The sequence below is a fragment of the Epinephelus fuscoguttatus genome, linkage group LG2 (genome assembly GCF_011397635.1).
Source record: "Epinephelus fuscoguttatus linkage group LG2, E.fuscoguttatus.final_Chr_v1".
Taxonomy (NCBI): Eukaryota; Metazoa; Chordata; class Actinopteri; order Perciformes; family Serranidae; genus Epinephelus; species Epinephelus fuscoguttatus.
This window is the reverse complement of record NC_064753.1, coordinates 17,052,459-17,124,547: the sequence shown is the minus strand read 5'-3', so window position 1 is coordinate 17,124,547 and position 72,089 is coordinate 17,052,459. Positions and strand designations below refer to the sequence as shown.

The following is a 72,089-nucleotide window of genomic DNA, read 5'->3' as shown; positions in this document are numbered from 1 at the left end:
CACAGAGCTTATTTTCTGCAATAATCCAAAATCCAGTGGAAAAGTCCCATTGGCTTTTTGTCAAGGGAACTGTGGCGACATTAACTTCCATGTTGGCCTACAGAGAAATGTCATCCTTGGAGCACTCCATACTCTTCGTGTGCTAATGTGGAAGGCCAATCTGTAGATCGAGCAATAGCCCTAAAGCCAGCGGGAACCTGTGCTGAGAGATGAGCAGGGAGATCTGGGTGCTGATAAAATTGAGGGAAGTTTATCAAAGTGTCTCTTTAAACGGAGTGCAGATATTTTGATTTGACCTGAATTACAGTAAAGATTTTAAGATACTTATGCTTAGGTGCAGCACAGTCTGAGGCTGTCATTGCAACTTGTTCATGCTTGTAAAGTCAAGAGAAGCAGGTTATATCTCGAAGAGCTCTCAGCAATCTATTAGCTAGTTAAACATTTACAATGATATATACATACTACTATTGCATTTTATAGGAATGCGCTGTAATATATCCAGAAAAAGATTTCATCCCATTACAAAAAAACAATAAAAAGTCCCATCAAGGTTTCAAGCTGCTACATTAAATAATTAACCCCTCTAAATTAAACAACAAAAATGATGTTGTTTGTATGACATATAAAGGTGTTTTCTGATCTGACCCACCTCTCGGCAGGATGATATTTGCATATCTTCTTACTCACAAAAAAAGAGTTCAGTACCTAGTTAAGGTTGCAGACACATTTTGGTTTGAGTTAAAATCACTACTCAAGGTTAGGGGACCTTCATCATTATGCATACAATAATAACCTCATCTCAACTTTTAAAATGATTCCCATGTGACTGATGGGAAAATTCATTCTTGTAATCAGAGCGAAGGCACTTCCAAGCTCCTCTCAGCGTGTCATTCACCGCGTTATAATCCTTCTATATCTCCACAGAGTGGGCCAGGGCAGTGAATTAATAATACTCTCTGAGGACTGCGACTCAAACCTCTTTCAAAAATGAGGTCTGACAAAGTCTCAGCTCTAATTGTATAAGCATTGCCACTTTTCGTCCGCTTCCAGGCACATCAGTGGAAGTGATGCTTGCAAGAGCTGCCCTCTTGGCCCTGGCGCTGCTGTCGTATCTCTGCCCCGCCAGCTACCCCCTCAGCAGGAAATCAAATACACTTAATGGAGAGAGGAAACATTACGACTGTAATCGAACCTGGAACGAGATAAGTGTGTCACCAATCACCACCTTCCTGCATATTGTAGCTGTAGAGGAAAAACCTTTTACTGTAACTCCAGTGTCAGCGGTCTTCATGATTTCACTTGAATGGTAGGACGACATGGTGCTTCATGCGCTGAATGAATTCAACGACCTTCAGGTGCATGAAACTGATTCAAAACCCACGAGAGATTCGCCGATGCACAGCAGGCAATTCTCAAATTCAGGGAAAAATTACCTTTAAAACACACTTTCTTAACACACTGGGAACAATGTAGAATAAAACCGAAAACTTTCACCACCTCATACAGGCTTTGTTCTTGTGTTTCATGTGTTTGTGCTGCTTACACAGCTACTCCGAAATACACACAGTGAGCCACACGTCCATCCACTGATGGCCTGAACAGCTCCTGGTGGGCTACAGAGTGCACGGCCAGTGGATCAAGTTCTCCCTTTGATTGAGGTCAGTGTTCTTGAGAGCAGAGGCTTAGTGGTGCTCGGCTCACCACAATCCAGCTCCCATTTCAGGGGAAATGGGCAGACCTCAGAGGGCAACCTCAAGGTGAAAGACATGATAAGTGTTGGGGACTGATGCTGTGTCCACATTACAGATGTGGATTGTTTCTGTTGAGTCAGAGGACTGAGGTTTCTGAGAGATGCTGACAGACTTTGAATACAAAGTTAGTAATTGTTTTGTGTTAAAGTAGCTTTGAGGGTTTGTATCTGAGAGCTGTTCTCCAAATGAGATATGCAGCTGGGTTTAGGAAAGAGGGAATGACAGGCAAACAGTTGACTTTTTATCATGGTTAAAAAGCAAGACAGTGAAAGCCCTTGATAATATAGGGTTTCTGTACGTATTGCATCATGTTTTTGCAGAAGGACGTTCTTCATTAAAAGTTGTTTGGACTAATTAGCTGTAAATAGTCACTGACAACTTTGTAGTCATGTCTGTAGAGTTAATTTAAGTCAACACTTTTGTTAAAGAAATCACAATAAGTCTTTTTTTTCTTGTGATCTCTTTGGTTTCCTCATAAAATGATTGAATAATTTCTTTGTGAGAACAGCCAATATTTGATCTTTCAGCTCAGATGGATCAAAATCAATCTGCAAAACACAGTGAGCCATGAGAAGTTCAATTATCCTGATAAAATACAATTGCACAGAAATATCCATGGTCCCTTGTTTTCACATCAGGTGCCAAACTCTTTGATAGTGTCTTCTTCCTACCATATCATTCCCATGTGTATTGGTTTATTTTACTCTAAATATTGTGAATATATATATCTTTCCGATAGAATGCATTCAACCAAATACACTTTCACATGTTTATCTGTGTTACAATATTTTTCATTACTGATAAGAGTTTTTGCTTGCACAAATTTAATATAATGCATTTACTGGGTGTGCTAATTATTTTATATAAAATTACAATTTCTGTAATTTGATCACATGATAGCAGGAAGTTGACATCTTCAGCGATTACATCATAATAATGTGTTCAACTCCTGTAATTGAAAAAATTAAGTTTAACTTCTCATCATAGCAACATACCCAAAATATTGCCTCACATCTGCATCACAGTCCACAGCTGCCTTGCATGTTCACTCTTCTCCTGTTTAAACTATCAGGCCAACTCTCAGTGCCGAACAGTATCGCAGGGCAATATGGTGTCGAACCAACAGCCTTCTCTCTTCATCAAGGCGATACGGTAATACATTACCAATAAATAATGAAGAAATTCATCAGAGGAGACTTTGCATATAGATAGCCTACTTAAGCCGGAAGCAACCATTAACATAACTTGCAGGGAGTGGTGGATAATTAGAGTGGCTCTCCTTCTTTCCTCCCCTTTCTGTGACTAATAGAGAGACCATGGTGACAGAAGGAGGACACATAAGAGGCTCTTAGCCTATAATAAAGAGCCACCTGTGACATCGTCTGTGAGGTCACAAACCAAGCGTAGCCTACAGTAATACCTGAACTGCAATCATTGTACCCTTAACAAGCAAATGAACACATAACGTTTTGTATGATATCTAGTGAATTAGCACTCCATGAATGACGTCATGTACTCCACTGGGTAAAGTTACGTGGGTTAAGTTTAGGAAAAGGAACATATTGCAGACATGCTGTACAATAACTCAAAGTTCACTTAAGTCCCTTTTACACTGCCAGATTTTCCTCAAATGTTGGGCCGTTTTGCTGGCAAGCTGTGAGCATTTAGAGAGACAGAGCCGGATTGGCAAGTTGATCCGACGTGCCCAATTTTCCGCCTTGTAGGGTAGTCATATTGGCGGAACCCTTTTAGTTTAAACAGACCGAGGTGGCCTTCCGCAATGGGATGGGCTGTTGAAGACTTGTGGGAGGAGCTGTTGATGACGCCACACGTGCAAGCCACTGGCAGTTGATAAACAGGAAGCAGCTGATAGCAGGAATTAGTGAGCAGCTAGAAGCAAGAGGGAAACACAAACCTGACAGACACTGTAAAGATGAGCAACTGGGGAGACAAGGAATTGCGCGCCCTCCTTGTCCTCACAAACAAAGAGGCCATTAACTGGCAGATGAAGGGGACGGTGAAGAACAGGACGATTTATGAGAGAATCGCTGAAGGACTGACCAGCCGCGGCTTCCCTCCCATGTCACTGTTTATGTCACACGCTGAGCTACACGTTTTGTTACTTGCTCACGCCCCCCATTGCCCCGAAAAAGGCACATTCTGTATAAACAAAAGTAGGTAGGCTGCAATTTGCCGTACTCCCCGATTTTGTTTTTATACTGCCAATGCTAAAAGAAGACTGATTGGGCTTTCCTGTAAATTTGCACAATTCCTATCTAAAAAGGGTAATAGTTTCACACAGGACTAGATCACTAGTCTCCTGGGTAAAAGTCCTGCATTGTTTGACCACCACACCAACCTGTCTCCTTGTACTGACTTTTGGTCTTTATACTACTTCCTTATTTAGTCCCGTCAGGACATTCACATGATCACAGTCTTCCCAGTTATTAAGAAGAAGAAGAAGAAGAAGAAGAAAAACCTCCACACTTTCTCTTTCTCTCTCAAAATCAGCCCAAAATCTGATCAAACACTAAAGGCCGACTGAATATAAATCAAGATTATATTACCACACTGCCTATTTCTCACCTAAAATGTCTTCAGAAACATATTTTAGTGCCTTTTTTAGCGGTAATAGCGACAGTTAGCGAACTGGGCCCCATACTATTTCCTGCACAGTGAAACTGAGGGCTGGAAAAGCTGGTAAAAGGCTGGTTAAACTACGCAGAATATACACCAAGATTCTGTTATTGCATTGCCTTTTTTGTCTCAGATGTTTCAGGATCACGTTGTAGCTTACTGTTTAACTGTAATACCACATTGTTTATTGCTAGCTGGCTGCCATTTTGTCAAACGGGCGTTTGTGGCATTATGTCACCAGCGGAAGTGTTTATTGGTGCAATGTAGTGCAGTGCATTTTGGTAGTTGTAGGTTGTTGTTTTCTCTGGTCATGTAGCACCAATTTCAAAAGTATTTGTGTCTTACTTTTGCATAGACTGGCCAGTTTTATCTCAAGACCATCTTTCCAGCAGTGAAATACTCCATCATAAGGGAAATTTAAGCCCCACTGCCCCTCTGGCCACACTCAAGTGCCCCTCAGGTTTAATTTTAGGCCAAACATTCACCCTATTCATAAACCTACATGTAAAAAGGCATGACAGAGTGATTCGATGGTGGCTCTGACAGTTTCATGTCCACCCATGGACTCCTGTAGTTGGGTCTGACACCTGTGGACCTACAAATCTTCACCTGATAGACAAAGTGCTTATCCCGGCTAGATCCCTGCCAGTACTCACCTAATTATACAAATCTCTGGGAACAGGTCATTAAATACAGGATATATTAAATATCCTCAGGATTTAGACTCCATCCATCAAACATCCTGTCTTTACTCCCCTCGGCAGGATGGATCTCATGCACATCAATCACAGCAGGGTGTTATTTATATGAAGCAGGTGGAGGAGTTAGTTAGATTGAGCTCCAGAGTTGTAGCATAGACTGAAAACATTGCCTCTTGTGTGCTCAATGTTGGCAGCATGATAGTAATTTTCAAATATGCATGCGACTATTTCCCGCACTACTGTTCCAATCTGCTCTTTCATGCTGTCAAAAGCCTCTCACTGGCACTGGTGACCTCAGTTGTTATCATTTTTTTCCTCTTGACATTTACTGTAACACACACAGAAAAACAAAGAAATGACTAATAGCTATTGTGGCTTGGCTGAAGTTTGCAAATTAAAGAGTGCAATACATGCCAAAAATCTGCTGAGGCACCATTATTATGATGTATGAAAGTTTCTTAAGGGTACCACCTGCAGTGCCAAGTGATATTTAAACAGCTGGAGATACCAGTGCTATTATATTGCAGGATTTTTCATAAGTTTGGATGGCAGTTTCAAAATAACATAGTGCCCATGATTCCCATAAAAAACAAAAACCTGCAGGTGTAGTTTGGGATATTACTTTAAGAGAAAAAGGCTGTGTCACACACACACACACACACACACACACACACACACACACACACACACACCATTTCTTCACTACAACAGAGAAAAATCTTTTGACATAGCCATAGCACGAGTGGTATGTTACAGGGTGCAGCCCAGTGATTTGAAAAGTGTCATGTCGGGGACCTGAAAATTGATTCAAGGACGTGACAGAGCCCATGTGCATTACTCATGTGCATGACTTCTGTTCCACTGCTCTCTAAAGGTCTGCTCAAGGCTGCCTATCATGCATGCCAGGGTGAGAGTGAGACGTCAGGCTGTGAAAATAACACATTAAGACAAACATAATCTATATCTATACCTTACATACAGTCTAACCCTGAGACATGCATGACACTGCCAGGTAATTGTTCATTCATCACATTCACGTATGGGAGAGTGTAAATGGACAGATCCTTTTTTATTTTTAATGTGTGACATGCACATTTGATCTCAGGTGGCTGTTAATGAATATCAAATTTGACAGGACACTACATTATTATTGTCCATCATCAGTGGTGTAGTGGGGGGTATACTCAGGTATACGGGGTATACCCACTTCTTTTTCTATCCAGTTACAGTATACCCACCTATCAGCTAAAAAGCCATAGTAATATATGGGAGAGTATGCCCACTTCCTCATCAATAACCTACCTATCTACGTAGTAGTACACCCACCTCATCAATTACCACTACACCACTGTCCATCATCATCTATAAATTCTGAGAAATCTTTTTTTTTTTCAACTCACGTATTGTATTGTTGATTGTAAAGAGAAGAAAATATCCCTACCACTCTCATGTCTTTATGCTAAATATGGAGCTCCAACTAGGAGATGCTAAGCTTAGCTCAGTTTAGCATCCAGTAAGACAGGAAACAGGGGAGCAGTTGGCCTGATTGTGTCATCCACCAAAACCTCTAAAGTTTAATAATAACATATTTGGTAAATCAATGTGCACCCTCATACAAGGTTCATATGATATCCTACAAATTAGCACCACACAAATGATGTTATGTACATAACATAAAGTTGCCTAATAAACATAACATTATGAGGGTTAGGTTTAGATTAAAAAAAAAAACATGGTACCTATGTACCTTAAAATGACTCAAAGTTTACTAAAGCACTGGTCTCCAGGGGAAAGTACTGTGTTTTGTGACCCATTCACCACCCTGGCCTTTCCAGAGTTGCGTAAGGGTTACTTTAAAAGTAATCAAAGTACTTTACTGCGTTACTTTTTTAAAAAGTAACCAGCTACTTTACTGCGTTACTCCCTGAGTAAATTAACTCAAGTACTTTTAAAGTACTTCCAATGTTACTCCCTGAGAAAAGTAACTCAAGCACTTTTAAAGTACTTTTGAGTATTCTACATTTCCTATTGGGCAATGGACCACAGGGCGCTAAGCCTACATTTTTTGTCTCCAAAATTAAAGTTATGGACCACTTGCCCTTCACTGAGATCCAGTTCTCCCATCACAGCTGTCACTTTGACCAGTAGAAACACAAAACAATCTGCTGCCGTAGACCAGATCGTTCTGTGTATTAAAAACGGAAATATTGAAAAAGGCTGGAGTGTTGTTGTTGTTGTCATACAATTGTCAACTGTATGACAACAACACCCCAGCCTTTTTCAATATTTCCGTTTTTAATACACAGAACAATCTGCTGCCGTGGACAACAGCATGACAACAACAACCCAGCATTTTTAATATTTCCTCTAGGGATGTTATCACACAGAGTACAAGGGGGAAATGATGGTGTGAAACAGCAGAGGCACTTTGTCAACCCGCTGAGTTAACTTTACTGTCATAAGCATCAAGCTAGCAGACAATGTTACATCCTCACAGTCGGACATAAAGTAATAACATTAACAAATAGCGGTGGGGCTTTTACTCACCACAACTGCAGAGGCTCCCAGCTTCATTTGAAACAAACTACATTATAGACGGTCCGTTATTTATTAATCCCTCTGTGTGTTTATATATTTACTTTTTATCCGCTCCGTTGTCTTAATAAAGTTAACACATTGCGTCGTCATTTCAAACTCAACACTTCCTGATTTTCCTTCAAATTAAAAGCCCCTTATAACCTCAGCTGTGAGAATCCCTCCATTTTCTAAATAGGCTTTTATTCTGAAACATTTGTAGGAACTTGGTTGTGGAGGATACAGTAACTTGAATGTTTGCCTACGGTACTTCAAATGTAGCTCCTGCCATCTGCTGACACTTTTAGGTGACTACAACAACATGTCGGCTGGCACATGAACAGACACAGTGACTCAAATAATAGTAAAAGTAATAAAAGTAGGACAAGAATAACCCGATGACATCACACACTCCATGAAAGACAACCGGGCATAATTGGTGAGTACCATCATGTAGTGTGTCATGTCTGTAGGCCAACTCACGGCACGATTTTATGACTCCACAATCGTGTAATGTGACATAGTGATTGTCAGAATGATTTTCTGTGTTCTTAGCATCCATCAGAAGCCTTTAGAGAGATGTTTGACCAAGAATCAGTGAAGAAAATGTGGCGGCAGGTCACAGCCGTGACATGACAGTGGAACGGGCTGCACAAATTCATTTCATAACTCAGACAGCTCACATTCAACAGGTAAAATAATAATATTCAGGTGGATGATGATGACGAGGAGGAGAATGTGGACCGCACACAGAATGTGGAGGACAGAGAGGGAGGACGGGTCCACCAGTTCATGCAGCTGCAGTGCCAAATAAAAGACAGGGAGGGAGTGGTAACAGCCAGAAAGGTGACTCTATTGGAGACAGGCAAAGGAGGAAATGTGTTTTTTATTTTGGCACCTATTGCAAATTTTCACAATGAATAGAACAATAAAATGCATCAGAATCAGTGTGCAAAGGCCTTTACTCCCGCCAGCGCGTAGATCAAGTGATCGCAGTCTTCCAAAATACCTGGGCAATGCACAAATTACTGGCTCATGATTTTGTGGGATATGTACACATTGTGGTGCATTACTTTTGGTTGGAAAATGTACAAACAGTGCATGAGAACAGCCTGGTTTAATTTGTACAGAGAAAGCAGAGTCGTGCTTGCAGTTTCCATCTGTCTCCCATCTTTAGCTTAACTAACCAGCTGCTGGCTTTAGCTTCATATTTAGCATACAGATATGAGAGTTGTATCTATCTTTTCATCAAACTCTTGGAAAGAAAGCAAACAAGCATATTTCATAAATGTAGAGCCACTTTATTACAGGCCCATTGTTAAACCAGTGTTATTGCTGTGCACCTAAACAGGGGGAATAGTAATGGAGAGGGATGAAGAGACCAACACGCAGCTCATCCTCACTCGTCTGTACTTCAGAGTATGACTGACAAAACTGGTACACAAAGATGATGGATTCAAGTGCACAACTCAGGAGACAGCTCAGTTGGGTAATCAAAAGTCTTAACTTCACAAAAAAGGGGTCGGTACACAGGCAGCAAGAGAGACAGCCAAACAATCCAAAAAGGGCTAGGCAAAAGACGAGGTCAAGAAACATAAGCAAGGATCTAAAAAAAACCTGGAACACTAACAGACTAACAGCACACAGACTAAATACACAAGGGAGGTGGGGATAATTGGACACAGGTGAAACACATCAGGGCGGAGTAGACAATCACAGAAGCAGGAAACACGAGAGCAGGAAGCGGGGATCTGAAACAAGAGGACGGTGAGTTACCAAATGAAACAGGAAATACATCTGAAGAATGAGTGGTAAGCCATTGTCGCCTCACAGCAAGAGGGTTCCCTGTTCAAATCCGGGGTGGGGGAGCCCTTCTGTGCAGAGTTTGCATGTTCTCCCCCTGTCAGCGTGGGTTTTCTGCGGGTACTCCAGCTTCCTCCCACAGTCCAAAGATACGCAGGTTAGGTTGATTGGTGACTGAATTGTCCGTAGGTGTGAATGTGAGTGTGAATGGTTGTCTGTCTCTATGTGTCAGCACTGTGATAGTCCGGTGACCTGTCCAGGGTGTACCCCGCCTCTCACCCAGTGTCAGCTGGGATAGGCTCCAGCCTCCTGCAATCCCTCACGGGATAAGCAGTTGCGGAAAATGAATGAAAATGAATGAAAATGAAAGGAATAATGCAAACAAAAAGCATACCTTTCAACATACAAACACTGTCATTATCAGGATCACAGCTACCATGACAAGACTATCTTTTTAACTTTCTCTAAGAATCTGTATAACTGCATTACTTGTTTTGTATCATAGCCTTAGCAGTGACCATTACTGATACACATCTAGCCTACAATAGATTACTGCTGTAACTTAAATGAGACCAGAATGACATGAGCGTTTCTCTAAATTAAGTGTCTATCTACTTTACTGTCAATCAAGATGCTCATTCATCCAAGTCTTATGCTACTAGGAAGTCATACCAACTAGATTGCCTTTGCCAAAGTACATCTGGATATCTGTCTTTCCATTATTCCACACATCTACTTGTCCTTTTGTCTGCTCATGCAGTCAATTATTAGTACGAATCTATATTCTAAAACAATAATTTTCTTAGGTCTCACATCCATATCTCATCCAAACATCCATGCTGCAGCAGCAGGAGGAGGATGGCAGTGACGTTTCTCATGTTGAGGACAAGAGAGGAGAAAGGAGAGAAGGTGGGGTGATTGTCAGCAGTGTTGATTCCCTCCTCTCACAGTTGACGATGGATGGCTGCAACACTCCCGTCACTGTTGGCCTCTGATAAGCCCTCTTTTTGAGGCCCAAGGTGGAGGGCCCTCTTAATGGAATTGCTCTCATCCGGGTAGCAGTGGTCTATCGACTGCTCTCACCAGTGAAAGAGGACCCCCTTTGTGAACCGAATGAACTGGGAGATTGATGAGGCTTGGCTGTGTGAAATCAACCCAGCCCCATCTCCTATCTAGCCCGAAGCCTCCGAAGGGCGTCTATTTGGGGGTATAATTCATATGTATGTGAAAATGAAATGCCTCCACTGGGTTGTTGAGAAAGCAATGTAATGCCAACATATGTCACACTCAAGTGAAACAGCCTGGAGATCCTCCATGTAATTGGCAACAGGAAACACAACATAATGTATGTCTCTGTCACAGTGCTGTGGATCATCAGCCTCAGAAAATATGTTAACATAGACTGTAGAACAATAGAAAAAGATGAGAAATGTTTATGTAATAGTACAAGAATAAATGGCACTGCATAAACTTTTAGCATGTCCTATTTTCTGCCTGAGAGAAATGATTCATGAGTTAATTGATACACTGTCAGAGGGATGTTTTCTTTCCTAAATGTATGCTGTACATACAAAGGCACAAAAACAGAAGGGTCCTTTGTCTGCTGGTAGCAGCGGCTGTCTAACATTGTGTATTACAACAGGTATCCTGTGAGAGTTCAGGAGGCAGACGACAGGCAGATAAGATAGTTATCGCCGCTGAGGCTCTACAGCCTTATCTTTCTCATAGAGGCTCTTACCTTTTGGCTCTCACACAGCCAGACAATGATCCATTCTCAACAGGAATTTCAGCTCTGTGTAGAGAAAACAATTTGTTTTCTTTGTCAGTTTTCTGTGACTGGGAAACTATTTGAGCTGCTGCTCTAACTTCATATATGTCTGAGAAGAAATGGAAACATATACATTGATAACTGATGAAAATTGTTGACATTTTGGTCAGAAATTGCAGACTTTTTATTGTAAAAACTCTATTTAACATTCTGTTTTTACTCATATCTGCAGGACACAAAGCCATATCCTTGGTCATGATGAATACTAGCATTAATCCAGAAGATGCACTACACTTTTGTGCAAATAGCAATTCAAATATCACTGCATGGCAAAAAGCCAATTCTGTTAATGCAATTGTCCCCCAGTAATGGAAAGTCCTTTGTCTTTTCTGTTGCCCCCTGTCTCCTCCACAGTAGTGCAGCCATTTAGCCAATTTAGAGATCCCATCCATCAGGTTTGTGAGTGCCCTCATGTCTGATCATCTGTCACTGGCTTCCTTGCGTCCTTCATCCCTCCTGCTGCTTCTCAAAATAGAGCAGGAGATTAGGAAGAGAAGGAGCATTTTAGCCAAGTCCCAGGAGGTCCGTCACACCCCTCATCCCTCCTTCAAACCTCCCCATTCTCCACCCCCCTCCTTCCCCAGTCCCTCCTTTAAACCTCCACCTTGTCCACCCTTCCTTCCCCTCTTCCTCTTGCTCCTTTTCCCTGCCATTTCCTCTAGCATCTCCACCTGATGGAGCCATCAGGGGAAATCATTGTCCTGAAGATGTGCTGTATGCTTTGGGGGCCCACCATCAGTCACAGGCAGACACACTTGTCCAGACATGGACACACACTGGTAGGGAAGAAAGGATAAATATTGACTAGCAGAGACAAAATACACTGCCGATCAAGCAGTGAAAATGTGAAGTCATTGCAAATGGTCTAAAGGGAAAAAAAACACGCAAAAGGAATAGGAATTGGTGAACAAAGAATTGCTTGTAACTTTTGATTCACACAAGTGAACAAGACACACAAGTGGGCTCGACCTTCAGTGCTCAGGGGAATTTCTGTGGAGCACAGTTAATCATTCATTCATTAAAGTAATTTAGCATTCCATCCAATGTGTTCATGTTTATAACTATAACTATTCAAGTTCCTCATAGGACTCTTTATTTATTAATTCCTTGAAACATTCAAGAAAGAAGATAAACTCTGCTTCACAGACATTATTCTACCAAGGCTGCTAATTGACTTTTTTCACAGGAGACGTTTTGATGTGCCATTGCAAGACAAAGAACAAGTGAAACTAGAAAATACTTTTCCCGCAGAAAAGTGCATGTGAATGCTGGCAGCTGAAATGAGTTCAAAAGCATTGCTGAAAATGCAGAAATATGAAACAAACTGCATGTAAGATTAAGAAATCTGGCAGAACATTACTACCTAAAGAAGGTAAGAGCTGAAATATATTACATCGCTAGAAAAGCTGGAAGCTAAACTGTAACACTGTCAATAATGGAAGTTAAAATAAACTGAAAAGGCTGAAAGAAGAAATGCTCTTACTTTAAAAAGCATAAAAAAGTTGAATACTGTTTTGACATTTAAATGGTTTCTGAAGCTGAAAGTATGTAATACTGGTAGTTGATCAAAAAGATTACAAGAGAAAATTTTTGACCTGTTTAGAAATTAAAGTCTGTACATTTAAGTATGTAGTATATTTTTTTAATTACTGCAACTACTTAAAGCTTTACATTTTTTCAGATCACTATCTAGCGGCATTCATTTTTGAAAATTTAGCTTTTTGTCTGGGTTTTGAAGTTTTGAAAATCCAACCAGATTGCAACCAGTTTGGCCAAAGCCACCATTGTGAGCTGCTGTTACCTGGCTGGTGCATCAGTGAAAGATGCCTAGAGGGTACAGACATTGCTAGAAAAGCTGGAAGCTAAACTGTAATACTCTAAATTACAGTTTAGCTTAGCTAGAATTGTCTAAAAGGGCTTAAAGAAGAAATGTTGTGTATGAATATCACTGCCATTATAAAAAAAAAAAAAAAAGAGGTGAAAACAGCACAATATTTAAAAGAAAATAGTGGGGGAAAAAGCAGAATCATGGCTTGTCTTTAATGAAGACGGCAGGTAAAGGTAAAAAAGTTACCAAAAAGGGCAAGGCAGAGTCAAAGTCCAAAAACAGCAAAAGTCAAAACAATGGGAAACTGACACTAGAAAACAGAAGGCTGGAATGCTAGTAGAACTACTGAGAGGCCGTTTACACGTTGCCGGCTATTTTCATAAACGGACATTTCACCGTCTCCGTTTTCAAAAAGATCTTCGTTTACACTTACCCGTGTATATATACACAAGAGCATGCCAAACCTGTCGGTGGCAGTGTAACGAGAAGCTCAAGCCTTCCATGTATCCATTGTCACCATATTAACGTAGGTCGCACTTTTGACACAGGCGCAAGTTCCGGCACATACTGTGATGTTGGCTGCCTATAACTCCGTTTATCTCCGTTTATCTGAGTTTACATGCAAACGCGCAACTGGAGTTTTCCAAAATCTCCACTCTGGCCGGAGTTTTTACGAAGACTTGTTTTCAGAGGAGAAATCTCCATTTGCGTGTAAATGAAGGGCACAAACGAAGGAAGATGTCTCCATTTATCAAAATCACCGTGTACGTGTAAACAGCCTCTCAGATGAACTGGCACTGAGAGGAGGGACCACACAGGCTAAATACATGAGGAGAGGGAAGACAATGAGACACAGGTGCAACACATTAGGACGGGGCAGGTAATCACACCGGAGGGAAACTTGACAGGAAGTAATCTGAAATGAGAGGAGAGTAGACAAAATAAAACAGGAAATGCAGAACTTAAATGAGAAAACAAAACTTAACAAGACATGACAAAACATAGCAGAAATGTCAACAGTTTGTCATCTGAATGATTTCTGTAGGGTTAGATAATAACTAGTGGGTAAATCAAAGATAGGAGGGCTTAATGTTTTAAAAGGCATAAACAGTTCAAAAAACAGCATAAACCAGACCAACCAAGACTTTGTTTATTTTGGGGCACAGCAGTTTTGAAAAAACAGGTGCATGGGAACGTCTGCATGCTCCAGTGGCGTCACTCTCACTTTTGAGCACATCTGTCATGCATCTATATTGAAAACAATGCACATGCAGTGTGTACAGACCCTCAGAGTCTATTTACTATTTCAAGCAGTGTAGGGCAGAGAGAGCGACGTGCCGGAACAAAAGATACAATTCATCTAATGTTGCTCAGTCTGAATGTGTCAGACATCAAAACCACACACAAACAAACAAACAAACAAACAAACAAACAAACAAACAAACAAACAGAAAACAAAAAGAACAGCAAGACTGACAATAAAAAGGCAGTCAGTGATAAATAAAATACATAAGTGAAGGTAAAAAGTATAAAGACAAATAAGGAAAGTAAAAATAAGAGAATTAATATAAAATAATAATGTGAAGAATTACATTAATTAAAAGCCAGACTAAATAAATAGGTTTTGAGCTGTTGTTTAAAAATGTTCACTGAGCCTGCATCTCTTTTGGAAAGGTATTCTATAACTTTGGAGCACAGTTAACAAAATCTGCACTGCCTATTTTTTGTGCTATAATTGTGTGTATTTAAAAACCCAGCAGTAGAAGATCTGACACCTCGTAAAGGATTAGAGTGTCGGTAATGTAAAATGGTCCCAAACCACTAAGAGCTTTAAAAACAAAGTAATAAAAAGCTCTTTGGTCACCTTTCCTGTGTGTGGAATAAAATTTTAATCTGAATCTAGAATAATAACCAATCATGTTACTTAAGATTTAATCTCAGCACCTAAATGCACAAGTAGAGTAAATCATGTTCAGTTTGGGGGCAATTAAGAGAATCTCAGTTTTATTTTTGTTTGTTTCAAAAAGTTATTGCTCATCCAGTTTTTAACTGCTGCTGTCCCAGTACTCAGGGGACATGAATGAGTGATATCTAGCTGCATATTATCAGTGTGACTATGAAAATCAAGTTTATGTTCCCTGTTAATGTTATGCACCAAAACAGTTTCCCTGGCTTTAATTCTATTTTCTTGATAATGAATGTGGGCTCTACACAGCAGCACTGTGGCTGAATACATTATTAGCAGATACTGATGGAGGACTGAGGCTACTGAAACACATTTTTTGTACATCCCTTCAGTGGCATTTGCCTTAAGGATAGTTTTTGAGATTTCCACCTTTGATTTGATTTGACTGGAATTTCATATGTGATGGTCTCCATAGGCTCTACTTGATTAAATTTGCTGTTATTTTCTTATTGGTTTGAGTGGAAGATATTAATGTCACTGAATAATGTGGGTGGTATTTTTAGTGTGGTATTCTTTGCCTTAAGTGATTAACCAATCAGACATCTTGAGGTATTGGTGTTATGTACGTGGAGCCTGGTCTAACTCCGAAGTCGTCGAAATCCGGCGCTTGGGTAGTGACTTGCAGCATCAGAAACCAATGAAAAAAGGTGTCCTTAACGTCAGCATGATTCGCAGCTGGTTGCCATTATAGTTTAGGGGCACCCAGTGGCGTCAGGGGGAAACTTGCCGGGAGACTGGTTCTGTGCATGGTTATTGGCATTTAATAATGCCTACTTAGAGGTCAAGAACAGTTAATTTGCGTCTTCCATAGTGTTTTACAGAACAGCCTACTTGATAGGAATACTTGTTTATGGGCAGTATAAGGCTGGATACAAAGACACAGTTGTCTTTGCATTGGTTGTCAGCCATTTTAAATGCTGATGCAAGCTGAATGAATCTGCCACGAATTTCCTATCTTAGAAATAAATACTTTTTTTGAAATGTCAGAACAAGTATGACATATTATAGTGATTAGCATTACCAAATCTTGGATGTATTTTGTTATAGGCCAGTATATCAAAGTAATTTAATCGTTTAATAAAAGTGTAATGTATTGAGGTAATTTTTTGTTTTACAGATTTTACCGTAATTAAACATGAAAATAACAATATGAGGTAAATTTAACCCAACATTCAGGTCAATATAACCCAACATTTTGAAATATATTTAACTAATGTAAGTGGTAGAATTAACCCAGCATTGTGGTAAATTTTATCCAACATTTGGATTGAATTTTCAACTCATCTTGCTGGGTTAAACAAACCACCCATTTTGCTGGGTTAGATTAAGCCAGCGTGTAGTGAGAGCATTGAGTGGGCCAGTCTGGTCCCACAGAGTGAGTGATCTGACATGGTGCGTTCATAAATTCAATCTGATACTCTACACTAAAATGAGAGCCCTGTTGGAAACCGAACACTCTATTTCTGTATGAATTAAAGGACGAATGAATTAAGTTAATCACACATTAACTCTGCTTGGCGCTCTGCTGCTCCGTCTCACCAGACAGAGCGCCCAGAGTGTGCTCTGCAACTCCAAGAGTCGGTGCTCTTGATAACCAAATAGTACCTGGGAAAAAATAAGGATACAGTTGGTGGGCTAGTGCGCTAATGCTAGCATGCAAATTTTTGCATGCTAATGCTAGCACGCTACAGCTAGCCCACTAACTTCAGCAGCCAGAAACAAATATCTATGACTCACTGTCCCTTTGACAATCCAAACAAATAGCAAATTTACTTGTAGTGGCCCTTCTAAAATGAGCAGTCAAGTTAACATTGGAGTATTCTGTTATGATCAAGGAGTTAATACTAAGCAGCTAGCGCCCTAGCTGGCTAACTGTTAGCTCACCTTTGCAAACTAATGTGAGCTTATTTCCATGCTGGCAAAATACAAACAATTTATCTATAAAGCAAATATATATTTTAATGTCTGTAGTAGCAGACTAGTGTAAACTAAAGTAAAACTTTCAGGTTGGGTCTCATCTTGTTATTTTTGCCTCTCTGCATGGCAGTTTTGTAAATATCTTGCAGGGCCCATGAAGATGTCTCTCTGATGACATCATAAATGTTGACTGGCTGAGGCAGTTGTTGTCTTAGGGCTATCATACAAAATGTTGCTCTCAGGACAGATTCAACTTTGTCCAATAAAATGACACGGTTATTTTGTCAGGTGGACTATAGTCTCTACAGACTCTACATTCAGTGAATGTAGAGTCTGTAGGCAAACCCCGGAGTCCGCGTGATATTGACCAATCATGTTTGAGCCAGCTGCAGTTGTTGCCAGGTTAAATGGTGCGTGCGGTGTATAAGAATTGGTGGTTTTAGGGGTGAAACTATTTCTTGGAATGAAAGCTAAGCTGGCTGTTTCATCATGCTTTCTGTCTTCATGCTAAGATAAGCTAATCAGCTCCTGGCTCCAGCTCCATACTTAATGCACAGTCATCAGAGTGATATCAATATTTTTGTCTAACTCTTGGCAAAAAGCAAATAAGTATACTTTCTGAAATGTTAAAGATTTTCTTTAATTTAGTCAAGAAAATCAAGATTCTTGTCTGTAAACTAGGAACAAAAACAAATATCAATATCATTAGGGCCTATGTGTACAAAGTGTAAGTGACTTTGTGACTTTGTGTTTCACCAACAGTTACAACATATTGTGCATACCCAGGATCAGCTGCTGTGCTGACTTCTATGTGGTGGCAGCAAAACCAGCACCTTTTTCCTCAGAGAGCGAGGATGTGGTCACCCTTGGAGATTAAAGGTACCCACACTCAGTGGCTTTCAGTGAGAATGCCTTCATTTCTATCTCTGTGTTTCATCGGTGTCTTTGTCTTTCTGTCCTATGCTGCTCATTGTGACTTGGATTGATTAGCTAATCGAACACTATCTCTCTTTAGATGCCTTTGGAATATGGACAGACCTATGGAAGAAAGAGCCATTTCACCTCCCTTAATGACTTATAGAAGGTAGGAAGTCTTGTTTGTCAAATCAGATTTGTAGTTCTTAAACATGGGAATATTTGCCACAGATAATTAGCATGAACCATTTAGATTTACTCTGAATCAGATTAGACCAGTCTGCCATCAGTCAGATGAGGACCCCAGGGCAGAAATCAAAGATGTGGAGAACTTTGTGGATCTGCTCAAGAACATGCTTCATCTGGACGTCAGTAAATGGACAACACCCAGCCTTCTTCTTGAGGATCCATTCATCACCATGAGTGACCTCACTGACAGCTACCCCAACAGCTTCTAGTAGTTCTACGTTAAAATGCTCACCAATACAGAATATCTGTGCTGGTGCAAATGGACGAATGTTGGTTTAATGGTTGATTTCCTTTCAGTGTGAAATCACTCTGTGAAAAGGTGGAAGTCTGTCCGGATTAGAGTTCGAGCTCGAATGGCATGGTTTCAAACACATTTCATCGATGCAGAAGTCCATACAGCGGCTCACTGGAGAGAAAGAAGATGAAGATGAGCCTGAGGGATGAATCTGAAGAGGCTCCAACTGAAGCTCTGTCCACTGAGGTCAACATTAAAGCTGGATGAGACGATAGAGGCTCCAAAAGATGAGGTGGACACACAGACAAAAAGTAAGCTCATCTTTGACTCCTGTTCAGTGGGTCTCAGCTTAGTCATGTCTTATATATAAAAATAAAGAAGAAGGGCTGTGCGCACATTCAAAGACCGTATTAGGTACCAGGTGCAGGACAAACAGATGAAATCAAAAAAGAAGGAAAGTGTCTGCACACTGAGTTTAAGCTCCCGCTTTTATTTGGTCTTGAGCCAAATAAAGTTAAGGCTAAAAGATCAGATATTGATGACAAGTAGGTGTTATGTCACCTCCCTGTTTTGATGAGATTGTGCTGTTACAGTATGAAGATAATTAAACATTTAATATTTGCAGAAACTCAGATGACCCATCTCCAGAGAGCAGGACCAGATAAAGAAAAAGGAAAAACATACCCTCTGGTGACGATGGCCCAGACCAGCGGCCTCTGTTATAAAATTGTGCGCAGGAAAGGTGACTTAAGGTGATGTACAAACAAAGCACAGAAAGTGCTTACGCACAAAATTATAACAACGTTAACACAGTGCGCAAGCATGTCCCACGCCTGTTTCCCTTTATAAATCATAATCAACTCAAAATGTGGCGCAGATGAGAGAGTGTCTTGCCCCACCCATAGATGCCTATATATGGCCAGTGAAACACCCTAAATTAATATTCATTAACAAAAAAACAGCACGAAGGAAAGCACGGCAAATGCACAAGAAAACTAAAAGAAAATGAAACTTCACACAATGTGAGGTTGAAGTTCTTGTTGGGGAGGTTGATAACAATGAAAGACGATGTTGTTTGGTGACTCAATATGGACATTAATAAGGCAAAAAATGCAGTGGAGTGGCAGCTGGTGGCAGATGCTGTAAATGTTGCTGCCTCAGACTGTTTCAGAGGTCAAGAAGAAGTGGTCCGATATTAAGGTGTTTGCACTGATTTGTTTAGACAGAAAACCGAGGGATGTTTGGAGCTGACAGTTTCAGTGACTGCCTGAAATAAACACTCTGAATGAGGGACACAGTTGCCATAGCTGTTTGACAAACAATCTGACTGTCCTGACTCAAATTAGTTCTTAAAATACGTTTTCATAAACAATGCATCACATCCGGATGCTGGCGCAGCAGCAGCAGCATTTGGCTCAAATGCCTGGGGATAGAGGTGTCAAGCAGTAGTGATGCGTTTTTCAGCTGTGTCACATTGTGCAGCACAGCACCAACACAGCTTGGTTCCTGTGGGTGCTTCTTGGTAACGCCAGGCCCAGCACAGCGCAGAGATCCAGCAACACTGCACGCAGCAGTCAGAACCGGCTCATATGCCACTCATCATCGTTGGCCAGTAGGTCTTGTTGGTCCCTGCCTCCAGAGTTTTTGTTTGTTTATTCATGTTTATCCATTTTTGCAAGTGCACTCTTCATATATAAAAAGTTAGAGGTCATATCTGTCTTTATTTTACACAATGATGTCAAATTCACACTTCTTCTTTTTCATCTTTCTACCACAAGGGTCGCAGTTTCTCACGTCTACAGTTTTTGAGCGTACACATGGGTCAGAGCTTCCGTGGAAGACTGCACATTTTCCCGGCAAGTTAGATTTTTATAAATCCCAAAGTTTGCTTAGAAAATGGCGTACGCCACCTTCTGTGCATACGCCTCATTTATAAATGAGGCCCCAGATCTCCAAGGAAAAGGAAACTGTGTTGCATCACTTCCTTTTTCGATGGTATGTCCCATTAGACTTTACGATTCAAGAGACTGAAACCAGGTTTGATCTATGCAGAAATCCAAACTGCAGCTCTCCCACAGAGCAAGAAGCTGAAGATGAGCCTGGATGAAGGTGCACCTGCATGTTCAGGTAGGCTCATTTATGCCAACTCACACTCCAGATGAGCTGATTTTAAATCAAGTGAGGTCTGATACTTATGAAGCTTAAAATCTGTAACAGAAAGCTTGTATTGCAAACTTGAGATGTGGAGTTTGAAAGAAATTTGCTTTTAGGCCACATGTAGGATCTAACTGAGGATGCTACTGGGTTGCATTGTGCAAATGAGTACATCTGGCACAGCATGGAGGAAGACTCAACCGACTTCACGGCCGCTATGGATAATGTGCCGCTAGGGGTGCTGTCTGAGGATGAAATATCCAGGAGGTTTCTCTGAGGGGGATGCTGAAGTTTTGATCGAGGATGTGGAGAACTCATTGTTCTTTCTCATTGTTAAAATAGTTATTTCACAGGTCATACTTTTTAAATAATCTTTGATGATACTTTTTAGATAATCTTTGCTGTAAGAAACACAACCTTGCTCTATACCCTGCAGAGGTACTCACACTACAAGATAAACCATTAGCTGCAAGGCTGTGCATGATAATAACTGTTGTGGTATCTACAGCAGCAAAGAACAAACAAAGGATTATCCTGCTTAATGTAATATAATGAAACAATAATGAACCATCTAGACTTCACATTAATCAGACTGGGACCTTCACAACTCTGCATATGTATTATTATTATTATTATTATATGTATATTAAGTCATGGAAATGTAATGTTAGCAGGGCTAAGTTAGTTTCTTGAAATGCAGATCAAAAACCACCTTAACCCTAAAAGTCTGGTTTAGATGGCCTCATCTGGCCCACCTTTACATTCCTTTATCCCTGTAACAGTATAGGATTTTTATTTGGCCTTACAGCTGTGTGTCTCTCAACAAAATATCACAGTATGCACCCACCACATGGGGATGGTGGACAATTATAAGGAGTTGTGGCGCTCCAACTATAAAGGAGGAGATTTTCCCATTAAGAAATGAACATAGCTGACAACAAGAAACACTTACATTTTCTTACAAATTAGGAAGTCCATCCTTCCACCACTATATCTGTAGACCTGCAGAGCAATTTTCAGGTTCGTAAAAGGTATCTGTATCTACTTATCTTCGCCAAATTAGGTATTGTCATTAAGATCCCACAGAACTTCTAAGGAGAGAGGAGAGCGCTGCATCTTTAGACAGTTTTAAATCGATGCTCAGACAATAATTCAGTTCCATCTCTTCTCTTCAGTCGAGGGGCTGCATAAGGGAATCACAACAAGATGGATGGTCCATTTCACTGAGATCATTGCTTTTCCTATTGATCGTCCGATGCAGGTCTAGCCTGAGTCCAGACACCGCTGGAGAAATATATACGTAGCGGTAGAGGAACATAACAAGCACTCACTGCCTCGAGCTCCCCCACACACACAAACAGATGTTGATACAATGTGGTAGTTCCAGTTAAGCAAGCTGATGGGTCAGAGATGCATTTTAACTGTACTAATTCCCATTAGCTGTTCTGTATTGCTTACTTTGCAGAGACAGTTAGCAATCTGTCTTGTTTTCCTCTGCATCTGTTTTCTGTGTGTGCACTCTTCTTTGTTAGACAGCACCCATGCTTTAGTCTCAGCACCACCACGCTGACGAAGACCCTCCATGCTGCTGTAATTGCCCCACAACTTATGCAAAAGGTATGAGGTGCAGCTCTCTCTGGACACTATCTCATACAGGAATGTTTGGTTTTGTTGTCCTCTTTGTTCTGTGTGGAGGAAACTTTCTGCTACAGTGCCCACACAGTATTGAGTAAGCATCTGGAATGAGTCATAGCCCCTCTAATGGAAATCCATTTAGCCTGGTCTGAAGTATAAGTCTGCGCAGGGAAGCATATCGTCACGCTGAACTGAACCCCTAGCTACCTTTCAGCAAAGGGAGGACAGGCAAGCAGCACTCAAGGTGAAAAGAACTCCTAAACAACCGACAGCAAAAGGCTCATTTTGAGGGCAAACAATGAAAAGGAGTAGATTGCAGGGCAGAGTGTTTGCAGCTGATTGCATCTTTATCACAATTTTTTTTAGTATTAACCATTTTCTGACTGGATACACACTAATGATCACATTCTTATTCAGTCAACAGTAAGTGATTGAAAACTGAGTGTCCTCATCAGAAGAATTATCTGATCTGAGTGAGAAGAGCCATGAAAGCTCCAGAAGATGAGGCAAAATGCAGATCTATGGATCATTAATATTTACATATACTTCAAGCCGGGGAGAATTGTATTTTGAGGCCGGCCTTTTAGTGTAATGTATGCGCTCTGGCTCTTGATTGTGACGCTGCCGCAGCCTTAGAGGCAAACTGTGAATACATTTGAAGTGAATCTTTTAATGGAGACATGAAAGAAGGCCCGTGAAGGTCAGTCTCTCAGTGGTGTTGCTGTGCTCTCCTAAAATGTTTGGGTTAGAAATAAGACTGGCTTCCCTTCCAAAGGGGAGGTTTGGTAATGTATTGACTAAATTGTGCAGTCTTCTCTTTTACCAATGGAAATATGAAGCTTAGTGTTTTCTTTGGACCAGGGGATCATCATTGTAAGGTATTGTTGCTGGTGGATAACAGCACTGAAACTCTGAGAGCTCTTTTCAGAAACAAAGTAATGCACTAGTATTCTGTAACTTACAACATTAACAAAAAAGGCAGATGCTTTTAGCACTCAAGTGTCCATGTCAATGCTATTTACACCTGGGTGTATATCCCTGGGTGTCCCTGCAACATCAAAATATTATGAACACAAACGGGTTTATTAAGCTATTCTGCTAAAGTTTATGTACACAGTCTGCATTCAGCAGCTTTATACATCGTAAAAACTGATAATAATAAGTCAACTACATCTTAAAATAATAAACAACATTGTCTCACACAGGAATTAAACAACAGTCTCCTGTGTGAAAGCTCTGTGCTTGACCCATTCATTTGCCAGCCCCATCATTATTTCCTCCACAAACTGTCGCTCTTTACGTAGTGTGCCACTTGATTTCTGGTGGTGTATTTGTAAGTCTTTCTCAAAATGTACCCCTATAATCTTTGAGAATATCTGAGTTTGACTAATCCTAGATCTAATCATGACCTCTTTGCCCTGATACTAAGTGCTTCTGACATTGACGGATCAGCGTGAGGAGCACTAGCTTATCACAGTACACAGTGGGAGCCATAATACTGCGTCGTTGGGATGGGTGTTAATGGCCAAATAGCTGCAGTGACTATTCTTACTCAGGTGCAAATAGACACTAACAAAAAAAAATCATGTGTTTCATTAGATGTTTGAACATTCATGATTTCACCAGTCTAGATTTATGAAACTTATTTTGCAACATATAAAAACAATCAAGGAAAACATAAAAAGTTAAGCTATCATCTTGATATTCCATTTTCTCAAGCAGAGGTGGTGTTAGAGTCCCTATTAAAGTGGCACACAACTGCTGAATGAGAAATGAGCTCCATCACTTTTTTCATCTTTGTTCATCCCTCTCTTCAACTTTTATCATTTTGTTCTCTCTCACTTTCACTCTGGGAGTGTGTGTGTGTGTGTGTGTGTGTGTGTGTGTGTGTGTGTGTGTGTGTGTGTGTGTGTGTTTGTTCAAAAGATTTTATGATTCATTTACAATTCTGTGCCCTATCTCAGCCACCAATTTATTTTCAAGTCCTTGGAGGTAAATCTGTCACTGACTGGTGATGTGCATTGAAACAACCCCTTACAAGGACAGAGTGGCAATTAGATAAAGATGAAACAGATAGACAGACGGACAACTGGACAGACAGACAGACAGACAGACAGATAGATAGATAGATAGATAGATAGATAGATAGATAGATAGATAGATAGATAGATAGATAGATAGATAGATAGATAGATAGATAGATAGATAGATAGATAGATTATCCACTAATTTGGATTTCGATTCCGGGCTTCTCCAGTCTGCATATCAAAGCACATTTAGGCAAGATACTAAACTCCAAATTGCTCCTGTGTGAGTGTGTGTGCAGGTGGCACCTTGTATGGTAGCCTCAGGCAGACTAAAAAGGTGCTATACAAGTGCCAGTCCATTGATAGATAATTATTGACTGTAATTATTTTTCTATGGCTTTTGAATTTTTTTGATCCAGCTTGTACAGTATGAGGCCATTGATATATACATATGGAAAATAAATGGTAAATAGAGTGCATAAATCTGATCAACAGTGAATATTAGGCTTCTTTTTCTATCATAAAACCCCAAACTCTCCACTGTGCAAATTCAGTTTGCTGTCCATTTCAGCATCATCCCCCCTGAAAGCTCCTCTGAGTCCATCCAGCAAAAACTCACCCTGAAATACTTAAAAGATAAACACAGGGTTCCAAACACATACAGCATATTTTATTCAGTAGCCATTCACACCGCTCTCCCCATGAAAATTACTCCCCACATTGCCATTCACCACCAACAGAGAATCAGAATACATTATATCATTCACTATATATCCTGATTACCCATTTCCCAGCACTGTGAGCTGTTTTTTAAAGGTAAGTTTTATACCTTTGCTTCCAACGCCAATTGAAAAGATTTTTTTCATGAGATAAAAATTTTACAGTATGTGGAAAATAAAATGACCTTAAGCCTAATTTTTAAAAAGAAGGCTGTTTATGTGGAAGAGGAAAAAGCTGTATAGAGCTGTATAGTCAGAGTGTCTGTGGGGATGACACCTGTCTTATTGCTCTCCAGATGCTCTGCTGTAACATGAGGTCATTTCGAGTCACAATGGGACTGGTCCTTCTTCAGCCACTGATTCTGCCGTGTCTTTCAAAGCCAGATGTCGTTACTGCAGCTCTGTGCCTGTGTTCTCAATTTGCTCTAACAAGGCTCACACAGACCACTATAAAAGTGTTGCTTGTCTATTAATATCAGGAATCACCTGCTGTCTGTAAAAGCGTCTGGTTTTGTCTCTATGCTGCTGCACGGTTTAAAGCATCTTTGGGACACTGACCAGAGGAGTTGACAGGAACAGATTACATTAATTAAATGAATCTGGGGTGAAAAAAAGATAACTGCAGGCTCTTGCAGTTAGTTACATACTAATGAGACTGTATAGTGTGTAGATCAGTTGAGACTCAGAAGGTTACTGCTCCCAACCAAGACATAGTCAGGCACAAAACCCCTTTAAAACTGCAAATTGTTTTTACACTTTGCTCTTTGTGAGGATTAAACAAACAGGATGTGTTGCATTGAGTAGGCTCAGAGATGCCGCTAGGCGGATTTAGTTACCTTTGGACAGAACAAGGCAAGCCAATTCCCCTGTGTCCAGTCAGTATGCTAAGCTAAGCTAACCAGCTGCTGGTTTTTTTAAGAAATAGATATGAAAGTGGTATCAGTCTTCTGATTTAATTTTCAAAAAATAAAGTGAATATCCATATTTCCCAAAATGTCAAACAATTCCTTCAACATAACTACAAAATTTGTTGATGGAGTAGAAGCTGTGGGAAACAAATACATATTGTATGCAAATTAAAAACAACTATGTCAGTAATAATATGTTCAATTTTCAATTCAATTTCATTTATAAAGCCCAATATCACAAATCACAGTTTGCCTCACAGGGCTTAACAGCATACGACATCCCTCTGTCCTTAGGACCCTCGCAGCGGATAAGGAAAAACTCCCCAAAAAAACCTTTAACTGGGAAAAAAATGGTAGAAACCTCAGGAAGAGCAACTGAGGAGGGATCCCTCTTCCAGGATGGACAGACGTGCAATAGATGTCGTACAGAACAGATCAACATAATAAATTAACAGTAATCCGTATGACACAATGAGACAGAGAGAGACCGAGAGAGATGCAGGACAGACAGTAATGATAGCTTGCAACAACATTAATTTAAGTAAAATATTACAATGTATATGTGTATTATAGGTGATGTATTATAGGAGGTCCCCCGGCAGACTAGGCCTATGTCTATGTCAACTAGGGGCTGGTCCACGGCAAGTCTGAGCCAGCCCTAACTATAACCTTTGTCAAAAAGGAAAGTCTTAAGTCTCGTCTTAAATGTGGAGACAGTGTCTGCCTCCTGGACTGAAACAGGAAGATGATCCCACAGGAGTTACAGTAAACGTTGTTACATTTGTATGTTTCATATGCATCATATCAACATTTAGTTGATATCAAGTGATGTACTTTGGACTGCATGTGTATGAGCTGAGTTTTTATCAGGGGGAGGGGGTGGGGGCGGTGTCCATCACCATGACACCTCGACAAGATGGCTGCCAAGCAGCAAACAGCAGCAGACCACTGTTCGACATCAACAAACAAAAGCTGTAGGGGAAAAAATGAATTGCAGGCACTCATGCGTGGAGCAGGAACAAATGCACTCAAATTAAGTTACAAAGCCTTTATTCAAAAAACATGGCTGCCTACATTAAAACATAGACCGGTTTTGACCCTTAGGTCTTCATCAGGGTCCTCCTGCACCCTGATGTGCTGACCGTTTTCTCCAGGAGCACCTGTGTTTTTTCTTGAGTCTCATGATAAAGACAGTCCTCGAGCACACTACCACCTCATTCTCCAGACAAAAGCTTTATTTTGTAATGACATGTTGGGACATTTCCAGCCGTGTTTGTGGCGACCAAACTAACCAAAACATAATCTTGTTCAAAACCTAATCAAGTGTTTTTTGTGCCTAATGTGTGGTTAACACACTAACCGCAGCATTGTCGCCACAACAATACAAAAAGAAACATAAAGTTTCATAATATCCCCTACATATGAAACGTTCAATTGTAACATATCCCTGGTTTGCAGAAATGTACATTTATTCTGGCAATTTGATTTGTAAAACAGCATCTGACCCTGCTGACCGAACACAGGAGGGTGGTCAGCAAGGCAAAAGGCTAAACTCCTCGCAGCTCCTCTGATACACTCAGTCTGAATCCGGGTTTACACTTGAGTATGTTACTGATAGAAGGCAAAGCAGTGAAAACCAGGCTCTGATGGATGCAGCTTTTATGCCGCAGGCTATCAATCAACTCCAGCTGATTCTGAATGCGGCCCACCGTGTGCTGTGCTGTGGCCCGGGGTGAAGGAGGAAAAGTCAGCTATTTCTTGCTGTCTCAGAGTGGGAACCAGCAAGTTAATCACAGAGATGCGCAGCCTTTTTCCTTCGGGCCCAGAGCCTTGACGGCCTCCTCACAGTGTTGTGTCTGAGGCGAGCGACAGGCTGGACAAACAGATTGGCTGGAGCTGTATAATGAGGCGTGCTCCTCTCCAGCCAAGAGGCCAGCCAGCCAAACCCACACATAAACAAAAATAAAAAAGTGCTGCAATAATAGGCAATTAGCCTTTCACTGGCAAACTGCAGGCTTCCACTTCTGTCTCTCCTCCTACTACAAGCTGCCCTGTGATTTACATTAGATCCACCATATCATGAAAAAGTACTGGTTCTTGGTTTGACTGATTTCTAATATCCATAACTATCCAGGCTGCAACAACACAATCGACCACAGGCTCAATAGGTCACCCTGTTATCTACTACAGCCCTCCTGCTCCTCATGAGAACTGATGGGGATTGATTCAGCTATTTATCACAAACCTGACATCTATGAGAGCAGCGCTCGCCATCCCACCATGACAGTATCGGACTCAAACACACTGATGGGAGAATATGAGCTGTCCATATCAGACTGTGTCCCATCAGCAGCAGTCTGCTCAGTGAAACCAATGACCTTCATTCAGTCAACCTTGAAAGAAACGAGCTACAGAGATGGTAGGAGCAGGAATGAGTGTGATAATGGAGCACCGACTGCTGACTGATGTTACAGGCAGACAGGAGGTCTTGACTGTAGCCGAAAACAATAGCCTGGAGTTACAAGAGTGCTCCAATACCATCTAGTGGTAGAGCCAACAAACCTGGAATAAGTTGTAGGAAATGACAAAAGAAAATCTATTTGTACAAAAACTAAAGAGGAGAAACTCTGCTCATCCCACTCACCCAGCACAGCACCTGTTCCAGCGCTTACCCTCAGGAAGCTGCTATAAATCACTGCCCACCCAGACACACTGGTTCAGAATCTGATTTTTACTCACTGCTACCTGCTGTTTACCCGTCCACTGCCCTCTGGGCAAACTGCACCAGCTGTGGGCTGGCTGTTGGATGTTTGAAGTTGGTATCTGATGTAGCCTACTGTATATATCATCCATATTCTGTATTATATATAGTGTGTACTGCCCACTGGTGTGGAGTTTATCAGTTACTATATTTTATGAATATTCATTCATTCATTTTCCATAACGGCTTATCCTGTTGGGGGTTATCCCAGCTGACACTGGGTGAGAGGCAGGGTACACCCTGGACACGTCACCAGACTATCCCAGGGCTGATAGAGACAGACAACCATTCACACTCACATTCACACCTACAGGCAATTTAGAGTCACCAATTAACCTGCATGTTTTTGGACTGTGGGAGGAAGCTGGAGTACTCGGAGAAAACCCATGGTGACACAGGGAGAACATACAAACTCTGTGCAGAGGGGCTCCCCTAACCGGGGTTCGAACCCTCCACCCCAGGTTTGAACCAGGAACCCTCTTGCAGTGAAGCAATAATGCTAACCACTGCATCACCGTGCCAGTAAGTTTTATGAATACCGGTAATTAAATTTAAAACCAGTACATGGGCTAGATTGAGAGTGCATTTATATTTCTAGTAAAACATGCATTAACCATAATTGTTGCATGTCCTGATAAACCATACAGTGAGGGAAGGCATCAATGAATAATTTAAAAATGATAAACAATGTTGAATGATTCTTAATTGCAAAAGCTCTTATAAGTCAGAAATAGGCATGGTTAATAATAATAGCTATTTACAGACTGGGCTAAAACACACAAGAGGCCTTATTCTTTTTGTAATAATTCGCTACATGCTTACACTCAAATAGGCTAATTCATAATTTTGGCTCTTACAGCATAATTTTTTGCTGCTTCATCTCATGTGCTGGCTACTCCATGTCTTTGTGAAAAGCCCTGACTGAAAGACGTTTTAAGGGCTCTGTCTGAGTTGTGTATTACACATGAATGTGAGGGAGCACTATATGTCTGTTAAAACACTCAATACCACAGTAGCTCCCTAACATCATGTCACATTGCCTTACCTTGGCTTCTGCTGAAACAACGCCCCGATGTCCTGTTATTAAACACTGTGAATGTGTGAAAATGTTAGCAGAGCTGTGCCGCCACCCATGGGAAACAAACCACATCTGCTTTGCTGCATGGCTGTTCAAGTGAATTGAATTAAACCAGCATGCCTGGGTTGTAATGTTTTGGTTTTAATTAGTCAGTAGCTCGAATACTTGGAGCAATGGAGGCCCTTACATGCACACAGTTAGGTCAACAACAGCTACAGCAATGTGCGTCAGAGACAAACCTGAGGGCCACTGCCCTTAAGCACACTACCTCATCTCCTGAGGCAAAAAGGACAGAGGTGGTTGTCTCCCTGGATGTTGACAGCAGCTCTGGATTAGGACACCTGAATGTTTTAGCAAAGAACACCATCTACTGGAAAACACAAGAAATGCATAACCAAGAGAACCGGGATCTACTTGCAACAGCTGTGTTACAGTGCTCTATTAAATTATATGTTGGTAGGCTATGTAATGCATGAAGTTGAATTTTGCTGTAACTCAAGATCCGGTTTAACCTCAGCCAATCAATGCTTTCTTTACATTCTTTTCTTTATTCAATAGCAGGGAGTAGGGCTGGGCGATACGGACACAATCTAGTTACAATACATTTTACCAAGTACCTTGATATCGGTATTATACCGATTGTACGGTCGACTATTGATGGCTAATTTCGGATAAATAATAATCTGTAATGTGGATATAATGACCAAAAGGGTAAAGGCAAATAATACAACAACAGCTTAAACAGTCAGGTTAGTACAGAAAATAACACCACTGTACTGTAACGCAGCCTTTAAAACCAGGAAAAGACAACACGGTATTTTGATATCCAAAATCTAAGATGAAATCTAGTCTCATCGTGATAGATGTAAAATCGATATATTGCCCAGCCCTTGCAGCGAGATTTTGGATAGATGACTCTTACAGGAAACAAGCAGTTTTTCCTACTGATAAACAGAATACGGAGATATTTCATAAAATTCTTTATTTATAAACTTGATGCAAGTTTACAAATTACTTTACATGGTCAAAATCACCCTTGCAATGGAAAAAAAATGAAACCAAACCAAAGCATGCTAACAGTGCATAACTTTATAACCCGGCCACTGCAGTTAATGAAGCAAGGGAAAGAACCCAGAATCAGGCTAATTCAGACCTCAGACCAATACGTCGCTCGCCAAAGCAGAGAAGGGTTTTTTTTTGTTAGTCAGACAACAGGAGTTGGTGTGAGAGAAGCTGTTATTAAGTGCACAACAGACTTGAGTACACCATTATTCCAAAGGTCAGGTTAAAGATGTGGGCTTACAATTGTTCTGATGGCACACAAATCTGAACTACTTTTCTGCTACTTTTTTGTTGGGCGTCTTTAAAGGTAATTCAAGCAGGTAGGATGTCTTGTAAGTCCATGCGTCTCTCGTAGTATCTGACCCGGTTCAGGAAGCGGCGCACAGGGGGGAATTATCCTGTGCGCTGATGTAGGAAACCACAAGTTAAATAAACAATGAAAAACGGATACATCTAGTCTTTTTACCACCCTACTCAACCACTCGTTGCCTTCAGTAGCTTGGGGAAAAACACCCATTGATATATTGACATGCAAAATACAGCAATATCAAAGAGACAGGGTAGATGTGTTCTGAACCCCTCATCAAGCGCAGGTTAATCTGAGGGTGGGAGCAAATCACGGCTCCACAAATCTGATCATTCCAAAAAACTTGCTTAATAATTATTTATCAACCTCAACAGTATTCAGAAAACCTAAGTGTGTGCAATTCAACAGCAAAACACACCGCGATGCCTATTGGTAAAACTTGGGGCGTCATTTTAAAATGGCCCAAAAAAATAAAAAAAGGAAGGAAAAAAAGATCGACACATTCAATCTTGCATTTGATGACGGTATTCTGAAGCAATCCTTAGCAAAGTCGAGTGTGCAGTATGTATTCCTGAGTTTGCTTCTCCAGAGAATGCAGGGGTGGACTTGACAAAGTGACCAGAATGAAGTGATTAGCACAATACCAATGGCATCACAACAGCTAACAACCATGCCAATGATCCATAGTCTTGTTAGGATTTTACTTGTGGTCAGACAAGAAAAGGAGGGTGACGCTTGTTACACATATCCTGCAAGTCCAAACACGTCAGACGTGCTGAATATGAACATGTTTCGAACCCATCTCTACATGTTTGGAAAATATCGGTGTTGTGACTGAGGTTAGTATCACTGAGAAAACTCTAACTCAACTTAAACATGAGGAATGACTGTATGAATTAGCATAACTAAGCTTTCTATGCTGGTTTTCAGGACAATATACTTAAAACAATGCAAGTAACCACACAATAGAACACCCACAACAAACGTGTAACTGCATTAATTGGAATGCTCCACACAGTTTTCTGCATATTATTCACATTACATCAAAGACCCAGCACGCTGAGGGGTACAGCAGTGCTGAGAGTGGTTATGAATAGTAACCAGAGAGGTGGAAATGGGAAGAGCTGGGTCCCTCCTGTGGCAAATCTGAACAAATATTTATCAAACCTACACAAATATTCTGGAAATCGAACAGACTCCAGTCGATCTTCCCAGGTGTGAAGCCAGAAGGTATGTGGTCGAGACTATTGCTGTGAATTTGAAACTCTGGCTGAGTTTAAAAAACCAGCCATGAGGTCAAGGAAAAGTCAGAAGGTAAAAAGGTCACTTTTTCTCCAGACTGTAACAACTGCAGGATTGGCAAAGTGCTCAGGATGTGAACCAGCTACAAGAACTAAGCAGGTAACTACACTGTTAAGCTGTTAAGACTAATTTTTCTTCAGTACAACAAAACTCCACGAGACGGTGTCTTCACTGCATAGCCTTACTGAGGTTCATCCGGTTTGAGTGATTAGATATGAATAGCCAAACCTCTGGAATGCAGCTGGAAACAGCTGTGTCTATGCCATTATTGTTACGGACATTGTAGTTAAGAGGTGCCATAAAATAAGGGGGAATGGTACTGTCGATGTCGCCAATAACATGAGGATTACAAATCAATATTTAAAAAACAAAACAAAAAAAACAAAACCGCAGTAGTCATTAAGCTTAAGATCACGGTGTACTTTTGTTTCCTTCAGCAAGAGTATCCATGAAGCAACTTTTTCTTATTCTAAATGGGTCTTGAGAAGTTGCAGTGCCCCTGCTGTTAATAGTCAAGGGTATATAGTAATACAGTCTTTGCCCAGCCAAAGACCCAGACAAGGTTACATTATAAACAATTAAATCCTTTTGCAGAAATACAAATTTACATGTTTACATGTGGAGTTAAAATCAACTACATTACAGTGTGATCCAAACCAAACACGCCCCTGCTTTGCCTGGTCATGTTTCTTGTGTTGCCAGCCTACGACAAGCCAAACCTCTCCTGCAGGGAGTTGCTGGTTGTGATGATGACAGTGGTCTCCAACTTTGGAGCTCAGCAGGATGCTGTTCTTCATTACTGTCTGTCCCCACCCAGGCTGCAGAAGTCTCTTTATCTTCCTCCCCTACCTCAGGGCTTCAAGCTTTAAAAGATAAGAGGTTTGAAAGCAAGCTAGCCTCAGAAGCGTGTTATTCCAGAGGAGGGATCTTGGCATTACAAAGATAATACATGAGCACAATATTACAGAGGCCGTCCATGGAGAGAAAAGGTAGTGGTTCTTCCAACACCAGCATTTAAATGTCCTTCACAGCCACCACTGTATCGTATCAGGGAATGTCACATGCCATTCTCAGATCCAGTCTGTGGGCAGAGAGGCAGCGTCTGGCGACTCGAGCGTCAGACCGCCACTGCTGGCGGATAAAGCCATGCTGCACCTTTCAACTCACAGCCAGCAAGTAACCATGGCATGCTCAACGCCAAAAACCAAAGGGTGAGCTCGCGTGATATTTAGTCCACCATTTTTCCTGGAGTATGGGATGAATGTCGCAATGGAAAAAAAAAATGAGATTGTATCAGCCAACAGATGTACAGAGAGATAAATATTGAGGAGGAGACACCCTTGCGAGTAGCCGATGAGCTTGGATGTAAATTTCAGGTGGGGCTGTGTGTTTATGTGGTAGTTTCTGGATGGGCACTGAATGAGAAATTTGGTTTGGAGTTCAAACTCTCATATAGAGAACAAAATGGTTTGCAGGATTAAAAAAAAAAAAAAAAAAAAGTATTGGTCGCAAGGAAAAAAACAAATCAAAGACATGTGGTCCCAGTGCAGGAAAGGCAGGAGTCTGTTTTAGCCGTCCTCCTTCGGGGGTGTGTACCAGCCTAGGGGAAAAAAACACACAATAAAGAATGACTACACAGTAAACAAAAACAACAATCTGCAGTCAATACAGTGAAGTATGACAAAGCGAGATTTATGGGTTAGCGAGGTAGGTTGAGCCAAACCTGGCTGGTCACCATGGTAACTTGTGCTTTGTTATTATGGTGTGTTCAGAGTCTCAGATTGAAATCAGCTATAATGAATGCCACCCTTTCATGGATAAACTGCTTTGGAAGTAGCGTCATTGTTCTTGCAAAAATCCATGGACTCTGAGGCTAGCATTGTCAAAAGGTTGTGAGAGGGAGGGAATGTTTAGAGACTGACTCTGTAAGTGATATGGAATAGAAATAAAGTGGTAATATATATATATGTTAACTTAATTTTCTGCCAGCATTCTTCTCTCTTGCCTTTTTTGCAGTTGACAGTGTTGATGTAATAGCTCTTTTTTTTCTTTATAGCAATACATCAAAATGACCTGTCTTAACTGAAGTATCCAGCATGTTAGGGATGCACCGATCCGATATCCGGATCGCATATCGGCCCCAATATCAGCAAAATAGATGGATCGCGTATTGGAAAATGCAACCTATACTTGAGACGATCCTTTCTCTTTAAATCTTTTGCGATGTGAGCTACGTCATACTTCATGGAGCGAAGGAGACAATCTGCTGTGTGGAGGTATTTCACACTATTTCAAGTGCTGTTGCAAAATTGTTTATTTTTGTTAAAAATAAATAGTTCATCATTGCATTAATCTGTTTGATCTTGTTTCATTTTATCTTAGGAAAGAACTGCGTTGTCATCAATGCCCGATGCCTCTAGTCTTTTCTGTTCTACATGTAAAGGTATATAGCTTTTTAGGTCAACCATGGTATCGGATCGGTATCGGGTATCGGCTGATACTCAAAGCCACAGCATCGGGATCGGTATCGAAACTGAAAAAGCTGGATCGGTGCATCTCTACAGCATGTGTTTGGTCCATTTTGTGTGGCAGAAGACACACCAAATACCCCCTTTTATGGGGACACACACATACACACACTTGCTTCATAGTACACCTCTGAGCTCTCCACCCACAAAAGCATCAGGTTACTGTATACTGAACAAAAATTTAAACACAATACTTTTGCTCCCATTTTTCACAGGTTTCAGTTACAGATCCACAACTTTTTAAATGCACTTAACAGATACATTTCTCTCAAATTTAATCCATCCACCTGACAGGTGTGGCATTTCAAGATGCTGATAAACAGCATCATCACTACAAAGTCGTACCTTGGGATGCTCACAATAAAAGGCCACTCTGAAATGTTCAGTTGTACTTCACAATGCAATGCCACAGATGTTGATGGATGTACTGCCAAATTCAGGAAAATGACACTGGAGACAGCTTATGATAGTGAAATAAACATTCAGTTCACAGGCAACAGCTCTGGTGGACATTCCTGCAGTCATCATACCAATGGCACACTCCTTTTTAACTTGGGACATCTGTGTGTGTGTGTGTGATCAAACTGCACATTTAAGAGCAGCCTTTTGTTGTGACGACCCCAAGGCAAACCTGTGTAGTAATGAAGCTGTTTATCAGCATCTTAGTATGCCACACCTGGCATGAGGATGGATTATTTTGGAAAAGCACTCAAAAAGTGCTCATTAACAGGGATGTTGACAAATTTGTGAAAAGAAACTGAGAGGAATGTATCTATTGAGTGCAACAAATAAAAAGTGTTGCAATTAAATATTTGCTTTGCATGGGCATTGTTTTTTCTGCCTCATCGACTTGTGCCTGAGTTTCTAACCATGTCTGACCAAAACAGGCCCAGGGCACATATTTTTATGAATTAAAAAAAAAAAAAAAAAGCTTTCAGCTCATTTACATATTTTCACCTACACGCCTGGTTTTAAATTGCAGCATGGTGTTTTAAAAGAGGTCAAGGAGAACAACAAAAATTTGCATTAATGGTCAACAACAGATTAACCAGGGCTGTTTCTCCATAAAATTAGCCCAACTTTCAAATGTGAATGTTGATTCTTTTCTTATTGATTCTATTGTCAATTCTATATTAATCTGCATATTGATACCATTTGCCGGAGCATATCACTATTTTATTCTGCTCAGCTTGTAAACAGCCGAATATCAATTATAATGATTTAAGTCACAAAGCACTCAGTTCATATATTGACAGGTGCTATGTCTATAAATTAATGTTTGACCCTTTATTGTTGGACATCAACATGACATTTTAAATTTCACTGCATTTGATTAACGGAAAGTTACATAAATCACCTTTGCACTTCTTGTCTGACAATACTGTATAACCAACACTTCTACACTTTGTATTTCAGTTAATGATAAATTCGCATTAAACTGCTGTAAAGAAGCTTAATAGACATCAGAAATTACACATTTAATAACAGTAGCACTAAAGCACTATGTTACACACTCCTGAACTCCAAATTCTTAGCTGAAGGCAAACGATCTGATTAGGTTTGTCTACATTTGTCTGTCATTGTTCTGTATTTTACTAAATCCATTTGTCAACAGTCATGTACAAAAGCATTTATCTCACCAATGAGACATGATGCTTTCCAGCAGATCCTTCTGTCTCTCTTTTACAAGGGCATTTTTAGCAGCAAACTTGAGATTTAGAAACCTGAGTATCTGCTGTAACAAAAGCTTGCCAGACACTAGCTGATGTCTGTTTGGTTTTAGGCTCAAACAGGCTTCAATCAGACCCCCAAAATTAGCTGTGCCTCACTGTTAGGTCAGTCAGATATTTTACTGTAAGTGTAAATAATGGTAAATGTAAGATATTAAATGAGTTGCCAGTAACAGTCTTAAACAGACTTATGTTGACAGCACAGCCAAAGTGACATGGCTATTGTTTAAGTTTGAATCTAGAGTGAATGAATGACAGTGAATCACAAGCTTGTGGTGCTCACAGTTCATGTATTGCTGCTGCAAGCTACTCTACCAGTTATACAAACTGAGAATAATATTTTGGATGACATGCATGTAAGTGTTATCCATGTTTGGTTCATACACAGCAGTACAAGCACTCATGTCCCCCAGCTTTGATGCATGGGAGGGATTTAGTTTCAGTAAACAAGGTCAGTAATGCACTCTGTATGAAACTGGAGACAAAAACACTCACCGTTCTTTTCGTGGATCTGAACCAGGGATTTGTAGGACTGCTGTGCTCTGGCAAGATTGTACTGGTTCTGCATTAAAAGATGAAAATGAAGTCAACCTTAGAGGGTGCACTGGGTTTATGATGACAATACAGAGCAGGAAACAGCAATGGCAGCTGTTTTCTACACGCAAAAAAAAAAAAAAAAAAAAAGCTTATCACACCATTTTCAATTTCAAGAATAAAACCCAGTGTATAGAGATCATGCATACTGCCCTTGTTTGACCATTCATACCTTCATACCAGACTGCTTTCACACACACCTGCTTATCACCATTCACAAAAGACCTGGCTCAGCATGGCTTTGCATTTAGCGACTGCACAGAATTACAAAGACTTTGTACAAATCTATATGACAGAGGTTCACTTCATCAAGACTGTAGCAATGTTTACAGCTCCACACTATGGCTTTGATAAAACTGATAGCCTAAGTTCATCCACTGCACAATGCTATCTAGTTCTTGACTATCTTAGGGTGGACTAATTAGCCACGAATTCTGGTTACGTTAAGACCTTTGTCAGATTAAAAAACATGGCTGACTGCTAAAATTGCTCAGCTGCCAACAATCCAGTGAAAATCGTTCTCAAAAAGTTCAACCATTACAAGAACATGTTACAGGAAAATTCGACAGAGTGTAATCAGAGAAAAATAAAAACTCAACGCAGTGCTGACCTGACACAGAACTGAAATGCTGTAATTTCTTAATGTCACAGGGTTTAGTACTTTTGCAAAGGCACGATGCGACTAGGTATCGGAGCGCAGTGGTGCCACTGTTGCACTGTGTCTCAAAGGGCTATTATATAAACAAAAATCCACTATGCCCTCACTGGTTAATGCATGGTCTCTGAAAACTCTTTACTATCTTATTGGCCGCTGCACAACATTCTTCGCATACCACAAATTATGAGCCACATATTCCTCGTTTTCGGTATTTTGGTGCCACTGGTCAACAGGTGTCACTGTCTGTTAATATAGAAACATGGCTCTGTAGATTTGTGTCAGCTTGGGGGTAGGGTAGCTGCCAGGAAAAACCTAATTTTTGGCCAAGAGGGCTTAAAGTTTCAGACAATAACTAGGGTAACGGCTTACCTACACAGGAGGTGTTGAGCTGCATTTTCTCAGTCGTCCTTCTCACGTGTGTCTAAAACCGATACACTCCTATTTGTATCAATACAGCTGTTTACACAGACCATGTAAAAGGCTTGTGTTTCACTCAAGCTATACACGCAAAACTGCAAAATGAAGCGTGCTTTTATGCCTTAAGCCTATTTTCTATACTCTGCCAGAACGCATCCAGTCTATTCCATTAAAGCTATAATACAGCTGTACAATTTACACATTTTCCTTAAAAACGACACTCAAAACAAATGTTTCATCTGAAAAACAACCGCTAACATTTAAGTCCTGTTAGGCCTCGAGTGAAAACTGTTAGGGGTCCAATTTTACGGTTGACAAAAATACAACTTCCTCTCCCATGAAAATAACCTCACATGCTCATTACAATGCTGACATTATGCAATAAGAGCCAAAAAAATAAGCAGTGACCCATTTGCTAATGGTTCTCCAAGGGAAAAAATAATAATTTCAGTAGGTGTTGTAAGAGACACTCAGTAATCAGCTGATCAAAGTACTTCTTAGCACTGAAACAGTGAAGAGATCAAATTGTAAAGAGAAAAAAAAACATGTATGTTTTCCTAATAAACTTTATCCCAGTTGCACGTTAGGCTTCCCCGGCATTTATCAGATTGAAAAAGGATGAAAGCCAAACACATGAAACTAAAAAAGTGAGAAACATCATCTAATTTAAGTCTACATCAAAACATGACACACTAAAATGGGATTTGCGTCTATGAGCTTCTCAGAGGGGCTTAAATATCTATGCTGCCTTGGTACTTAACTTATCGAACTCTGAGAGAAGCTTGTTGCCAGATTAGGTTTCATTAAGAGAGCATGACAAGTACAAGTGACAGCACAAAAAGATAAGCATCTACCTCGGCCATGCCAATGGTGACAAGCTGCACCTCCCACGCTCCTCCAATTGTATTTAAAAAACAACACACAAATAGCTTTGGCTGATGAAACTTGAGATTCTTACACAGCACAACAGGCTATTGGTGAGGCCCTGACACACCAAGCCAATGGTTGGCCGTTGATAATTGTTTGCTGCTCTAGTCTTTGCGGTGTGACCTGCACTGTTGGCCCTCGTTGGCTTTTTTCCAGCTGATTCAGCATGTTGGATCTGTGTCAGAGATGATGGAGCCCGTCAGAGAATGAAATCAATCTTATTAGCAGTTTAGCTCAGGGCACAGGAAGAGAAATGGAAGTGAGGAAAGTAAACAAACAGCTAAAGTCAAGAGGGTGTGAGATCAAATCAAACTTGTTAAATAAGGTAAGATAGTTGTTTTTTTTTTACCATTGAGCTATAGCAAAAACTTTTAGTGGTGGTTCGTGTCACTGTTCACTGGCGCATGCTTTGTTCTTTGTGCAGACTGGCTAACATGCGTCATGACAGTCTTCCGGTTTCCCTCTTTGAATGATGATTACAGACTACCGCCGTCTGGTGGTGTGGAGAGTGTTTATCTCTCAAGCAGGCACAGAACGTATGTGCTGGCTGGCCATCAGCTGTAGTCTTTGCGGTGTGTTCATGTGCAACTTTTTGGCCGAGAAACAGGCAAAGCAACAGTTGGCCTTTGTCGCTGCTTGTTCTGAAATGTTGTTTTGGTGTGTCTGGGCCTCATGAGGCAGGGATCCAGGCCTCTGTGTCAAAGCACTGTCACCGTGGTCCACATCATTTATTTTGTGAGCTGAACATTATCACAGGGCACTTCCTGAGCTGAAAAGAAATCTCTAACGCTTTCTCACTTACTTTATTGGCTCCAAACTGCACTCTGGCTTTTCCTTTGACTAAAGTAGCATTGATCTGCATGATGACAGACTCAATGGAATAGGCACTGCTCCAACCCTGCGATCAGAAAACCCAGTATCAACGAAAGCAGATTTTGAAAATGTAAAACATATGCAAATACAATCCAGAGTTATATTTGATATCATTCAATGGAAATTCACATTTATTTATGGCTTTTAAAAAGCATTTCACAAACCTGTTTGGTGAGAAGCTCCATGCACAGGGCACCTCCACCAAGGACGTAACTACAGAAAGGACAGAAAAAAATGATCAGAGAAAAAGGTGCCAGAAAAACACAATGAAGTCATCCTGCAAAGAAGACTCAGCCTCAACTTAGAAATTGATAAAGAAGTGAACCAGCTAAATACACTCACCCTCCAGAAAGCACAGGCGAAACCACCCGCACAAACGGTGGATCAAAGGGGAAATTATCCTGTAGAGCAGGACCAGCAAAAATTGTTCATTTACAGACTTCAAAGACTCCAAATGGTATTTCATTTTTCATTAATGTAGAGTCAAATTTACTCACTTTATATGAGAAGTTTAGTAAAATGTAGTCCATTCCTTCCTTTTCCTTTAGGACTTGTAGATCACTGTGTAAGGGGCTATCTGGATCCACCCTGTTGGTCATCAAATTATGCAGTCAGTCCGTGCTTATGCTGACATGGAGAAACATAATGCGTGACTCAAGTTACTTACGTCCTTAATTTAACGTGCCACTCATACAGGCTGTCGTTAACAAGCTCGACTGAATAGATGCCTGCAAAACAAATTGATTAAACATGAGCTCTCAGATGTTTCTCAGTGCAAGGTCTAGTTTAAACTGCAATGATTTAATCTCCCTTTACATTTTTAAACTGAGAGGTTAAGCAGTAAGGCAATGCATCATCTGTATTTTAACTGGTACCTCCACTCTCACAGAACTATCCATTAATTCTGCAGCTATTACTTGGAGAATTTATGCAGAATGAAGGACTTTATAAAGGATTTTTGCTAATTTCTCAAGGAATGACATTTTTCTCAGTTAAACTGCGGTGGAAAGTGTGTTAATGTGCTTTTAGCTATAACTAAAAACACACAAGAGACGGTTGCAAGTCACAGTAAAGGGTGTAGTAACCTACAGTACTGCCACCACACCCACAAGTGTGACAATGACTTCATATGGACAAGTCATTAAAAGTGAAGTGCCTATTGAATTCTGCAGAACTACATTCACACTCAACTGTTCATGTTCACCAATGCTCATCTATCCCATCCAGTGCATTACTGTGTGTGAAGGGTGGGCCTGTTTATTTAATCTAACCGCAATCATTTCACATTATCATTGGATTCTACAATCAAGAGAATTTAAAGCCAATGTTACAAAGGTGGCAACAGATAAAAAGCGAATTTTTGCATCAGCTTGGTAGACGCGCAACCCAAGCACAAGGTTCAAATGTCAGGGACAAGACATGGAAAGAAAGAGCTGTTGGGCAGATTCTTCAGTTTCACCTCATATGAGACCATATTTGTTGCTTTCCGAAGTAACATGATAACAGAGAGGTGCTGATAACAGCCCTCTTGATTTATAGTAGAGAGTCTCCCCTACGGGTGCAAGATTGTGTCTGACAGCTTTGGGGAAAGTTATGCTCGTCATTGTCACGTCCATCCAGATTTTATTATAAGATAATTGTATGGTGAGGCGAGGGAGGACTCACACACAGAGAACAAAAATAAATTCAGATTAGAGTAACTAGTCTGAATTATTTTTAATTGCTTCCATATGATATATTACAGGGCTGCAGTGCAAAGAGTTAAAAAGTGCAAACGTAATCCATGTTGGACTTTTATCAGTGCAAAAATTTGAAAAACCAATGCACGAAGACCTCCCTTTCTGCACTTTATTTTGTCCCTGACTACTGCACAACAGAAGAAGACAAACAAAGGTTTTTAAGGTGCAGTTCAGCCCTTTCAAACCACTAATGATATAATCCACATTAAGATGTTTGGATGAAACATTACGTTATAGGCTAGATTGGGCTCTTTCAGGAGCGGTGTGTGGTCGAGAGAGTGACAAATGTTGGCTGTCAAAGCAGAGAGGACATTAACAGTAAAGCTGCGTTGTAGTAAATTAATGATTTAGGTATCACTTTGTCTCTGAATTAACATTTCAGCTTCTCAGTAAGCAAGAAAGTTCCTGTATCTTACTTCATAACTGCTGGATAAAGGGGGTTAGCCCCAAAGTGAGCATCAACTGTGGCCCTGCAGGCAAAACAATCCCCCCTCCCTTGCCTCCTGACCACAGTCTGGAACAGTAAACAATAGCTTTGTGTTTACCAGATGCAATAAACTCAAACTTCCTTTTACATTAAGTTTTGAACCACTTTTCCTTTACATTAGGTAGGCCTATACAAGAGTTTTAAAACTTTAAAAAAAAAAATAAAATAAAGATATGTGTAGCACAGCGAGAGGTGAAACATTATTTCAGCAAACTGTTTAACTGACAGAGATTGACACTATTTTGCCAACAATCGCATCATGTTAATGAGCAGCCACTAAAATTAACAACATGGATTCTAGTTGGGGTGTGAGGCATAAAATGCATTTTTTTGTGTGACAACTACAATTGCATGATTGTTACAGCCCTGGTGAGGGTTTGAAGGTATGCTCATTTTTTGGTAGTGTTGTTTGCATGGTATCTTTTCACTCAGATCAACAAAGAGCAGACCACTGTGCAGAGTGCATACCTGTCTTGTAACTCTGAGACCTGTAGATCTCTCTAAGCTCCTTCATCAGGCGGTCAGAGGCTTGCACTGAACCAGACACAGCTCCCTGCAACAATTCAAAACAACAACAGGAAAAATAAAGACAAAGGACACAATGCTTTGCAATTCACCATGAGGGTAAAGCTGTCATATGTACTTAATGTTGGCCAACATCAAAGGTAAAGCCTTATTCCATGAGACATCAATATTTATATCAATACGCCCCTGGAGAGAATCTTTCACTGATCCTCAAAAAATCTATATATAAAACAGGTAAAATTAGTGCACCGGGTCCATAGCAAAGATATAATTGTATTTCAGACACACTTCACGTACCAAGACAGCTCCACAGCTGACCCACTGAACAAAATGATGAGCAAACTGAGAACCATTTCTCAGAGGAAAAACAAATCTCCTCATAAGTTTATGCTGCATTGAGGCGCAGTTGCTACGAGAAACCTCCAGTCAGATATACTGTGTGTACAAAATGTCGCATCACTGCCATGTTTCTTAACTTTCCTCTTCAAAATCTCCTAGGTAAAATATGTTATCGACCATAAGATCCTAAGCACCCAAAAATATACTGTATGTTCTCAACAGAATAAAGACTTACATTTAAGTGGTCCTGCCTCTGATTCTTTCGGATCTTCTCCAGGATGGCCAGATTCTCCTTCTCGATGCCATCATCCTCAGATTTCTTACCATCTACAGGCTCCTCCTCTTTCATTTCATAGTGGTCCAGATCCTCTATGTCCTGTTGGTTCATATTTGATATTTTAGACATTTTAAATTTTTCTTCAGCAATATATGCAACATAAAAAAGAGCTCACAAGCTCAAAAGAGATGTGACAAAACTTCCATGATGACTAGAATAACACTGTAACAAAGACATATTAACATTAGCTTGCCAATATCCAGGATGACGAGATCCAAATCAAATCAAACTTAAAAATGATAATAATAATAATAATAATAATAATAATAATAATAATAATCATGTTTATGTATTGGGGGAGGATGAGGACAGCCATACCAATCAAAAGGTATTTAAACATTGGCATCTTTATTGAAAGATATACTTTTCTAAACCACATACCATATCACCATGCAATACCAACAGCTTAAACATTCATCTTTCAAATCATGTGTGACTAATATGGGAGGAAATTATATGTGTCATGTTACTGAGCATCTAGCACAGCCTTGTTAGAGCAATATATTAGGTGTTTAGACAAAAATGATAACTTACCTCTCCCATCTCCTCCTCCTCTTCTTCTTCAGATGTGACCTCCTCTGTCCCATGCTATACACACACAAACACACATACCATAAACAAGGCATTAAGTCCAACTGAATAACGTGGCCTGAAAGATACTGCCTGAGCTGATTGGTCTATTTATTTTTTATAAGACCACCTTTTACTGACCATAACCACAGGAAGAGTCTATTGATCAGCTTAGAGAACAACTTCACACAAATTACCAAGGCCCTCTGTAATCTAAGCTGTTATTTCATTACTGAGCAAAAGTGGCTTGGAAGTGCACAATAAAACATCCTTATTTAAATAGGCATGTCTTGTTAGAAGTAATCAAATACTGGCCATGCCAGTACAGACCATGCAGAGGTATTTCACAAGAGCTAACTAGGCAGCCTTGCCTTTCGGTCTTGTCCCACGGGGCCTGCAGGAAGGGGCTGGTCCAGCATCTCCACATCTGGATGTTGGGGAAGGTTGTACAGCCGACAAAGGTCACAAATGAGTTTCTTCAGCTGCTGCAAAAGCTAGAAAAGACAAAACCACAAAGGGGAGGGGATACAGAGTTAGATATCATTCAAGATTACAAGTGCAGCTACATAGCAATGCCACGTGGCAGACACATGACAGAAAGACTACTGCAGGCATTAACAATTTTGGATTATCAAGTATATTTCAGTAAAGTTTATTTATATAGCACAATATCACAAATTTGCCTCAAGGGGCTTTGCAATCTGCACAAAATACAACACCCTCTGCCCTTTGACTTTCACTTCAGATCAAGAAAACCTTTGTTGATTTATTTATTGTATGTATTATGTGAGTAGATTTTTCATACTTTAGTGTTGCCCACTCACATAATATACTGTAGATATACCATTTTTATATGACAGGTTCCTGGATATAAAACTAGCAAAGTGTGACATGAGACAATTACCTTATTCAAGCTTGTTGCAAGGCATTCAAACTGCAACTGTGGAACAATGTGGAATCTTGCAAACTATAAGTGTAGCAATAAACTTAGCCCAATTACTGTCACATATGACTTCAAAGTATAGATTGAAACATAATAGCACTGACAGTGTTTGTACTCATACAATAAGAGTGATGCCACAAAGTCATTAAGGTACCATCAGCTTGTGTGCTCTGCCTTTGCAAATTTGGTGCACTTGAAATATAGGGTGCTGCTACAACATCTGTGTGACAGTAAGAAAACAGATTGATCTTATCTATCCACAGGAATGTAAGGTTTGTCCTTTAACCAACACACATTAACAATGCTGTACTCCTTATCTGAATGTGGACTAAATTATGTTGCAAACTGCAAACAAAAGAACTTATGATTCAAAAACTGACAGCACTTCTATAAAAAGCATATTTTGTGTCCTACAAACAGAGCAGCATGAATAAGTAGGCTAACTAAGCTCAGGATGTCACCACACAAGTAGGATTATATAAGTATCTGCTTGTCATAAGACATTTCGACCACAAAGGCTGTCCCAATGATCTAATGCCAAAGCCATTTGGTCTGTTGAAAACCTGCCTGATTGTACTTACTAGTTATACTTGTTCAACTCATTCCCTGAGTACAAAGTCACACACATTAATTCAGCACATGAAAGCTGTTTCTTTATGCTTGAAAGCCCATAAACACATTGGAATGAGCTCCTAGTTGTGTGTACATCTTGTTGATGTAACACCAAAATGGCAAAAACTCAACCTGCAGCAGTGGACACTCTCTTAACTAGTTCAGCATAGCAAAAGTCTGGCAAGAATGATACAAAAATATGAAATGTAGACTAGAATACAAACATAATAGCATGATAGCTGGCTCAACAACTCAAAGTCTACAATAAAGGAGGGGCTCCAAATCATAATTTAACACCGTAAATATCTGCCTCCTGGTGAAGCTCAACATAATAGACTGGCATCATGTCACAGTAATGCAAAGAAAATGCCCCTGCTGAGAGGCAGCCTGGTCAATACTTGTTTTGGCAAACAACTCAGTTTAGTCAACCAAAGTGTTGTCTTTTCATTCAGCCATATGCCATATACCTCAGACATAATATGACAACGTTTTAGCTGCTACATCAGCTCTGTTTTTGATCAGGATAAATTAGGAATAAATCACCTGGGGAAATTATCTGGTCATTGTTTATTTTTGCTGACCTGAAGCTAACTACTGCATCACATGTTAACCTTTGTTTTGTAGTATTCACACTAGTAGTTCCCTAAAACCTAGTATGTGAGTTCAAGACCATGTTTTGGATCAAGGGTTTGAGGTTAGCATTCAATATGAATACTAAAATTGCCAGCAGATCTTCACCTTGTGTGCACAAATAGTTAAGTTTCCCTCAGTGACACACACTGAAAAACAAGAGTAAGGATAACTACCAGGGTGCTGCCTTTTCTCACATCTTCCAACCTCTCCAAAACTTGCGCCAAGCTCGGGTCATCAGAGTCCACAAACCATATTGGCGGCGTAGATGGATAAGATTCCTACAGACAGTGAGACACAGCAAAAACAGATTGTTAACAACGTCGATACATTTGACCTATTTAGTTGTGTGTCGCAGGGCTCAACATAGATTCAGTAAATAATGTAAAATTTGATCAGGCGTCATTAGCATTCTGGGTGCAGCGTTAGCAAACAGCTAAGGCTGGTTATCAACAGTTTAATGACATATTATCAAACCAACTAATCCCCATATTAGGACTGCGTAGCTCCCACTGACACTGGCTTATAAAACTACGCAAAACCTGTCCCGCATAGCACCAGATTGTACCGTTGTTGAGGTAGCCTGCTACCTGGCTAGCAAGTTAACCAGCTAACTTTAGCTCGCTAACGACCATCAAGGGAAGTAGATAAATCCCGGCAGTTGTGTTCATGTCCCCTTACCGTTATATTGCAGTGGATAATTAACAGCTTTTCCCCAGTTACATTAAACTGGCAGCTCAGCTCGTCAGGCTTCCAGTCAATGATCCTAAAGCGTTCGTGGTTTGGATCAAAAATGGACTCCAAAAACTTCAGTTCGGCCTTCAGCCCCGACACCGACATCTTCCACGCATCTCCGGCTGGGCCGCTGGGGAGGGGGAGAAGTCGGGACTTAGCTTTTAGCTAGCTAAAGCCACAACAGAAATTTATGTACAAAATTGTTTAGAAAATGTGTCAGAGAAGTGACTGACTGTCCCAGTAGGTGTAGCTGGATACCCAGTGCCAGCTATAAAACAGCGTCCGGTCAAATTTCAGCGCAACCGGACAGATTTGCTGATGAAGTAGCTAACGTTAGCTAGCTTTCAGTTAGCATCTGAAAACAGCGCAGTAGCTTGGCAATATGCTAGCGAGCGAGTTAGCCAGCTAGTCCGTTGTTGTTGTCTTTCCGTCTATTGTTGTTGTCTGCCTATGGTAACAACAGTTTAAGGCTCTCGCGGTGTCCCGTGACCATCTCCTCACAGTCCCCTCGTGCAGTTCCTCATTGTTTACTTAACCGGGGAACAATCACACCATCTCCACGATCTGAACTTATATCCCGCTGTAGGGATAGTGTTTTTCATCCCGGTGTACAACTGTGGCTGGCCTCTTGTGGGGTTTAAAGATGGCGTTCTGCAACCTCCCCGTTCCCGCAGAATCCCAGCATTCAGCGCGTCCTCAATTTATTTAAGGGTAAGAAAATAAAGAAAAGTTTACAACAGTGAATCATTTGGTCAAACACATAAACGGGACAGTAGCTTCAATGTGATTTTATTATTTTTTTTTTTGTCAGTTAAAAGAACCTATTTCCTGCCCTACATAATAGCCTACATACCAGAGTAAAACTGGTGCACAGAACTTAGATAAAATTGGCCCCTATGAGTCAATCATTTTGCTTTGGTATCAAAAAAAAATGGCTGGAATTATTTAGACTAGGTTCCCATGAAAAGTGTGTTTAATGCAGTGTCAGTTACATGTAACTCTGCATTAGTGTACAATAATATCACAACATAATCAAACACATTAATTTCAAAGGGGAAATATGCCCATTTTCAAATTTCATAGGTTATTTCTTTAGTCTAAGACAGTCCAAAAATAATTGTAACAATGAACAGCTGTCTCCTAGATCCAACAGCTAGAGTGCTGAAACTCAAACTTGTGATGTCATAGAGTGTAAAATCAGGAGCAGCTCCATAGACAGTAAATTGGGAAAGATGTTGTAGATGACACTGAGTGTACCCAGGGGAATGTTCTGAGTATATGGGTACATTTTCTGTCTTGAAACCTGAGAAAACTATATTAGAATAAAGCTCATTTGGGTATTAAAAAAAGAAAACAAACATTCTGTGGGTTCACAGAATCAGCCTCCCAACCATTGTCTGTGAAGCAGCTCCAGACTTCACAAGTTTGAGACTTTCTCCTCTGGTGTCTCTCTTTGAGATAGAGTGGCTCCTGTTCATAAATATTGATTTAACTTTCCAAGGCTCTGGACACGTACTAGAATTATTTTCTAGGTGGTGTCCCTCTTTGAAATTTGCAAAAAGATAGGCTGTTGCTATGTAAATGCTTTGCATAGGCTTTGTTTGACAGTTTAAGCAACTGAGCATTTAAGTGTTCATCAGTACAGTCTACAAACACCATTCTTATTGACTTGCTGTATTATTTTCAGTTCAGCACATTAGCCTGATTTGGCCTAAATGAGGCTTTAAGTCCAACAATTTTTATTCTAAATTCTAATCTGTATGTTCTTTAACGTCTTTACAGTTGGCCATAAGAAATGTATGTATGACCTTGGTTACAGTAGGCTACCTGGACGTCATAGGTTATTAAAAAGAAGAATATATGTGACAGTGACCACACTTAATATATCTGAATGTCATGCATAAAAAAATATATATGTAGATAGCGTTATACAATATGTAAACATGAGCCATATAAATTTGTATCATGTCCAAGGATGGCCAGCAAGCAGGCTACAAAATGGTCTAGCTGGGAACAATAAGCAGGTTTGTTATGACATCCACCTCCATAGTTAATTCATTTCTTCACATGTGAGCCCAGCCATCAGATTTCTGTAAGTAGGCTGTAAAGCTAGTTACCAAATTATGAATCTGGCCATTGTGTGTGTGTGTGTGTGTGTGTGTGTGTGTGTGTGCATGTGTGTGTGTGTTGTTTTGGTGTTTTATGTAAGTAACCAGGGATAAACACAATGTATTTTGTAAGGTAATATATCTTAACAAGTATAGAATCCAATACAAGAAAAAAATTGACTATAAATATGTAATTTAATAGCTGTTGAGCTCAGCTGTCATTTTCCCAGCGCCTGATGATGCATGCTGGGTATTTAAAAAAAAAAATCTACTCTGCTCACAAGGATACAGGAAATGAACATTTTGTAGTCCACATGCTCTCTGTTTAAACAGTTTAGATACTTGTGTATCACATCATACCTATAGTAGCAGCTGGTGCCCACTAGGAGGTGGTGTTGGCTCAAGGTTTGAACTGCGAGGGAAAGGGTTAGAGTAGGGTGAGCTTATGAATACACACTATGTTGATGGTCCTACTCTCCACTAATGTGTGGTTAATGTGTTTCATGCTACATGAATATCTCTCCTGTATATTTTTGTATTACAAATGTTGACATTTTTTTGATGGTTGAACAAATGACAAAAGTGTTTACATTATTTGCATGTTTGCCGGGAAACTACTCTTTGACCACTATCTCTCATTAAAACTTGGAAATATTTTGACTTTCAGGTAGAGAGCCAGACAGGTTCAATACCAGGTAGATAGCAGAGAGTCTTCAGGAAGCAGTTATTTTAGTCCTTGAATTCAATTAGACAGATTGTGTGGGTCTCAGGGAGCACACCAAACCTTAAAAGCAAACTTTAAAAGCCATTCCCTTTGTGAGTAAGTCTGTTATCAGAAGAGATTTGGAAGTAGCTGACTGGCCCAGAATAGTGCTGTGCTGTCGCCTCTAATTATGCTATCATGAGGTCTCCCTTTCAACAGGGATAACCTTTCTTTTATTCGGCCCTCCTCAAATTAGTTTTCCACAATAGATGGTGGAGGAAACGGGCAACTCACTAGCATATTACTGGTAGAAGTTTGGTGCTTCGTGTCTCAGACCTGTCATAACTCTGACATTCAGTGGACTGAGCAGAGGAATGCAAATGTACCAGCCAAGCAACCCATATAAGTGTGTGGAAATTGTTTCAGTTCTACAGCTATGTTACAGTTTAAGGTTTCAGTGTTGAGGAACAACATATTGATTTGCCATTTTAAAGGCCCATAAACTATAAGGGCTGGGGGGATTTGGCCCTCATGTCCAAACCTGTGCACACCACCAGTAATGTGTATGGACATACACCTGCAGATCCAGGTCTAGTGTGTGCAGTGACCAGGAATTACCCTTTACAGCATTCTTATATGCTACATATGTGAGTTAATACAATCTTAAAATGACTGTGCAGAATATTGTAGCTGTGTGCATTAAAGTCTAACAATTTACCTGAGCCCACTGAGTGTGCAGTGAGGTCAGGGACTTTGTTAATGCAATGATTCTCAGGAAAGGTCAAGGTTCCAGTCTAGCAAACACTGTAATTCATTTCAGGCAGCAAGAGTGGAGGTGGTGTTGTAAAATCAACAAGGATAGATGTAGAGACCCCAAACTATGGCTGCATTTTCCATTCTTTTTTGTTTGGCCATGTATGCATCTGTATTAATGAATGCTAGAGTGAGGGATAGTGGCTGCTTCTGTGTGTGCACTTCTGTTCATGTGTGATTGTGCAATGCATAATGACATTCAGAGATCAAGGTATTGGCCAGACTATGACCATAATAATTTATTCAGAGGAGGTCACAAAGGTTTGAGTAATTATTGAGGGGAGTGATTTAGTTCCCTGCTCAAATTATATTATCACAGCTTACTTCCAAAAATGAAGACAGACTGGCTGAATAGGTTGCAGAAATAAGGAAACACATTTCACCGTATCAGCCATGAGCAATAAAACCTGTTATAATAGGTGAAAGCATGGGTGGATTATGAGACAATGGGCCTGTGGGTGCAGATATGCAAAGGGGCCCCACCACCTCTCCTACACTGAAGTAAGACACACAACATTTGTGGTGATTTTGTGTCTCTTTGTAATCATTATGCATCTTTTTGTAGTATTTTGTTCATTTGAGGTAATTTTGTGTCTCTTTGTAGTCATTTTCTGTCTTCTTATGGTTGTTTGGTTGTTTTGTCTCTTTTTAAGGTAATTTTTTATCGTTTTTAGCCATTTTTTGTCTCATCTTGGGGTCATTTTTTTTTGTCTTTTTTTGTCATTCTGTGTCTCCGTGTGGCTGTTTCGTGTTGTTTTGTAGACATTCAGGTCTCTGTGAGGTCATTTTGTGTCTTATTGAAGTAATTTTGTATTTTTTTTTTTTTGGTCATTTTTCTGTTGCTTTGTTGTAGTTTTGTGTCTCCTTGTGGTTGTTTAGTGTCTCTTTGCAGTTTCTTTGCATCTCTTTGTCATTTCTTTAGAGTCTCTTCATAGTTACTTGTTAGTTTGAGTGACATTTTGCAAGTGAAGGCCACAGGGCCCCCTGACACTTTAATCCCCTGGACCTGTGCCCGGTAAGCCTGTTCAGTAATCCATCCTTGGGTGAAAGTAATAATAAGCTTTGTGAGATAGATCTCTTATTGATTAAACAATATCTTGATCTGTGTCTGTTTATGACTCTATCACTGACAGACCTGTAGAGAAAAGTCCCTCTTTCTCATTCTTTTAATGCTTCCACCTCACTGCCTCACTCCATTCAAATGCAGCTTACCTGTATTATATTGACTTCACACAAGCAGGTTAACCAATTAGTTTACAATCTGGTTGGTGTGTAATTACTCTGCATTGCTTGTTGATTGAGTATACTGTGTTGAGGGGCGTGTCCTCTCCATGTGTCTACTGTTAGGATGCCTAGAAGACAGCAGTTGTAAAACATCCCGCCAAAAGCAATTAACCCACCACGCTTAACTTCTTCCCACAACTGACAGTCAGTCAAATGCAGTATGCATATGTATGTTTGCATGGAAAAAACATTAGCATATTTTATGTTGTATATGGCTCCATATTGATTGCACCTACAGTCCATTTCCCTCATGAAGAGGACATGCAAATGAATGGGAGGAGAGAGACAATTGAGAAATGGATTGTAGGCCTGAGTGCTAGAATAATGTTTCATATATTTTAGGCTGAGGGTACATAAAACATTCTTGACAGAGCATATCGTCAGGGATGTCACAGAGACAAGTGCCAAGCTTGTCAAGGGTCAACCCAACCAAAACAAACGTCTTTGGTTGAATCCTGATTGTCTTTTCAGCCTTGTTTTATGATTGAGCAGCTGACGTGCAGTTTGTCACAGCATGCCTGTGTACGCACTAATAAAGAGGCAGATTGCCGTTGTCCTCTGTGATTTATCCTGCTCTCCTGTCCTCCATCTGCACCAGACGAAAAAGTTAATTAAAACCCTGCCTTGTCTCCTCATTCCATCCCAGACAGCAAGAGCAAATCATCTTCCACCATTTACGGCTTTATTATTTCTTCCTGAACAACGCCAGAGCTGAGGTCAGAATGGGCACCACGACGGCATCCCTTCTTTGTCAGGTTGAGCTTAAACCTCATTATAAGATGTAAATGCACAACTGCTAGCATGTTTGATTTCCATCATCCCATTTAGATACTCTCTTATAAATGGCTGCATGTGTATAAGAGGTAGTACTTTCCTAAACTTTAAAATGCTTGTCCATGTATTGTAGTTACATATAATTAATAGTAAAACAGAAGTGAAACCAAACCAAATGATCCTCCTTAAGCTCTGCTTCACAGAAGAGTCTTCTGTGCATTGTGTCCACGAGTTCAGCTCATTAGTTCTTATCAACAGTGTTAATAAAATAAATGTTGAAAGAAGCGGCATCTAAGCCACTGTGGTGTTAAAGCAATGTCTTGTAGGGATTTGGAGGTGTTCAGATGTTTAGCTTTGGATAGCCGAAGCCATTCCTCAACCGCCCCGACTGCTGATTCACCACATGCAGCAGGGCAGTTTATCAGAGGAGACTGCACCATTCTCACCAAGGAGGAGCGATATTCAATTTTCTTGTGGGGAACAGTGAGTGTGCGATCAGAGACAGAGAGGAAAGTTCACATCCAGGACATAAAGTCCTCAGTTAGAGTAGCATATGTCCTTGTATAATCCACATAACTGACAGAGATGGTCCAGAGAGAGGTTTTATCTCTCACGCCCAGTGCTGGACACAAAGGCTTCATTTAGACTAGATACAGCTGTTCTGAATATTACCTCTCCTGCTGGCTTTTAAATGTTTATGCTGCCCAGAGTAATGACATACATAAGTCTAATATACCAAAATATGAGAGCTGTCCTTGAGGCCACAAGCTATTAAACATGTGTGTCTGTGGAAAGTGAAGGCTCCTATATGTAAAATCAAGAGAGGCCTCATCAGGACAGCTGATCACGTGTATTGAATGGGTGGCAGTAAAAAAAGAAACATAGTGATGCAGCACCAGTTCATCAATATATACACTAAAATCCTAATATATACAGCATGGAGCAAACTCCACCAGCTGCAGGAGTGATTAGGACAGTGAGTAGCACAGCTCTCCAGGCTTATTTCTTATATATAATGAGAGGTGTGTGTCCCCCAAATACTGACAAGCATCTTGGGAAATTGCTCCCCAGAGGACCATGATAGTAACAAGAGCACTGCATCCAGCACACTGGCTACAAAATGAACTGAAATTCTGACATGATGAGACAGCAAGCAACAGTCAATTATATATACAAGGCTGAACAATAGAAATCGTTATAGGCTGAAAGATTTAAATCCCTGCGTTCCTGTGAAAATTGGCTCAGGCCAAAAAACCTTGTTAAGTCACAGAGATTCAACACATACCCTCCTCCCTAAAAGAGGTAATGTTGTTGCCTGCCATTCTGGTGATACTGTGCAGAGCCATGTGTTTCTATTCTATTATATTGTGGCTCCACAAGAAAGAAAGAAGGAAAAAGAACAAAAGATCAGGTCTATTATAGATAAGGTATACAGTATATTTTATCAATTGGTTACACTTTTTACACCAACGTCTTTCAAAAGATAATTACATTAAAAAGGCACTTGTCAATTCCATGGGTCTTAGTCGACTTAAGTGTTTCTCCAATGAGCCCACAGAGGGCCATTACTCTCAACGAGTACTGAAAAAAGAGCAAATGTCACCTTGAACTGCAGTGGTAACAGCCAAAGTGTCTTAACAGGCCCTTTACTTCATCAGTAAAAAAAAGTAAAAGGGATAGATGGAATCCAGTTGGAAGGAGAAGTCTACAGGTGTGACACTTTCTATTCAAAAGGATACTATATCAACATGTAGGACTCTGTATGCATCACACTGATAAGCTGTTAATGATTCATTGATAAGTTTACATCATAGTCAGTGCAGAGACAGTGTTGTGACAACACAAGAGCAGTAGCAATAAGTGCAACATCAATGAGAGAAACAGCCTCTACAACACTATCAACTTTAATAATACAACGCAGCTCATCACTGACGCTGTGTGCTGGTTTTATAGCTTGAGATCAGGGTAGCGTGGCGTTCATAGTTTGTGCTCTCTATAATAAAATGTCAAGCATGAATCCAAATGAAGCTATTATACACAATGATGTATAGAGTAAAGATGTGAGGAGAGGCAGGTTAAAGAAGAACTTTATTGTTACATGGCAACACCTCAGCCCGATAAAATGCAAAGAGAAACTGTTTAATGGCAGTCTTAATATTTTGTAAAGTCATGTATTTTTCATAAGTTTTACAGTGTAATGGGTAAATGGACTGTGTTGTGCCAGTCTAATTGGATAAGGGTTATCTGTGGAGCATCGCTGTTCAGTGGGATCTGTTGTTCCTCATGTGGTCTAACCAAGTAAACTGCTGCCTAATCACATTCAAGCCAAAGTCTATTTACTTTCTGGGGCGCTGCTGCTCTGGCGAGAGGCAAAATGGACCGGTGGAAGGGGGTCTCGCAAATGAGTGCGCCATTGCCAATCTATCCATCCTAATGCTAACACAGTTTACAGGGCCAGTGGGAGACCCTGACAGGCTGACAATGGGGGAAGGAGGCCCGGCTTAAATCAATTAGCTAAGAGGACAAATATCAACTAAATCATACCCTGCCTGGCTCTTGGCAACGGGCCTAAAATGGGAGGCACATGCAGGCAGGAGAGTAGCACTTAGTCAGTCCTGGCCAGTTATGAGTTATGATAAAGGTGCTGACAGTTGAGCATACGCTTACTGTATCAACCAGCTCACAACTGAGCGTGCATCAAAAGTGCAACTGGAGATCAAACTTTGAATAAATCTTTTGCCTCATCAATCAAAACACCGTTTCTGCTGCGTTACAGTGGGTGTACAGTATGTCCACTTAGCCTTCTAAGCCAGAAGTTTATAGCTCTTATCTGGATCAGGTTTAAGACCTCATAAGGGTTGCACAAAATTACTCAGTTTGAGCGTTAATACAAAATTTGACCAACAAAAACAAAACCAAGTGATGCCTCTTACAGCTAATAAGCATAGCAAAGCTCCAGAAGCACTGCAGTTACCTCCATAATCCAGCTGGTGTGCTGCCGAGGATGGATGTCCTGGGAGTCGGGTTGTTTGCTGTTGGATTAACAGAGTGGAGGAGGAAGTTGTTGGAGGGAAAAACTACAAAAGATGGTCTTTTTGGCTCGCTGCAGCCTCGACAGAAGGTGGTGTGTGTGGTGAGCAAGGAGAAAGAGATGGTCTGTTTGCACTTGTTACTGGCAGGTGAGCTGGATGTCAGGTGAATGTTCAGTGTGAGCCACAGTTTGCCAGAACCGCCACACCAGTAAAGCTATTTTAGCAGCGTGTAGAGAAATTGTGCTGTGTATTGCATCATCTGATGGGCTTTCAAACTATTAGAATGAATAGGCCTATCAGCTGATAACGATCGATGGCCAATCAATCAGAGCACCCTTATCTGGTGTTCAGTTTATAATCCTTGCTCATCCTGACTGTGGCTGCTTAAAGTAGAGATAGCGAGTTAAATGAGTATGGGGAGATTTTCAAAGACTAATGTCGTTAATCAATTAGCAGTGCACCTAAATGAATGTAGGGGAAACACTGCCACAGTATTTATTCACTGTATCTTCAGAGAACTGTATTCTGGTCAGGTTGGAAAAGTCCCTGAAGCATCATTTTACATGAAGTAGGCTACTCGTTGTTTAATGCTTGGGCCACACTGCCTGTGTGAGCAGCACTTGACAACAACTTCGCTAAACTGCTGCAGCTAACACATGTACGGTGTTTACACAGACAGTGTTGCTGCTGTGGCACTGCTGCAGAGCTGCTTGCAGCTATGAGTTCTGTATTTCCAAATACTTCCAAATAATTAAAAGCTGGTACTCCACTCATTATGGGGCCATGCAAGAAACTGCATTATCAACAACATGGTCCTGCAAATATTTCACAATAAAGAGCCTTTTGCTGACCAGTGAATGAATTCTGTCCACCGAAAGTGTAGAGTGAAACATCAATATTTTGTTGACAGATACAGACATTGAAACTTAAGTGAAATGTGGTATGATCAATATGATCAAACCCATTGTCATTTTTGTTGAGAATCACACATCACACGGAAAAATAGTTGAGACTCCTGTTCTCTATATCAGGAATGTCAAACTAATTTTAGTTCATGAGCTACATACACCCCAAGAAGATCTCAAGTGGACTTGACCACGAACATAACTTAAAAATAATAACACCTCCAAACTGTTCTCCTTCTTTCACTGATATAATGATTAGCATAATAATTCAGGTACACCCTTTCTGAGAGCAATGAACTTTTAATTCCTAAGAATATTCAGACATTCTAATTGGAATATGAAAAAAAAATTAAAAAGATCTGCAGGGGGCGTTGTAATCCTTTTTTGTGACTTCCAAAACACATAATCTTACACTTACACAGTACGTCTGTCCGTCCTGGAAGAGGGATCCCTCCTCAGTTGCTCTTCTTGAGGTTTCTACCATTTTTTTTTTTACCCCGTTAAAGGTTTTTTATTGGGAGTTTTTCTCTATCTGCTGTGAGGGTCCAAGGACAAAGGAATGTCCTATGCTGTAAAGCCCTCTGAGGCAAACTGTGATTTGTTATATTGGGCCTTATAAATAAAATTAAATTGAATTAACTGGCCAGGTGTGCCCAAGTATAAAAGTACAGTAGGCAGGTTTGAACTTCTCACTCAAACTTTATTTTTATTCTTGACATGTCACTTTTCCTCTGTACAACCAATTGCAGGATAATGATTTTCTTTTTTTTTTGTCAAAAACAAACTTTCTGTCCATCTCGATTACTTTAGACTCAAAGCCTCTGACTTTGGGTTTGGGGGTACTGTGGAAATATTATTTGCAAATTTGTGTGGAGAACTGTGAAACTAACTGTGTAACAATTAGGTATAAAGGGTCAGTTTTGTCCTTCTGATGGAGCTAAAGTTCATTAACTAACCCAACAAATCTTGCTTCATGAGACTGGCAGCTTGATCCTTTCACTTTCTTTCACAGGAGAATTGTGACTGAGGAGCAGGACAGTCTGGACACTAAGATTGTCGTCCTCCTGTCTAGTGTCCGCCTTCCTGTCCTGTGAGTATGGTCGAGTGTGGAGAATAGGGAGGGACATCACACGAGGTAGAAAAGTTTGGGACATATGGTGGCTGTGCTGAGAAGCTGTGTGTGGCAGATAACATTTTCCACCAATGATTCTGATCACAGTGGAGACTTCAAGAAGGAGAGGGTCTCAAGGGGAGCAACATACCATCTGGAATCTTGCGAGCTGTGACACATCCAATTTACCTCTACCTGTGGACCAGTCTGTAACCTCTCTGTAGTCCTCACCAGGGCAACAGCAAGACAGATTAGATGTAGTCACACCTGACAAGACACACTTCTTAGACAGGTCAAATTGTTCTCTAAAGTAGAGCAGGGCAGATTTTTACAATCTACTTTTTTGTCTGCATTGTATAATAAATTGATGTTGTCTTGATGTAGTTTTTTTTATTCTGCAAGCTCATACTGTACCTAAAGATAAAAAGCAGTATTTGCTAAGAAGCCAAACTTTTCCTTTAGTTGTCCTCCACTGAACAGGGACGTAATTCATTGTTAAGATTAGCAGATTGCAGGCTAAATTATGCAATGCTAGGAACACAACATACATCTAATCAAGCCAAGGGCATTGTCCTAACCTCGCTATCTGGTCTCACGCCAAGAAAAGGCTCTTTCATTCATACCACCACATAACTTGATCGTTAAACGGAGCATGAAAAGTCATCAAACATATTTTATAGCAGGAGGATTTGTAATTGTATCCAATAAATCACTTAGCTTTCTTTCAAACAAATGTCTTAAGATTAGACAAACAAAAGGGAACGAAAGCAATAAAATGCCACATCAAAGAAATGAATCACCCTGGAATTGCATTAGATGTCTCAAATGTCTACTCAAGGGCATAAGATAGGGCTATACAATTTATTTTCTTGTGACTTCTAGCCAACATCAGCATGTAATCTGAGCAGTCCGACTGGGGTGAATGTATCCTTTATAATAATCTTTACAGTGTTTTTTTTTTTTTTTGCCAATACAATGGTTGCCCAACACTGCTGTATCCAAAGTTATTTACTTATTTAATACAGCTTAAAATAAAATAGCAAACTCTGCAAACAGCACAGATATTTTAATCACTCAACATTTTGATAAGTACACTTTGTCACTTTCTGGCAGAGTTATATGAGAAGATTAATACGACTCAGGTTTTTCACAGTAATGTGAGGCTACAGCCAACAGCTGCTGCAGCTGGGAGACATTTTCTCCCAGGGTTTTCAACCAGAAAGAGTTATCTTGGTTTAGTTTAGGAAAGAAATCATGGTTTAGGTCCAAATTAATAGATTTCTGTCAAAAAGGGCTTTCTTGGAGCAAGGCTACAAGGAAAACTGCTACTGTGTGCACAGCTGCTTATCTTAGCTTAGCTTAGCTTAGCTTAGCTTAGCCTAGCCTAGCTTATCTTAGCTTAGTTTAGTTTAGCATGAAGTCTGGACTGGGGGAACCAGCTAGCTAACAAGTGTAAAAAAAGACAATATGTCATGAAACAGGGCGTTATGAATCAGATTATGTCTTGACCGTGACTTCCTGAACCTTCTGTTGGTTGCCTGGCTCAGAGCCAACAGTATTTAGTGAGCTTTAGATTTGCTAGAAAGAGGATTTTGTTACCATTTGACAAAGTCCAGCTAGCTGTTTACCCCCAGTTCCAGTCTTTGTGTTGAGCTAACTGCCTGTCCACTGCTGCCTAACATTTAACAGACAGACATGAGAGTGGTATTGATTATTTCATTTAACTCTCTGCCAGAGAGCAAATATGCATATTCACTCAAATTACGAACTTTTGCTTTTTACTCATACCTTGCGTACAAAAAAAAAAAATCACCTTTTAAAGTAAAATGTGCAAGTGCAGGCAGGTCCTGTTAAATATTCATAAAATCCAAGGAAATTCTGTTCTGTTTTTTTTTTTTTTTAACCCTTTGAAACCTGGAGTGACATCACTTTTCTTGTGCTGCTTTCAAACGCCTTTGGCAAGTATTTAAACTTTTGAACCTTGAGCAACTTGGTAAGAAATGTCCCACAAAGTGTAAAAATAATAGTTTTAGGAAATTACTTAAAAAAAAAACAAAAACTAGGGAAAAACAAAAAAAAGATAGATTATTATAATTATTATTATGACCTATTTGAAATAATGGTGTAGAATTATTGTGATTTTTAAGCACTTTGTCAAGGTTATTTTCTTGTTTGTTTGCTTTTAACTTTCTTTTTTTACAACTGATTTTCTTGTTTTTGATTTTCTCTTTTAGTAATTTTTGAAATTTTTTGAGTCATTTCTTCTTTCATTGCTCATTGCCTTCTTCCCATGTTTTTGAAAGAAATCAAGCCAATTTGCTCAGGTTTAAAAGGGTTAATTGTTGTATTGTATTCTGAACACCCATCTAGTTTTTACAAAACTGATATTACCCCATAATTCAAGATCACAGTATCTCGTGGTGCTATACAGCCACAGGATGGAAAGCACCTATGTGGTTACACCTCAGAGCCACTCCACAGGTAACAAACTATCACCTTCGGCCTGGGGGTATTTACTTACAGCTAATTGATGGATGGTTGGATTTCCATGTGGGAAATGCAGCTTCGCATGCAATCTGTTTCACTTATTTTGGAGTAACTACCAGCCATGCTGCCTATGGTTAGTTGATTGTCTCTGCCCTGCATCATTAGCAGCCAGTCCAGAACGACGCGCTGCAATCAGTCACTTCACCATCTGAACCCAGCCCCCCCCAGGATGAGCTCTCTGCGATTATGAGGGCCTCTTGTGTACCATGGATTACAGACAGACTCCATCCTCTCTATCCTTCTCCCTGGAGAGTTGGCTTGACGGTAACACAGACACTGAATTGAATCACAGAGACACAATCTTGGCCAAATGTACAGATGTCATTAACCCAAGAAATCCACTGAGCAATGGCTAAAAGGATATCGTTGCGTCATAAAAGCTCCAGTCACATACAGGTCAGTGACATCAATCACACAACTCTGCATTCTATAATGAAGTTTCCAGATACTCTATAATACTTCAACTGTCTGTGTTAGTGACTCTGATGTTTTATTGTGGCCACAACAGATTCACATGCAGGTTATAAAAATTAACTCATTTGAAAGCCATGTATGAAAATGTAATGTGTGGGAGCAGTCTAAACATTTCTTTTCTAAAGTAGTGCATCTTTCTAACAAGCTCAAGTCATATTTGCTCTGTCTCAACTATATCAAACTAATGGATAATGAGTCTCCCACCTTGTCCAACAGTGGATTAAATTTTGTGCTCTTAAAGACACATCCTCCCACTGGGACCACCCTCACAGCGGTATATTACCCATCTCACACTCCTGGTCAGGCCCAGACGGGTCATTTCCATGTCCAGCGTTGATAGGCATTGATTGAATCTTCACAGCTCTGACCTTACTACGAGCCCCAGGAGAGGAGTTCGGCTTCCAAGGTCCAATAACACCAGAGTTGCACTGTCAGTCCTACTCCATCATAATTATGTCCAGCCAGGACCAATGTCTCCTGTTCTTCCTGTTCAACACAAATGAGTTCAGAGGGTTGAATGCAGCATTTTGTCATGTTGCAATATCAATAGCAGTCATGAGACATTTTATTTCCGAAATGATCAGAGTGAACAGCATGATTGTTTGCAGTGCAATACTGAAATGCTTTTAAAGACAAATGTCTTCTATGATGTAATTTTATATGCTTTTGGAGGATTGGGTAAAACATTTTTTTATGACAAAAAGCTGAATGATGACGCCCACTTTTGCTCTAATATTGTAGGAAGTTTCATTTATCTACTGTGTGGAGGATTTCATCTTTAATGCTCACAGATAACATTGGTAAAAGGTTATATTTACAGTCATACACTAGCTCTACAATTTGGAGTGAAGGTTGTTTTAATACTTTTGTCAATTTTTGTGTGTAAGTCAAGAAATAATCAATATTTTCAATCTGCATCATCAGTCTCACACACATCTATTACTTAGATTTTTTCTGGTACAGCCAAATACTAAAACAGAGGAGTGGAAATTGAACTAAGTCCTTTAATTTTTTCCCACACTGACCTGCATGAGAAATATATCATTAATGTTTTCAACCACAGATGCAGATTAGGCCTTTTTTTTGCAATCATGAGGCGCTTCTCTCTCAAGGTATCAGACGTTTCCTCTTGCCATGCTTTCCCCTTTACCTTACAAAGTGTGAGAGCATTAAGGATTTTAAATCATTTGGATTTCATGAGGCAGTCACAGTTCCTTCAACAGCTGGGGTTATAAAGTGATGACCTGAGTTCTCTGGCAGCTCCATCTATCTAGCTACCTACTAACCGTCATACTTTCTTGTTTGTTTCCCAACTTTGCTTTTACTGGTTGCTTCCTTTGTCTGTGTCTCTCCCAGCATTTGCTTCATTACTGACATCTAACCCTTCCAAGTGACCAAAGAAGCAGAAAGAAAAGATTTACAGATAGACACAGTTTGCATGGCTTTGCTTCGATCGGGCTCTTGTCTAGGAGCTCTTAGACACACCTTTCTAAGCACATTAAGATCTCATCTAGAGCAGAAAGAATTGATTCTAGTCAGCTGTGGTTGTGGGGATGCATGTCAGTAAATAGTGCCTATGTAAAAGACCTCACAGTGACAAATGGGATTGATTTTACAGTTCTGTTAACACAGGGGGACCGCCGAGGTGCTCTTTCAATTCCACACATGCAGAAAAACTTGTGCAGTTGGACAAAAATACACTTACACACACAAGCCTGTACATGTGTACACACTCTTAAACACATACACTGACTTTAAAGTGTAAAGTGACATCTGTGCTCCTGTTGCTGCTCCATCTTTCTCAGTGTTTTTATTTATTCTGTCTCCAGAGCACCATTTTATTTCAATAAAACAAGCAGCAGAGTATGATAGCATTCTAGTTCCTGGTCTGTCAGCCTCTCAGTTTCTATCTGTGACATACAATTTGGTCAACCACCCTTTCAACGTTCAATCCACTTTGGTGAAGGCTTTGATGGGTAAAACAACCAGACAAGCTCCTTGACTGTGGACATTAGGAGAAGGCCATCTCTAAATCAGGCCTCTGTGTGTGTATGTGTGTGCAGTGTGAGGTGAGATGAGATGGGGATCCACCAATGAATCCCTTCAGGATTTGTGGCGTTGTGCCTCAGGACAGGCAGATGTGGTTTAATACTCCTCCCTGAGCTGTAAAAAATGGCACTGCAGAGTACATTCAGGAGGTCACATTAAGTCCCGCTCTATCTGCAGGTGTCACGGAAGACAATTTATCTTCTTCAGTCTTGCTCTATGACATATTGGACACTACACTCGGGAGCAGTCTCACCTTCCTGTCTATCACTGAGAAGCTGAATACATTAATGAACAGGCTAATCTGTCTTCTCCAGAGACGATTCATTACCGACTGCTCGGTCTGACGCAACAGTTATGAACTGCGGAGATAAAACCTCCCTCTGGCTGACTACTGCCTTCTGCGCTCTTATGCTTTCCCTTCAAATATCTGTTGCTGTTTTTTTGTTTTTTCTTGTGAAAACCAAAAAGTTAATCATAAGGCATGCGCAAAAAAATTACTGAAATGTTCCTTAAAAGCACTTTCCCTGCCCCAGAAATGTTGAAAATGTGGTGTATGCGTGTGTAGCAAAGTTTCATTTCATATCCTTTTTGAAGTCCCACAACACTATGGCCTATGAAAATGATTTGCTTGCAAAAATATGAATCAATGAACAATAAGTAATTATTTTTGTGGTCAGTGTATAATGCATTTCTGCAGAGTTTGTGGATGGTGTTTTAGTGGTCCAGGCCAAGTGGAAGTGCTAAACATTGGACGCCTGCCAGTGGCCACTGATGAGCAGCTCCAGTGACAGGCCTCAAATGATCAGAGAGCTTCCAGTGATATCTGCATAGCAGAGATGTTTCATAGTAAGTGCAAATATGTTCACATCATGTGTGTTAAAGCTCAGAGCACCATATCTGGATCTCTGTTGAAGCACTGTTTGATCATTTCTGAGCAGTGGTGGATGTACATGTATTCAGATCCTTTACGTACAAGCAAAAGAAGAAATATCACAATGGAAAAAGTAAAGTATTAGCATGAAATCTATTTAATGTATGAAGAGTTAAAGTTAAGATGGCCACTGTAAGTGTTATATTACTGAATATTGTATGAGTAGATTGTTAATACCAATGCATTCGTACGTAACTGGCATTTTCCTCTTGTAGCTAACTGAAATACAGTTAATTATAGTTACTCACTAAAATCAGCATTTTTTTGTGTGTAATGTAATCTTAATCTGCCAGTTTATTCGGATTTGACTTGTCAAAAATGTTTAATTGCAAAATACAATCAAATTACTGGGGGGAGTGTGGTGAACTGTATGCCAGTTTTGGTCGTATATTTTGGTTTTATCAATCATTACAACTGTTTTGGAATCATATACAGATGGAAATAAGTATTATTGAACTATCCGCTCGAATGCTGACTTTGTGCTCTTAGGCAAAATGACAGACAAAATACAAAATGAAAATGATAAATACTTGTTAAAGAAACTGCGTATTACAGTAGTGAAACAGATAACAAGAAACTGGCTTCAGAAATGATGTCCCTTGATAGACAAGTGGAGAGACACAGTTCAGCAAATATATCAGATGGTGTACTTAACTTTTAAAATGAGGGGGAATTTGACACTGTTTGAAAAAAAAGATGGTCTAAGTGGTCAAATTACTATCATATGGGAAAAGATTAATGACTAGAAGCTACTGGAATGTTGTTTCTTTGTATCAGGTCTGACAGTCATCCAGGGGAGCTCCTTTTTACTCGGTTTGTATTTGAACTTTACATATTTATTTTCCAGTTTTTGTTTTGTTTTGTTTTTTTGCATGTGTTTCTCTTGTCTTTTATTAATTCTTAGCTGTATGTTGCTGTACAGGAAGGTACTGAAAGAAGAAAATATGATTATGAACCATGAAATATGAAATGAATCAAATGTATTTTTCTTTGACACCAATATTACGATAACATACTTTGAAATTCAAACCTGTACTGTAACTGTTGTTGCTATCTTTTTATATTTATCATTGTATATTAATAGCTGTTATTCTATGTATCACTAGGTGACACACCTATTCACATAATGTCTTACTTAAAAAAAGAAAGAAAGAAATGTCATCAGTACACGAGCTTCGTATTGAGTAAGATATATGAAATGATATGATGACAATAAAAAGTATTAAAAATATAGTGAGGTCTAAAGAAACAATATTTTCTTATAAAATGTAATGGATACTATAAAGTACAGCAATTAAAAGCAGATAATCAAGTAAGGTACAAGTACTGTACCTCAAGACTGTTACACTGTAAGAACAGTACTGTGAATGGCCTTGTGAATTTTACATTACATGCATGTTAAACCTGATGAGCTTGAGTGAAGCAGTGGTCAGAAGAAACATGGTCAGAAGCTGTCAGCATCTTTTTGCATACACACATGCACACAAACACAAAAAAAGAAAATCTCAGTTGTATCCATAGATAGTCATCACAACACTAAAACATCTTGCATGAACCAGTGAGATGGGCTGATCCCCCTGCAGGCAGCGGATGGTGGGCAATCGATATCTTCACATGAGGCTGCGAGTCTCTGGTACAGGAGCCAAGCACTCCAGGTAATGAACTGCCTGCTTGATATATATCCCTCACAGGGCGGGATTGCAGCGGTGCAACATGGTACTGCAACAGCAGCAATTCTTTGACGAGCCATTTATCTTCCATCACGCTTCCCTGGCATGGAGAGAAATCCCTCACACACAGCCTAAAGTGTCTATCGACATGTCAACATGTCCACTTTCAAACTGTCATGTGACTATGTATGAGGAGCCAAGCACTGCAGATAATTTGTAACCAATTACCATTAGCCTGGTGTGATACCGTTTAACTGTAGTGGATAAGCAATGAGCAGTGAAATTCACTTAACAGTCTTTTCTAAACTCTATTTAACTGCACTGAAGCACTGTGAGGTTGTCAGTGTGCCAGATATGTTTGGATCCTCAATCATTTTCAGAGCTGTTTCCTGTTTTTATTGAGTCCACTGAGAATCCAGGCAGGCTTCCTGCTAGAGTGAACTTGATTAAGATGATTTAGAGACGTGAGCATGAGGCTGCATAAGCTGATAACACTTCCACATCCACAACAAAACAACAGGGCCTCTGCCACATACCCGTCAGATTACATATGCTGTGACCCTTGAACTTCTTACTGGCTGCTTGCCAGATGACTGGACATAACATATACTGCTGAATTTTACTCTGAATTTTACACTGAATTTAATTTCAGGACTTATTTTACAGTTATTGCTAAAATCAACTGACATTTCTTGCACTCACTGTGTAACTATAGACAGGAGATTCAACAATTACCTAAGTTAATGCAAAAGATAAATATATTATATATATAATACATAATTTGACCCTGGTATGTTGTGCAACATAATTGGTATTTTATTTTTCATGGTTTAAACATACTATGTTTTGGTGCTGCATTGACCCAGTGTATCAACTGTTATCCCTCCAACATGTTTTAAGACATTTAAAAATACCCTGTTTGAAATGATGAGTTGTATCTGATAAAGTTTACACAAAGAATTTTGATTTCCTAGTTACATACTTTTAAAATTATACCTGCTCTTCATCCTCACTGAAAAAGCCAGAATCTATGAACATGCAAATAGTTCTTGTTTCAAAACTTTAACTACTGCACACAAGGCGTCTCCTATTTCACTTAAGAATGTGTCCAGTGCTGACAAACTAGTTGTGATGTCATAAGATCATCTTGTGCATAGGCTACATTTTTCAAACTCTGATTTAAGGAGGGCATAAAGCAACTCTGTCAACAGATAAATGTGAAAACTGCATATACGTAATTCTTCGTGTGAAGGTCAAACATCCAAGTGAAGTAACAAAAAGTAGAAAACATTTTTGAATGGAGGGGGACTTTAAAGTTCCATTGTATGTATTGTACATTAACTTTTCATTGTTATACTGTTATAAGCTTTATGCACATCTGACAGATAAAAGAAGTTGTCTTCTTCAATTACATAATATATGAGATAATTACGTCCGCCCAGAAGGTTATGTTTTTGGTTCACTGGCCCTCATTTTATAAAACTTGAGGGAAGGGTGAAGCATATGCCAAGGAAGAACTCATTAAATTTTGGAGTGGATTTTGGGGGTGATGTACCACTTATTTTTCACTTTTGTTAACATAAGATGGGACATTTGGCCTTGGCTGAGGTCTACTCTCTTGTTAGGGCCTCTGTGTGACTGTACTTAATCATAGTGGCTCTTTGAGATAAATGCTAACATCAGAATGCTAACATACATGATAAGGCTAACATGTTTAGCAACAGCTGCTTACCATGTTTGCCATATTAATTTAGAGCAGGTGTGCCAAACTCATTTTAGTTAATAGGCCGCATTCAGCCTGAATTGATCTCAAGTGGGTTGCACCATTAAAACCATTCCATTATAACCTGTAAACCAGACATGGGGGAAAGTCACACATGTGCAAGTCACAAGCAAGTCCCAAGTCAGTTGTGGTGAGAATCAAGCAAGTCAAGTCAAGTCCCTGCTATAAGTCAAGCAAGTCAAGTCGAGTCATTGGTCAGGTCAAGCAAGTCACAAGTCAAGTCATATGTCACATACAGCAAAGCTACGCTAGCTACATGTCCTCTGAATATGCTGTGAAAAAGTCCGGTCTCTGTAGGCAGCCCAGGATCCGCAAATGGCAACAAAAACATTTGGGTCCAGGCTGTACCAACCAGCCAGCGTGAGACCAACGAACGCAAGCACACACATGAACGCAGTGGCCATGTCTCGCGGTCTCACACAAGTGCCCTGACGTGAACGCGGTGCCCAGAGAGGCAGTTAGAGCTACAGGCTACAATGAGGCTAACAACAGAGTTCAAATGACGTTTTTCCAACAACTAACAGCTTAACAACTTTTTATGTCGGGGCCAACAACACCAAATTTTTCCAAATTTTTCTCTTTGTTTTAGTGTAAAGACGTACAAGCACATTCTGAACACGCTCGTTCATTTACAAAACAGATGATGAACAGCCTGAGATGTCTAGGAAAAAAGTGCAGTTTCAACAATATGTCTAATTTTTTTTCCACATTCAGTCAGTCTACTATTCACTGTCATTGCATGTGCATTTTTCCATTCATTTCTACTCCTGTGTAATAATGTTGGCATCACCACAACAAACTTAAGTGGAAGCTATTGATAAACCAAGTGCAGTTATTCCCTGCCTTACAAACGAAGTCTGATGTAACTGCTGATTGACAATGTCTTGCACTATGTTCAATCTCTTTAAATGTGATACGATAAGTATTCATTGACTTTTTAGAGAACTGTATTCTGGTCAGGGTGAAACGCCTCTGTAGCAGCATTTTATATGACATAGGCCATTCATTGTTTAACTTGCTCCTAAAACCTGACACTTATTAGCTGTGTGCAAAGTTACCTTGTGGGCTAGATTTGACCTTTTGACAGGCTGATTTGACCCCCCTGATTTAGTGTGTTAGCATGCTAACATGTGTAAATTAGTGCTGAATGCAAAATGCAGTTGAAGATTATGGGAATGTCATTACTTTCACAATTTTGGTAATGACCCAAAGTGCTGCACAAACTAAAACTTTGACCTGATGTTGGTGCAAAAATCTCCAAATAGATTGTAATTTGTCCTTAGATGAACATGAATGTCAAATTTCATCGCAATCCATCCAGTGGTTGTTGAGACATGTCAGTGTGTTGGGCTAGCCAACCAACAGACTGAGCCATGCCAGTGACACAAAAAACAGAAGATGTGACTTATATATTTTTGTATTAAAGCTGTTAAACCGCAAAGGCAGTGAATTGCGTGGTGACACAGCTCTTCCTTTGGTGGCTGGGCTGTCACTTTGTGGCACTTAAATCCTTAAAATGCTGCACCTTCCTGATAAAAAAGAAAAGCTTGCACTTCATGATTAAGAAGGGCCAGAGAGAATTTTTCCCCAGGGCCTCGTTACTGGGGTTAATAAACGAGAGCCGCCACCATCTCACTTGTTTCTCTCATGTAGTTTGTGTTCCTGCTTACCATTAAAACGTAATGTGTGTGAATATATACAACCATTAAGAATACACCATTTGACAGGGGAGGAGATTGGGATTGGGGCAAATCAAACATAAAAGTCTCTTTGCATCACACATAATAAAATTACCAAAAGTAAATTTTTCCTGGGATGTTTGACCAAGGATGACTGAACTCAAGCACAACAGGCAGCAGTTAGAATGATTCACCAACATTTGTTTCTGTGTCAATCAGGAAGTTAAGAAGAAGAAACCAGAGTGATGCCAGAGACCTGTAACAGGTCAAGCATTCATGCATCTATCCGTTGAGAAATTAGGGACTGAATCCTATTAGTGATGGGATCCTTGGCTTTAATCCAAAGTCCAAACAACCTTCTTGCTCTCTAATCAGAAATCATACTGTAGATATTAAGTATTTTACAGAATGTGTCCCTGTAAATTGTCATCACTGTGTAATACGATGAAGTGGGCGGCCATTTACGAAATGAACTGGCCCATGGTTCATTTCTGAGCAGTCATGTTTCACCACTCATGACTGCACTGCAGTTCATTGCATATTCAAAGTGTACTGTCAAGGTTGGTGCTCAGACGATCAAAGTTCTAATGAAAACATTAAAGCTGACTTTTGTTTTTTTGAACTTTTTATTTATGCTGTGCAGTTCATACATTTGTCTTTTCAAAAATAAGCATTTCACATTTCTCTTTAACTTTGTATGAATTTAATTAAAAAAAAAGATACAACAAATTAAATACCCAGTACTAAAAAAAACCCACACAAACAAAGGCAAAAAAAAAAAAAAACTAAATATACAGTAAGTGTGCAAGCAATAAAGATATAACCATTTTATGTGTTTTTAGTACAATTTCATTTTATTTTTTTTTCCTTCCCTTACTTTAGTTACAGGGTAAAAAAGTAATATTTTACACTGATAGCATTACTGCCATAACATTTTTAAATTAGTAGCATAGCACATCATTTAGTTGTGCAAAAAAGAAAAACAGAGAAAAAAACAACACAAAAACAAATTGGCTCAACACCACATATTATATATATTTTTTCTCTTTTCTCTTCCATCATTTTCCTTCTTTTCTTTCCTATTATTGGCAGTGTACAGAGTTTTGGTGGCAAATGCCATCAAATTAGTGAGCTCTACATTGACATCCAAGGTGACCATATTTCCATAAAAAAGTCAGTTTTCAGCTGAATTTTAACTGTAATCTTTTCCATAACGTAGACCTCATTCACCTTTTGTTGCCACTGTTTTATGTTGTGGCTGCAAACATAATAATAGTTTTTTGGCTATTAAAATCAGGGTCCTCAGTAAATATGTTTTCTTTTTCCCCTTTTTGAATCCAGAAGGGATGCCCAAAATAAATAACTTTGGGTCAAGTTTTATTTTTATATCCAAAATTTGCTCTATTATCCTTTTAACATCGTCCCAGTACTCCTGCAATTTTGGACAGGCCCACATTATATGTGAGAGGTCCCCTTGGTGGCCACAACCCCTCCAGCATAGTGCTGATGAAACGCCATATTTTGCTGTTATAGCTGACTATTTTTAGTGCTCGTATTTCAGGCATTTTTGCACATTTGCCACGTTTCGGTTTGTAATTCTAAAAAGAGAGTGTAATAGAAATTACGACTCATGAAACACTTAGGTGTAGGGTGTCACTTATTCAATTTTAGGCGTTTTCTTCAAGCTTCTCAAATGATCCCCATTTTCTCATTACATTTCTCTGATTTCATTATGAAAAAAGTGTGGTATAGGGAGACGCACTTTTTTCTATGAAGATTTCTGGCGGAAAGACAACATTTACTAAGGTGAAGTCAGGCCATATACCTTAAAGTCCCCCACTGCTCATAAAGGTGTTCTCCCTCTCACTTAACATGGATGTTGGAGCTTTACTGTGCAGACTGATGTATATGCAGAGTTAGAAGGCTGTTTTCATATTTAAAAGGAGGAAAGTTCCTCTGTGCTCTCCCTGAAAAGTTTAGGAAATATGCAATCAGGACACAAGCCAATAGGTGTACGACCTAAAAATGTATATTCTCCTGAGACCACAGCTTTTGTTTGGCATGCATTTTTGATTTTTTGGGATTTTTTTTGCTTTTTTGGGAGTGTAGGACCTGATAAGTATAAAAAACTAAGCACTGTCTTTGAACACTAAGTAGTTTTTTGGGGGGAAAAAATGTCCTCATATGGGGACGATGGGTTTATTTTTAATAGTCACAGGTATGTAATAAATTATAAAACTGTTTATTTCAATGCCTGAACATTGTTGTGCGAAACAAAATTACAAACAAAGCAACAATTATTTACTGCTTTGTTTGACTCTATGGGTCAGAGGTCACTGTTAAAGTCTAAAACTGTTCAAAACTGTCCAGTTCAATGCCTGACATGGCTGTGCAAAAACAAAATTGGAAATAATGCAACATATCCACAAGACTTGTGATTTATTCATTTTGCAACTTTGTATTAAAATTCCCTGCTCTGTACACTGTGAAACCCTGGGATAATACAACAATAAAGTCCTAGTGTCCTCAAACCAGATGATAATATAGTCCCAGTGTCTCAAATGATCAAATTTGGCTGCCATATCAAACTACAGATGTAATTTAGTACAAATAAACAAGTTTCTACCATAAAATCTTATCAGGTTTTGTACCTTGTCCACTGTTGTGTCAGGATCAGCTGTTGACTAAGCTTTAAGTGTCCAAAAGTTAAACAGAATTAAGTATAAGGTGCAGGAAAACCAAAACATAATGTCCTCATATGAGGACGCAGGGTCTCAGGATATTCTTCAGTAGGGAAAAGAAGTAGATGCCATGTCTTAAGTGGTTTATGGTTTATGGTTTATTTTTGCACAATTAAAAAAACACAAAACAGCAAGAAAAAAAAATAATTAAATACAGTGCAGGGAGAGGCAAAAAACCCAGAGGGCTTATTTAAAGTCTCCACCTAATGAAATTTTCACAAAGTTAATAAAAACTCAAAAGTACAGAAAAATACATAAAAATACATAAAATAGTACAAGTGATAGCAAAACTACTGGTAACAAAATATGCTTGACTGTAACAACAAAAGACAGCAATAATAGAATCCGTTTGAGAGCAGAAAATACAACTAGATGATGATGAACTGATGATGTTAGTATGATAGGCATATGTATGTGTGAGTCAATGTGTGAATTATATGATAATTTATACTGCGTTGACCCTTGAGCAGGAGCAAAATACATC

At 39.9% G+C, this 72,089-nt stretch overlaps 1 protein-coding gene across 2 annotated transcripts; it reads right to left on the bottom strand.

Annotated features, from left to right (window-relative positions):
* Positions 1 to 30,651: 30,651 nt before the first annotated feature.
* On the bottom strand, positions 30,652 to 47,647 carry ube2q1 (ubiquitin-conjugating enzyme E2Q family member 1). Of its 2 annotated transcripts, XM_049600194.1 has the most exons (14): positions 47,235 to 47,647; positions 46,948 to 47,131; positions 46,443 to 46,547; positions 44,453 to 44,575; positions 44,046 to 44,099; positions 43,410 to 43,550; positions 42,779 to 42,863; positions 40,752 to 40,812; positions 40,582 to 40,672; positions 40,427 to 40,485; positions 40,249 to 40,297; positions 40,014 to 40,109; positions 37,111 to 37,177; positions 30,652 to 33,957 (listed from the first exon to the last, which is right to left on the bottom strand). In XM_049600194.1, the coding sequence occupies exons 2-14, from the start codon at positions 47,104 to 47,106 to the stop codon at positions 33,926 to 33,928; spliced, it is 1,122 nt and encodes a 373-aa protein (XP_049456151.1). In that variant the 5' UTR covers positions 47,107 to 47,131; positions 47,235 to 47,647; the 3' UTR covers positions 30,652 to 33,925. The 2 variants fall into 2 exon arrangements, with proteins under 2 accessions (XP_049456151.1, XP_049456143.1); XM_049600186.1 differs by having other exon boundaries at positions 46,948 to 47,647.
* Between the last annotated feature and the right edge of the window lie 24,442 nt (positions 47,648 to 72,089).

Coding starts and splice junctions, on each gene's coding strand:
- ube2q1 (XM_049600186.1), bottom strand. CDS start 47,106: ATGTCGGTGTCGGGGCTGAAGGCCGAACTGAAGTTTTTGGAGTCCATT. Junction 40,486..40,581: donor TACTAAACTTCTCATATAAA/GTGAGTAAATTT, acceptor CCTGCTCTACAG/GATAATTTCCCCTTTGATCC. Junction 40,298..40,426: donor TCGCCTGTGCTTTCTGGAGG/GTGAGTGTATTT, acceptor TCCTTTCTGTAG/TTACGTCCTTGGTGGAGGTG.